Source organism: Telmatherina bonti (genome assembly GCF_933228915.1).
Source record: "Telmatherina bonti genome assembly, chromosome: 23".
Taxonomy (NCBI): domain Eukaryota; kingdom Metazoa; phylum Chordata; class Actinopteri; order Atheriniformes; family Telmatherinidae; genus Telmatherina; species Telmatherina bonti.
This window is the reverse complement of record NC_136632.1, coordinates 21,528,131-21,600,219: the sequence shown is the minus strand read 5'-3', so window position 1 is coordinate 21,600,219 and position 72,089 is coordinate 21,528,131. Positions and strand designations below refer to the sequence as shown.

Sequence of the window (72,089 nt, the reverse complement as noted above, 5' to 3'; positions counted from 1 at the left end):
ATTATGACCGTGAAGAGAGAATGCGCTGCGGAGTGCGCATGTTCAGTGGTTTTGTAAATGCAGCAGGAGCTACAGTTTTTCTGACCGTAATATAAAAAATATATTTTGTTTATTTTTTGTTTGTTAAAGTAGTTGCTGTAGTTTTGTGGAAGCAACACGTAAGGTTTTTTTTTCTTTTACTGCTTGTTTAATAAATAATTAATAAGATAATTTTTGTTATCAGTTTGCTTCGTTTTTGTCACGAGTCAGAAACCTCACGTCCTGCAAGAGTGGCCAGAACAGGTTCTATTATGTTTAAGTTACGTTGCCACGACAGTATAGTTGTGTGGGTGTGTATAAGGATAAGACATAGTTCAACACGAGTTTTTAGATCTACTTATTTCCTGGTCCTTCTGTGTTGTCTAGTGGTCCATGCATGTTGCTTTGGTTGAAATTCATTCATAGGTCCACGTTCAGCAGCCCTGGTGATGGGTTCTGTTGTTGTTTATAATGGGGGATGATGGGTGGTGCTGGGATGGATCACGATGGAAATCAGGATATAATATTTGTTTCTTTTTTTCTTTTATCATACAGTGTGGATGCAGGTATGTGCACGTTTATATGTATCTGTTGCAAGTCCAGTTAGACACAGGAGTTGCCAGGTAGTGTTGTAGGCAGTGCAAGTACATGTATGAAGATGCACATGGTGGGATGAAGATGTGTATATAAGTATCTGGCAACAAAAAAATGCCATCATCAAGCTCGTCACATTATGGCTGATGAGTTTAAAGTCACCGAAATTCTGCTTCCTTGAGTAAAACAGAATACTTCATTCTGTCAGTGTTATTTTAATTCACTGATATTTAACCTGGACTGTCCCCCTTCCATCTTTTGTTGATTTGATATTTCTTTTTAGCTTAACTCTGGTCATCTACTTGTCTAATGAACTACAGGTGCCGACGTAGACCACATGGAGGAATTACTGTTTGGGAGGAGAGAAAAACATGTCTCTGCTCAGTGAATTCATGTAATCATATTTTATTCCAGTCTTGTATTACTACATGTTTTGGTGAAACATTCAGATATTTTTCATTAATTTATTTTACATCAGAAGTAAATAATAATAATAATAATAATAATAATAATAATAACAATTATAAGGTTAAATTTAGTTAATTTTATTTTAAGTTTAGTTATTTTTCCCTAAAAGAGCACAATTGTCTTCAAATATGATCAAATATTACTGTAAAAATTCTTTCAGACGCTTATAATAGTTTTCACTATTTTCATTATTGTAATACCACTTTTTTTCTTGAAATAATATTTATTTTGCTCTATGAAACCTCCAGTTTTAAATGGATAACATTTAGTTCCTTTTCCAAAATAAGCTTGAATTAAATTCTCTTGTAAATGATTTAACTTAAACTTTCCTTCATTTAGATGCTAAAAAGGCAAATGATAGGTGCAAAATGATAAGAAGGTGGTAAAAAGGAAAAAAAAAAAGAATTTTTAGGAATATAAAAATTCTTGTATTTTATTATTTATTACATTAATAAATTGTTGTCTTCCTTTGGGCTCCAAAATACATTGAGATTTAATAGTTTAAGAGGGAAAAAACTGTATCAGCATGAATTTTAAATACATCACTTTAGAAACTACCATTAAAACCTTTGCAGCCAGATGTCGTCATCTTTACCTTTAAATAACGCCACCACGTAATTCCTAATGTGCATGTTGGAGCCCACTGATGGTTGGGAAATTGGCAGGTGTCACTCACCTCTTGTTTTTCTTCCAGAAATAGCAGGTGAGGGAGACGAGGAGCACGGCCACAAAAGCCCCGCCCCCGAGCCCGACCTTCAGCCACAGAGCAATGGCCTCGCAGTGGGAGGAGCTTTGAGGAGGCAGCGACACGCCTTTTGTGCAGAACTTCGGCTCGTTCCACACGTACAGGGTTTCCTAAAGGGAAGCAGTTTTTCTCCGTGTTAACTTTGACATTAGAAAAGCTTTTTATCCTGTCATAAGTTACATCCTAACTCTTTATTATTATGGTTGTTGTTGAGTTAAAGACAATCACTAACAGTAGGAATGTTTGATGATATGATGAAAGCTAAATTAAGCATCATTCTACATCTCATATCAGTTCATCCATTATTATGTCACAAATATATATATATATATATATATATATATATATATATATATATATATATATATATATATATATATATATCTCCATACGGCATAATGTACATTAAGTTGTTCTGCATCTGGATGTCTTTTGCATACTTACACCCATCATCTTGCGGCTTATTATGTGCAAATAAAACAGCACTGTATGTTACTAGTCCTCTCAGTGAAGACGCACTGTGGCTTTTTCAAGAATCACTGAAACTTAGTTACAAAGGTTTTACTGCTGTCAATTAAATTGATTAACCCTCTGGGGACCAAGGGTATTTTAGAGAAATCAACCTCGCCTGACTTTTTTTTTTTAGTTTAAATGCTAATAAACACCACCTTTCAATGCCCCATAATGTCCTATACCTTGTTTTTTTTATTTTTTATTATTATTTTGAATTGAAATATCATAAACTGTGATGTAAATGAGACTACTTTGCTTATTATAATGATAAAGTTTTATAATTTTGAAGCATGACTAAGGTACTGAAGGGGACTAAAGCACCTTTCCGAAATCACTGTCAGCTACACACACTGTATCTGTTACCAAGTTATACATCTGTTACGACGCCATCGTGTCGTTTATGTTGAAATAAACTACTTGAGTAATGCAAATGTTTGTTTGAGCAATTACGCATGGTACGCGTACAAAAAAGCTGTTGTATTCATAATTTATTGGCCTTGTAAATACCGGAACTACCATCTGAAAGCCCGGAGTCTCCCGATTAAGAGGGGGAAAAAAAGAAAGTTTCTATCTTTTATGGTTTGAAAGCTATGCTCGATTAAACACAACATGGTCCCTGGCATCGCCGACGATGCCGGCGTCCCCAGAGTGTTAAGTTTCTTAAACCAGTGTCACATTTGTTTACAGATGGCTTTAGAGAATATTATATTAAATAAGTTAATATGTTATATTTTATTTGATTTGGAGGTAATTTGGCTCTAAGTAAATTTTCCTTATTTAATATTTCTATAGTCTGGTTTGCATGCTGCTCTTTAAATAGCATTAAAAAAGCTAAAAGAACATAAATAAGGAAATATTAAAAGGTGGTTCGTTTGGTTTTTAACTACTGAAGCCATTGTAACTAAATTAAAGAATTAACAGGACAATTACAAATCTGCGCGTGAGACGATAAAACAGATCCAGACTTAATTCACAGAAGCTGGACCTGAAATGTAACACCTTCATCCCACCAGAGACAGAGCAAACCACACCCTCAGCTTGAAGTGCTCTGACGCGAGTTAAGGTGCTCAACTACATGTTTCTCTGTATTACCTGGACGCCACCCTTGCATGCTCCCTCTATCTGGTGGTAGTCATCCTCGGTGCAGAGTGGACAGGCGCTGGCGCTCTCCCACAGGAAGTAAAACGTGCATCCGTCACATGTTCCAGCAGGACAAGTACTGCACAAAAATAAAACAAAAACAAATAGACCACATAATTTCTCAGTATTTTCCACTTGGCATAAATTTTAGATTGTACTTAATAAATGTAGAACTTTAATTTAAGTTTAAATCAATATGTTGTGTGTAAATATTTTTTTTATGTATAAATAAACAAATTAATAAAAAAGTAGTTGAAAAAAATTAGATTATTTTTGTGTAATACCCATTTAAAATATTATAAAAGGGTATTTAACAGTTGTTGAATAATGTAGAGCTCTTTTGCTTTTGGGGGATTATTTAACATCTACATTTTTCCATTTATTTTGACTATATGTTTAAAAATATTTTGGTTCACTTAATTCATGTAATAATAAAATAAATTTTTTTTAAATGTTATAGGAGTATTAAATAACAATTTAATATGAGATTTAAAAATGTTTTATTTCCTTTCTTAATACCTTTGTGTCATAAGAAGTTCTTTTACTTTCTATGATTTTTCTCTCAAATTTTCTAATTTACACATTTTAATCTGGACGTCTTTGAAAAGCGGCCAATAATGAATTACTGCAAAGAAAATAAAAATAAAAAATTGTGAGAATTTGAAAGATATAAGATGTCTGCGGACGTTTATACATACACGGGCACGGAGAGCTCTCCTCTGTCAGATTTCTCTGGGTTACAGCGAACTGTAATCACTGAACTCCGACCCTGATCACATGAGGCGGTGGCCTGTGTTGACCTGAAGGAAAATTAAAGTTTCATTCGGACTTAAAAACAATACAAGCATTCAGTCACTTCCTCTGTCTTTTATTATGTACCTGTAAAAGAAATTGATATCTGGAACAGCCTTGGAATTTCCTGGAAAAAGGTCAGGTTTAGCGCTCACACCGTTCAGAACTGAGTCCACTGTTGCACCTGAAAGCACAAACAAGTCAGACTGCTTTCATCACAGATCCACATGCTGCCGTTAGAGACACTCATCATACCCATAAAAGTGTCAGCGAGGCTGATGGACTGGGAGGAAATGGCCAGCCTGAAGCCCCGCCCATCTGATGGGATGACGGTTGATTGACAGATGAAACTGTCCACGGTGTTGACAAACTGAGCCAAGTCGCTGTGGTCGTCCTTGCTGGACACGTCGGTGATGTTATCGGTGCAGATGGCCTCTCTTTTCCCCTGAGAGGACACACACGTGCAACCAGCATGAAAATGATCTGTCAGTTGCTATGGTTACACTACATTTCACCTGCTGAGCTGCAGCTACCTCATGGCCACACAGGCTGATGTTGAACAGGTGGAGGTATTTTGTTCCTTTTGAGGTGAAACTCGGCCCGATTGTAAGCGATGCCACGTCGCTCATGGCGCTAAGATCGAACATCAGAGTACGATTGTTCTCCATGTGGGTGAAAGAGCAGTCGCTATAGCAACGGGAATGTTCCTGAAAGATAAAACCCAGAAAAAAAAGAATTAATCAGATTATAATAATAAATATGACATAATGGAGAAAAAAATAGTTCCGGGAGCAAATTGTTCTACCTTGTTGCTTATGCTTCCAGGTCCGCAGCCAATGCACGCGTCCTGACCGTAGGTGTGTCGCCCGGCCAGGTGTGTGTTGGGCGGACACTCCTGGCATCGGTTTGTGTCTCTGTCGATATAAAAACCAGCTGGGCAGGGAACGCAGGAGGAGCCGGCTCGCTGGGAGTTCTGGGGTACCAGAGCGCAAGCCCGACATGCCGACGCCACCCCATCCAGGACGTTCGTCACACTGATGGAGTAAATCTTTACCATGTCACTGACGTAGCGTCGAACCTGCATCCACACATCTTTTTGTTTATTTATCTTCTTACTCGTGCAATTAATTGCCTTCTTTTTATTTGTGTGTTGTTACTCACATCTAGAGCGCGGTTAGTCCTCTGAAAGGCCCATGTGAATGTGGCAGAAGCGTTTCTGGTCATGCCGTGCGAAAACGACTGTTTCCCCTTGCTGCCCTCCCAGGACTCCACCACCGTGGTGCTTTTCCTGTTCACATCCTGCAGGGGGCGCACCAGGACACCACATGGATTACTGAACACTGAAAATCCAAAGACAGTAATAAACTGGGCTTTTTCTAACCTCCCCATTACACTAGTCGCATAATTTCTACCTTCTGCTCCAAAGCAACACACTCAAGCACACACCATCATGAAGTAGAGCTCACAGTCGGCAGAGCAGATGGTCTCGAACACAAAGGTTATCCGGCCAAACTCACCACCGGTCATCCCTGAAAGGGAGGCTGGGACCCTGCCACCAAACCCAGAGACAGATTCAGTGCAAAACTAAAGATCCTGCACAAAATACACCAAGCGCAGCTTCTACAAAAACTCACTTGAATCCAGGCACATGTAAGTTGAGGATGAGATAGTCATTGTCTGAACTGCCCGCCCCGCTGCGAATGTAGTCTCCTGCAACCTCCCATCCTGATGAACAACACACACACGAAGCACACACATTACACCACATGGATACGGACATGCATGAATTCAGTCCAGTTTTCCTGCATGGATGCATGTGTGTGAACAGACACTTCAGGTGAACAGAAAATGTAACAGCAGCTTCATTTCCTGATGAAGATCATGTGATATGATCACAAGCTTTGATTAAGCTGATAAAAGGTCCGTTTTCTTTCAGTACACTGCATAAATATGTTTCAACCAATAGCAAGTTTGTAGTTGGAAGTACATTTAGTTGTTACAACAATCCAGGAGTTTGAAGTAAATTAAAATGAGTTTTTCTGAAGTAATTCTACTTCTTTTTTCTTCATTTGTAAGTATCTGGTAGACAACTAACTACAAATGGCTGGTTGGGCAACCAGTTACCATAAACTGGTTAATAACCTTGTTACTTCATAACTAACTTTATTAATAATTCGTAAGGAGTAGTTTTTGACAAAAAAGGTGCAATGCAGGTATTTTGGTCACTTGACAGAAACAGACCAATATTTGGTCTTATCTATATTTGGTAAGCTTCTTACTGACAGGTAGACAATAGCTAGTTTATAGGTATTTACCTCAGTTAATCGGCAGAAACAGGTTAGTTAGCATTGCTAACTAACATACTTTCTTAGCAGAAACACAAACCGTCTTTAAAATGTTAGCTGATTTGTTTTTATAAAAAAGAAATCTAGTTATTTAGTCGTAAAGGCCTCATTTGTCATTACTGAATAGGGGAGATACAGATTACTAGATTACTTAACGGCTTTGTTGTTTGTTATTTTTTGTTGCAAAGTGCATAACTGGTTAAGCAGTTATTCATTTCTTCTCTATACCACTTGATCCAATTTAGGGTTGTGGTGAAGCTGGTTCAGATCCCAGCAATTAGCAGGCGAGACGCAGGGTTCACCCTGACTGGTCGCTGGTCTGTCGATTGTAAGAAGTTGTTAGGGCTGGCCTGGTAGACAGTCAATAATTAATTACTTTCTTTATTGATAGATCATAATCAGTCAGTTAGTTGTATTTATGTTTCTTATCAGTGACTTGTAGAGTTTAATAATTATTGGAATAAACAATAAGTAAAGTTACTTTGTGCGTATAAAACCTGTTTATTTTACTAAAGCAAGTCAGGATGGGTAAAACTTACCAACAACAGGGTTTTCTATGTGTGTGTGTGTGTGTAGTCATGTTTCCATGTAATTCTTATATACACCATTTAGATCCTTCTGCATTCCTCCCAATCCAAATATCAAGATTAATACTTTAAGCACCGTGTCTATTTTTTAGGCTTCTGCTAGAAAACTGCATACCGGTACCCCTAATGAACTGCGTATCTCTGCAACGGTCTGTTTGAACACTTTGGGAGTCATACTAAAGGAAACATTTGTGAGATTTGTTAAGATGTTTAAACTTCAGTATATGTGTTACTGTTGAAGAATAAATAAAGATGTAAAAAAAACACGTAAAAAAAGTCTCAGGCTTGCCTAAAAACAACTTCAAAACAACCATTTTCAGTGTGAATATAAATATATACCTTTAAATGATGCAGATGTAGCTCTAAGTTAGAGGTTTTAGTTCAGACAGTTAAAGTAAGACAGGAGAGCCCAGCTCCAGTTCTCGAGGGCGACAATCCTACGGAAGCGTAGAGCTGTCATCCTAATTTTTAAAAAGTTTGGGCCTTATCACGTTATAACGTGATAGTTTTATTGTAAAAACATGAAACGTATCACGTATCTGAAAACGTGAACTTGGTCATTTTCGACTTTAGAGGAGGAAATTGTGTGCAGGGTGGATAGGAGATCACAAATGGCTCATTTACAGGACTTGAAAGAGTTTTTCTTCATACTTGGGTTGAGACATTGGGAAATTTTACTGCTTTGGAACACTTTGAATGACATTGTAATAAGTATGTGGACTTTAAGGACAGTTTTAAAAGGGTCTGTACAGAAGGAAGAATGAGTCCGGTCCTCTTGACGTGGCATCATTTCTGATTGAAACTTGAGCGGCACGAGAATCGCTATGAATACAAACTACATCATCTTAGCTGCATTCAAGAGCCATCCATCCATCCATCTATCCATCCATCCATCCATCCATTCCTCCCTCTACCCAGCCACATTTGTCAACTCTGCAGAGGGGATCCCAAGGTGTTCCCAGGCCAGCCGATAGATCCCTCCAGCGTTCAAGTGGTTATCCGTTTTTACAATAAAACTTATCACATTATAACGTGATAAGGCCCTAACTTTTTTTTTTATTTTTATTTTTTTATAAGGATGACAGCTCTACGCTTCTGTAACAATCCTGCAGGTTTTGCATGTAAAACATCACATATACCAACTCTGGCTCTGCATAATGTGGGGCTGTCCAGGCTGACACGCTTATGACACGCCTAGAGACACTGGGAACATGCCTCTGGATTGGCTTGACTTATTTCTGATAGTTCAGAGAGAAATTATTGAAAGAATTTCCTTTGGAATATGCTGAATTAAAATTGCTGATCCATGTATTTTGCAGGGTTAGAAATGGCGGAGAAGAAAGCCTGCCAGGCGTAGTAACAGTAACCATGGGGTACAGGGTTTTCTGCTTGGGTTTATTAAAATCTATCTAAATAACTGTTTTATGTATGTTAATATTTTGTATGGTATAAAAAAAAACCTCCATCTATTTTACAGAAACAGGCATTTTTTACTCACCGTTCATGTCGTCACATTTGGAGTTCCCCACATTGAAGCAGGAAGTCTTCATGTTGGATGGCAACACGTTCCACCATTTGTACTCATAGCCCAACACCGGCTCTGTACCTGCAGGGCACTCTGCACAGGCTGGTGTACACACAAAACAAAACAATAACATTAATGTCACTGCTACTTTACTATGCTTGCACACGAACCAGCTGTTCTCAGGTGGATTATCAAGCTGGCATCACACCTCACTCTGTAGAGGGCTGGAGCTGATCATGATGTGACCAGATGTAGCTGCTTTGGATCTATATCTGTACCATGACAATAACGCCATAAATACTTATGAGTGAAACAGTAAACTGGGAGACTGAACAGATTATCTGAAAGGAATATCTAAAGGTGTTTAATTTTTATTATTTAAATTAAAGCAGAAGAGCCAAAAAAACAACAACATGCAATTCGAGATTTGTCCATTTTTTTTTCAAATATTTGGATTTTATTGATTAATTTTTTATGTAAAAGTGCTAAATACAAGCACAACAAAGTTACTTGTAACAGAAAAAGAGCGAGCTTTAAGGCAAATCCACCGTTTGATATGTATCAACATGAAACAGTAACGAAAGAATATGCTGTTTGGTTTGAGCTGTTTGAACAGCTGCGACTGCTTCCTGAACAAACATGGCAGGTGTGGACTGGCGTGAGCAGATTTACCGTAGGTGCCGTCTGAGTGGGTGCCAAGTGGGCAGGGCAGACAGGTGGAGTCGTTGCTGTTGTAGTAGCCGGGGTTGCAGGGGGGGCAGGGCTCTTTCTGCCCTGTTGCAGGCAGCTCCATGGCACCTGTGACATTCTCCACGCAGATCTTTGGCTCCACCCAGCGATACATCACCTGCGTCTGTAATCAAACCACAGACACTAATATGAGCGGCGTACATTCACAAACAGGCCAATGTCAGGCATGACTATCAGGGAAGTTGATTATGAATCAGATGGCATGTAAAGTGTTTAGTAAACGATTTATTTCTTGCTTTCTCATGACATCTGAAGACTTCTCTAGTTTCTAACGCAGTGCACTCAGAGTGCTGACAGTCATAATCACTCCTTCAATTGATTTAAATGCAACATCCTCCTCTACATTTTTAATAAAATGCTGCTTTACTGTATGTAGTAGAATAACAGCTGTGCCAAATGGTGAATGTAATGCTCATTAAACAAAGTATTAAACAGAAAACAAAATGTTTATCTGAATTTTCTTCATGAAATGCCATCATTGTTTGTTGAGTGTATTTGTGCTGCTGGAGGAATAAAGGTCAGTGTGTGTGAAATATGAAACGTGTGGCCCTGCTGACCTTCCCCTCGCTGTCGCAGGCTGTGTGGATCTGGAAGTAATCTCTCTCTGAACATGGCGGCCTCACCTTACATTCTGCCCATCCCTCATCTGAGAGAGGAGTCAAACAGAGACACGATGAGCCAGCTTGTTGTTGACCCCACATCATAAACAACCCTGTAATTCATGTAAGTCATGACCTGTAATTTGGTCTATGTTCTCAAACTGTTAACCTTCTGCATCCTGCCAGCCTCTATTAAAGCAGCCTCATTTTGTAGTGGTTTGTGTCCAGAGGGGCGTTTTAGACATGCTGCTTCTCAACTCTCGATGCCTAATGGGTATGCCTTTCTAACCTGATTTTGCATATTGTATCAGCCAATGGGACATCATACCGGTGCCATAACTGTTGCTTAAAGTGTGTTGGAGTGACTGCAGTCTTCATCCTACACCTTCATCCTAAATTCCACTAAAATTCAACATTATTCCAAAGATAAACTGCGTAGCTTAAACAAATGAATGTTTCCCTTTTAAATTTTGCAACTATTGTTCAGCATTTGTAGTTCTTTATGTCTATAAAAATGGACATGACTGGACACACCTTCCTCTAGTTTTACACTCAGTTACAAGCTGACGATATCAGACCACAGCAAAGTGGCTGGCACACCAAGAAATGTGAATATTTACTATTCTAGTGAGTGGCAGTGTATTCGATGGCTCACTGATTTCTAGCTAATTTCACAACACACCATCCTCACCCATGCTGTAGGAGCCATAAATGTAGTTTATATGGGGAATTATCACTGGGTGGATGGTCGGTGTTACGTTGTTGTCATGGTGATATGGATTGGGGTCACGTGGATGTGGATCGGTGTAGGGCTGAGGAGTTAAAGGGGCTCTGTCAGCCAGTCACTCGGGTTTTGCTGGAGAGGAGGGCTGGGAAGCTGCATTATTTGTTGACCGCTCTAGTTGATGCACATTTTGCTTTGCAAACTTTCAGACTATACTGGTGAAGTTACATCATATCTGATCATCAGGCAGTAAATGTAACAGTTTCTAATAAACAAGTCTATGATCTCAGTGACCTATGTGCTTCATTTGGGAACCACCAACAGCGCGTCAAACAAATAGACCGAACCCAGTCATTGCCTCAGTAGCTACTGTGGAAGTCGCTATACATGCAGTGATTTGAAAAGCACCTTAAAATAGGAGTCAAAGTGGTGGAAACTTTGCATCAAAGGGTTAAAGTAAATCAATGTGCTGCCATTAGACTACAGTCTGTATTATTCTGACACTGTCTTATGATAATAGTCTTTACCATCACAAACTAGTTAATCAAAATTCATTTTACATGGCAAAACAAACTTTAAAAATGAAACCTGATGACAATAAAATCATGAACCTTCATCTTGCTGATTATTTCTCAGTTTATGCAACCAACATGAGCTGGAGATAGCTGGTACATACGAGAGTAGTGGTGTTCAGGACAGGGTGTACAGGAGGAGGCTCCCTTCACAGAGTAAGTATTGCTGGGGCATGGTTCGCAGGATGAGGAGCCGGGCATTGGGCTGAACCAACCGGGTCGGCAGGGAAAGCACTCCGATGTGTAGGCAACACCTGGACATGTACACACACGTCACATCAACATTCACACACAAACTCCACGGAGCATTTTATCATCCGATGTTTCTGGTTTCTCCACATTCAGCTCATCCATTGTAGATTGATTTCTGTGCAGTTCAGTCGAGACTGTCTCAGTGTGAGTGTAAGCTGCTTTAGTTTTACCCTCTATTTGGATGTTTTTGAGCAGGACAGGTTTGACCATCTTCCCTCCCACCAGTATCCCAGTTGTTCTCCAGTACAGGATGTTTGTACCAGATTTCAGGCTCACCTTAAAACAGATTAAACACACACAGTGATCCACACGAGTCACAACACCAACAGAGACAGAGTCGTGGACTCACTGTATGCGTGTCCCATTCTCCGTTACTGGTGACTTTAATCCACTTCTGATCATCACTTTGGGCCATTTCCTGGCACTGCTCATTCTGGACCTGAACACACAAGTCATAAAATCTTCCTGTCTTTTCCTCATTATAAACAAAAACTATTTATAAAGACTACAAAGAAGATCCTGAGATGGTATACAGAACAAACGTGACTTTTTTTTTGAGCTGCTGCTTACATAAAACTCAAAGAAAATGTTGTTGTTGGGATACTGGTAAGTGAAGGAGACGGATCCCTGTTTCTCCAGGTGGACCGCATAAACCAGGGACACTGTGCACTCATCACGGTTTGACTCCAGATACACACCCTGTGGCGTCCATGATGAGCTGGAACAGAAAAAAACACTCTGGTTACATCCTCCGTTTTGATATTTTTTATTAGTTTTACTTTAAATCTGCGCTGTGCTGTCCGTGTCACCTGTTACAGGCCTGGATGTCCTCTCTGTTCGGTCCGGGATCAAGGAAGCTGGCCAGGCTGGTGAAGCCTGCAGGGATGGCGTCCCATTGGTCAAACCGTAGACCGCTGCCCAGAGAGTACGAACCGGCCACACATGGCGTGCACTGCTGCGTAGACATCTCCAGAAACATTCCAGCTGGACAGGAGAAGGCTGGAGGAAAAAGATGCGCTCATTTATGTTCATATGTGAAGACACACATACATGTGTAAAGACAATCCCACTCTGGCTGGACTTACAGCAGTCTGTTCCTCTGGTTGGGGGTGGAAGGTCTGAGCAGGAGCCTGGACTGAGGGGGATGGCAACCCTCCATCGTGACCCTGTGCTGTCACACTCTGTGTATTGGTAATAGTAGTCTCTCTGCAGAACACATGCAAATAAAGACACACACAGATCAATGAGCTGTCCATGTTACACCGAGCCAACAGTGCAGCTCTGTGGGTGGACGTGCTGCTCAGCCCACAGCTTTCATCCAGACTACTAGATTCAAAGCTGGCTGACTATTTCTCTTTTACCCTGCTTGGCGGCTGGACTCTCACACAATGTCTAAGATGTGCAAAATCTTCATCATAAAGAGAATTTTTTTAGCCAGGGTTGCGATGCTAAACTGCAGCGTTTGGAAACGTGAACAGATTTGCACAGATGCTCCAACAGCATCATTTATAACAGACCCGTTTCTGCGTGTTCATGCAGGATATGTCTGAAATTAAAGAACAAAGAACAACTCATTTTTATCATTTGTGCTCTGACAGGATTTTCATTGGTCAAGCTGCTTCACTGCTTATTGTTTGTTGATCTGATAGGTTGAATTCAGCATGTGATCACACTCTCCCATCACCCTCAGCACTGGCTCTCTTGAGGTGGCAATTCCTGGTCCAGAAAGTAAAAGTCCTGCCATGTTTTTGGATCTACCTGCACATTTAGAACAGGTGTTTTCACAAACAGGCTTGTTTACCTGGCAAATAAACTCTGCTCATTAAATTCAGCTCGTTTGGTGACTGGTCGGAACAGCTGCCGGACAGGACTTTTACTTTCTGGACCAGGAATTGCCACCTCTGCTCCCTTCAGAGCTGTCATATGCTCTGCCAAGAACTCGCACTGTAATGAAGCCTCAACATGACTGTAGATGTTTATGGATGACGTGACAAAAGTGGAAACAGCGATGAATCTGAACACAATGAAAACAATGAACACCTTGAGGCCTGATGCAAAGAAAACCAAGCAGATTTCAATTAAATTTTAATTCAACTTTATTTATAGCGTCAAATCACGGCAATGCCATCTCAAGACGCTTTACAGACAGAGAAAAAACATAATGAAAGCCAATTCATAATAGCCTATATAAGGAAACCAACAGATTGCGTTGGAAGCTCCAATTCAATCTCCCATCATGAGCAAGCGCACTGGCGACAGTGGGAAGGAAAAAACTCCCTTTTAACAGGAAGGAAACCTTCGGCAGAACCCGGCTCAAGGACAGGCAGCCATCTGCCTCTGCTGTGTGGGGGGAAGAGGACAGAAAGACAACAGATCCTTGTTGGGTTCAGGAGTAAACAAGCCCCTCCCACACTCACCCAGTCGAATGGTCTGTAGCTTCATGTGTCTGGGCGTCCACCTCAGTCTGAATAGATGATTGACCACACACATCTACAACACCTGATACAAGAAGACCACCAACATCTTGAAGAACTTCGCCCATTATCTGACCCTCTTTCTTCAGGTAGAAGACATCCGGAGCAGGACCACCAGACTGAAAGCTGTGACACTTCTGATTTGTGCAATAAAAACTAAACTATCATACTTCATAGCACATTCAGTGCACTTAGAAAACAAGCATTTTGCACATCATAGAACTTTTCTGCATATTGTTGAGTTCTGTGTGTTATACGTGCCTTCATACTTCTTTTTCTGTTTGTTCCTTTGCTCCTTTTTATTGTCTGTTAGCATTTTATTTAGATTTTTAATTACCTTGCTAATGTATTTATGCAATGCGAGCCCCATTTCATAATTTCTTACAGTTTATTGGCTAATATCAGTCACCAGATTCGTCCCATTCTCATGTAAGTGCAGACAGAAATGACAGGTAAACTTTCAGCAGTTTACCTGTAATAAATGGATCATTTATTCTGCTCGCATATCATAATAGTGGCAAAAGAAAGAAAGAGTATTGCCTGACACCCAGGTATTTCTCTGAGGGGGATATAACCAGTAATCATCGTACAGAAAGGCTTGTGTAGACTGTATGAAGCCAACTGTGATAATATTGTAAGAGAATGACACGACATTACAAAAGCTGATCATATAAAAGGGAGCATGGTTGGGGTTTCCAGGTTAAGAGTGGTGGCTGACCTCAATCACCATGGCAACCAATGGCTGAAAGACTAATGGGTCCATTAAGAGCACGACAGCAGGTCATCTGCACAGCGGCTTCTTGTCAAGGACGGCTGGTTGTTGCTTTACGCTCATCATTCAAGGTGACTAAAAATTTATTACTTGATGATAATTAATCTCTGGTTAAATTTAAGAGAGATTTTAATAAAAAAAAATGGATGTGTGCATAGCTTATGCTTTTTTTTTTTTTAGATTTTATTAGTTTAAATGGAAGAAAATTGATTTCTAGTCAGTCATTCTTTAGCTTAGCTGGATTTCTTGTATGCTTATGTATTTAAAAGTCCAGAGGTTGTTGGGAAATAACCAACCAATTCATCAGTGCTGATCATTTGGCATAAGCTGCAGCTGTGCAACAATCAGAAAGCCGTGCTTTGGACTTTGAATACAACTCCGAGAGAGTCCAAATCGTCCCTCTGGCACATCCTCATCTCCTCCCCCGAACCTGCTGTTCGCTGACAGATAAATCAGCGCAGGCATCTGGGTGCTGCAGAGCACTGACCAACATCTAAGTAGCAGCTAATTAAACTGAAACAATGGCAGAAATAAACAGCTTTGTGTCTGTGGGGGGATTAACCAGTGATGGGGATGGTGTTTACATGCAGGCTATGAGTGATTGTGTGTGCGTGGTTATAGATAAGGCTTCATTCTTAAATGACTAATAGCTCTGGTGCAGCAACAAATGTGGTCATTCATGCTGCACCTCCTCCCTTCCCAAGCGTACAAACAAACAACACAAACTGTGTATTTGCCACGTGAGCCGCAGAAGTCAGGAAACCACTTCATTAACATGTAACCGCCGACCCGAGCTGTGATTCACCTGCCGTCTACTTCTGAGAGACAAACAGAAAAGGAGGCTGTGCTAATGAGCTGGCAGTGGGGAAAAGGTGAGACTGATGAGAAAAAAAAAACAGGTGCAACACATGTTAATGTGTTGCACCCGTTTCCACGGTGACTTGAGCTTGTTGTCATGGAGACTGAAGGGAGGAAGCGAGAGAGAACGGGGATAAAATTCTGCCTCTCAAAAAGCCAGTCAGAAGGTTTTAGGATTAACAGGATGCTGGCAACGGGGAGGAAGGCAAATCTTTAATGTTTTTATCAACAACATGATAAAATATGAAGAAAATGACAAATAAAATTAATCTTGGGCTTTTAATCTCTTGTGTTTGAACAAGCATTTAGGTCATCCCTATCCAAACGCGGACAGTTGTGCTTATTACATAACTGGTTACTGTTTTTGCTGTGTGTAACACACTCAGCTCGAAACCTCACACACAGTTTTCTGGCTTCATATTACAAAGTGTATATCATTACTACTTTATCTAATATTTAGTACTTTATTTAGTAAATCTGTAAACATAAAAGCTTTTCAGATCTCACCAGAAAGGAGACAGGAGGCTGATAAATCTGCAAAATGTGAATAATCTGCCCCTTCTGCTGGTTCAAACCTTTTTCCTGACTGGCAGCCTTACTTACAGCTACATTTGTGAAAGAATAAAAGGAGCTAATTAGTTGTCAAAAAACAAGAAGCACAGAAATATTAATATGTTAACTGAAAAGGGGTAGGATTTAATACGTTTTACACTTCTTCCTACTCCTTTTTGAACATACAGATTGTTCCCTTGTACATTATATAAATATTTTTTTTGCGTCACATGTGTGACCTCTTAATTTTGTTTGCCTTGTCGTTTTATATTCATGTTTGAGTTATAATCTAATTACTGTTCGAAAAAAACAAATAAATAATCTATTAAAAGTACAGTATGATACATTTGTTACCACAGCACATGATAGCTTGTGTAATGGGGTTAACAACTTAAATCAGCACCACAAAGTTGTTCATGGAAGGTCCAAAGACAGACCTGATTAAAAAAATACAACTTGGCTTGTCCTTGGCTTTGACTAAAAGAAGACAAATCCGATGTAGTGGACTAAATTTTTTTTTCTTTTCCAGAAACTTCTACTCAGGATATTTCTTAGAACTAACTTGTTGAATGAAAGAGAATGAAAGTTTATGCTGGTTTGCTCCAGGACAAAGGTTTTCAAGCTCTTTAAGTAAATTAAGGTTGTATATAACAACATGCATATGTGCAGATGTGTAGAAAATGATTAAATTATGGGCAGAAGATTAAAACTAAGCCCTCAGTCCTGAACAGACTTAAAGGAGACAAACTATGCCCTTATTTTTTTTTTTTACATACTGACACAATTTTCTGGTCTTAATAGAACATCTGCAGATAAATTTAGTCAAAATCCCACAGAAAGACAGACAATCAGCTCCTTTTTTTTAAAAAACCACAAGTCTATCTAACATCTCTCAGCACTGGCCTATTTTAAGGCTCAGAGGGAAAACTCATTCCCCACCATCTCTCTTTACTCTTTAGAGATTTGTGTCACTCAATAGTCCTTGAAGTACAATATAATCTGAATGACACCATGTGCAGTAAAAAGCCTGAAAGCTCAAACTGACACACAGAGACACACAAGCTCAGACTACCACACACAGAACTGATAGAAAAGACGCAATTTTCTTTACAAGTGCTTAAACTAACCCTTCTCTGTAAAATGGCCACTGACAGAACCCTCTTTTAGGCCCAATCTCCAGGGAAATCATTTGTTAAAATGGTCCAAGTTGATAAAATACGGACTGCACCAGCAGGTTTATATTTACATAGTAATTCTTTTATTACCTACTGCTCTATGAACCCTGAGGTTTTACTGTCGGCCAGTTCCTTTGTGTTCTGCTCCCTTTTAGAAGGTAATGTTCAGAATTTTTTCTTATTTGGACAAACTTGATGAAGGTTACAGGATTCCGGTAACAGCGCGAATCAAATTCAAAGCTTTGCTTCTGTCTTACAAAACTATAACTCAAACAACTCCTGTCTACCTTCACTCCTTAATCTGCACTTCTACTCAACAGCTACGTTCCACCAGTGAAAGACGCCTCGTGTTAACACCACTACGTGGGACCAAATCACGAGCCAGACTCTTTTCCTCTGTCGTGCCACAATTGTGGAATGGCTTCCCAAACTCTGTCCGCTCTGCAGAGTCCTTATCTACTTTTTAAGAGCAAGCTGAAGGCTCAGCTCTTCAAGGAGCACTTCCACACCTAGCTATATTTGTCCGAAGAGTTGGAGAACTTCACCCGGTTCTTTGCAACAAATATTATGGTATTCATTCTTTGTATTTCACCATAGGTAATATTGTGGGATGGGAGAGAAAAAAATAAAAGCATGTAGCATTACCCGTCAAGACCTGCGTCCAGCTGGACTCCAGCAGTCCACTTACACCTTCCTATGATGTCCTTTACTGTTTGATTTTGTGTTTGTGTTGTTCTTATTTTTGTATGTAAGTCGCTTTGGATAAAACCCTCTGCTAAATGAAATACTGTACACTGTTTAAGTTTCATTGAAATGGAATTTAAAGTGTATTACTACATCATGCTGTAAAAATTTTGTGGTGTCATTGATAAAGGGGTTTTGGGCTAGGTAAGGGCCCAACTTCTTCCAAAACCCTTTTTCGAACTTCAGAAGCTTATTTTATTTGTTGTTTGTTATAACCAATATTTGGACTTTTAAAAGTCATTTTTTTTAGTTTGAAAAAAAAAAAAAGCGAACTATATTACTGCTGACTCAGTTCAGCTGTTAAAAGCAAAGAAAAGGCTGAAAACTACTGTGAGCTGACAGTTTGGTGTGACTTTTTTGTTCTCAATTTTCAGACAGAAATTGACTTTAGATAAAGTATTTATCAGGTGTATATATATATATATATATATATATATATATATATATATATATATATATATATATATATATATATATATATATATAAATTTATGTAGCTACAACGATTCATTTAAACTAATTGAACTATTTTACATAATAATTCCCCCACTAGTTTAGCCCTAGTTGCCAGGCAACCGGAGCCAGGCTAACGTCCACCGTGCTCTTATGCTAATTAGTTGTTTCAGGTTTTTGTTTTTGTTTTATTCTTTTTTACTAAACAAATATATTTTCTCTTTTCTTTACGTTACTTTCTGTTTTTTAGTGAGAAAACAAATATTTTTTTTTTTTTTTTTTTAACAACTATTTCAAACTGGATCTCAAACTGCTGCTAACTTAGCTTTACCGCGGTTTGGTGCGTCTGTAGCGTAGACTATTTGTAGAAACCTGAGCCGCCCTGTGTAAGCATTTGGATGGTTAACGGTAAACAGCATTACACCAGCGCCTGGCTCCGTCTCCACATCGGCTGATCGAGGAGGGATGGAGGCCAGCAGGCAGCGTCCTCTCATATGCAGCGTGTTTTTGGTCAACATAAACCGCATTTTAAGCCGATCAGCAGCCCGGGAGGATTGCACAGTGCCAGAACCTGCTGAGCCAAAACACCACGGTGCTGAACAACGATTGCAACGTTTTTACAGCGCATTTGGTTAAGATTTAGCGGGTTTAATCTGTATGGTTATTTTTGCATACATAGCAATTTCTGGACGAGTTGACCCTGCAAAATAAGTAAATAGACGACATAATAGAACAGTTTAGATTTAGTTAAACTGCAAAGCAGCATTTCCTCCACGTTTTATTTCAAAATGGCAACAGGATATAAGAAAAAAGAAATGACAAAACATGAACGCGCACCTTGTCGCACGGTCGCAGGTCTCCGTAGGCTGACGTGCACGATGATGTGTGAGCGGTGATGGTAATGAGTAGGAGGCAGCGGGAGAAGCAGGAGGTCCACACCTGCTCCCACATCCTCAGCTCGGATCACAAACAGCTGGTTGTTCGCTGCCTGGAGGCACAAACATGAAACAGGTCGAGCTGCGGGGGTTTGGATGCTGTCCCTGTCATTGATGCGCCTGCTTGCCTGCCCGTCACCTCCTCCTCTCCCTCCCACACTTCCACCAACTACAATGCACTAAGATCAGTAATGGTGTTTCCTGTTAACTCTTTCAAACTAAAACTACTAAGCCCAACAATGCGTTACTTATATGTCCCAGGTGTGTCTTTTAACTGATATGTAAAAAAGGTTTAATCTCTAACCTACATAAGATTTATATATATAAAAGAAAATGCTACATTTAAAATGGTCACTTAAATAACAAGAAACTTAAAAAAACAACTAATAAATTAACGTTTAAAAAATTCTAATTGAGTCAAGACACTTTTGTCAACTGTGGTCGAAAATACTACTATTACTACTACTAACTATAATATCAAAACTGCCCCAGAAAATTTAGAGCACTTTGATGGTGACTAGTTGCCCAGAATACCTGTAAACAGGTGCAAAAGTCTGACTGAGTTACAGAAAACACCAGATTGATGTGATTGCCAAGGGTTGTTCCATAAAATATTAGTTTTTGGGTCATTGTCATGATTGTTTTGTTTTGCTGTTTTTACTTAATATTTCTGCTGGACCACAAATCAAAAGCAACATCAGAATTTTAAGAAATTTTTCTTTTAGATTAATTTCAGTGACTGCTGTAATTTTCCTTCATATTATATATATATATATATATATATATATATATATATATATATATATATATATATATATATATATATATAAATTCGGGATTTTCTGCTTCAAAATTTTAAAATGATTTTTTTGTTAAAAGAACAATTTTTTTAAAATAAATAAAAATAATCCATTATAAATTTTTTGTCATTATTATTTTTATGATCTTTTTACTAGTCTTCCTGGGCATTATAGCAGCAGAATGATGGCGTGGCTACTGTGTTGTTTGTTCCTCATTGAAATCAAGAAAAATGTCGAGCAAAAAAAAAAAAAGTTTTTTTTTTTTTTTTTTTTTAGTCTACAGAAATCAGCAATATTGAAGAATTGTGAGAATCTCAATTTAAATTGAATCAGCACCCAAAAAAATGGGAATTGAATCGGGACAAAGTCATATTGTCACAGCCCTAATATATGTATACATATGTATGTGTGTGTGAGTGTGTGTGTGAAATTGACGGCAATTGGTATTGCTAAAAGTGAATATAATTAAAATAATTTTTTGTGCTAAGTTTTTAGAATGGGAGGTGGAACTGCTATCTTGTGGAACCAGGTTTTAGTTTGTTTCCGTGAGGCAGACAACTCGAAGTTTAGCTTTAAAACCTTTCTTATTTATGAAGCTTTTTGTGTTTAATGTAGCCTTTACCTCGTGTTACTGATTTTGCTCATTGTTTTTGTTTTTATCCTCCTGACCTACAGTTTGTGCAATTGCTGATTTCTCAGTACTGTCTTCTTACTCCACAGACAGTCCAGGATGTTGGCTAGCCTTTATGAGTTTGGGTTTTCACATTTTCCTTTAACCAAGAGGAGTCTCTCCACTATGTGCCTGCACCAGCTGAGGTACTGAATCAAAATGAATATTCAACACAATCCAATTCCTTCTTTTGGAATTCAGCCTTTTATGACTTAATATAATAGCTATACAATTATAATAAATATGTTCTAATTAGATTACAATAAACTGAATTAAAATGGATTACATGTTTTTGTTCTTTGACATGATTTGTTGTGAATGGACACTAAATACACACATAAACTGAGCTGAAATTTACTGATCCTGGCATCAATCTTGGTTTTTGGGCCAAATATTTTAAGTATTCTGAATAACCCACTTTATGTCATACTAAATTTTTATTAAAAGATTTGACTATTTTATGAGTGAAATGTTTTTTGTTGTTGTTGATGAAAATAATTGTTTTTTTGCAGAACTAATCTGACAGGCTGAGTCTATGACAAGACTGTCTATAGGATGTTAATAGGTGCAGTTCCTCAGAACTTTCTTCATCTTAATGCTGGCTTAACTAAGATAATTGTCATTGATCTACAACAAATGAATAAAAAAAATTACTGTCATTCCTGCACAAAATCCAAAAATCCTGCTGCGAAGAACTTTGGTTTTTGAGAGTTTTGAGCAGCAAAGTATTATTTCTAATATAAAAAAATTTTAAACTATGATCTTTTTTTATCTTCTAAAGACAAAGAGACTATTTTGCACGCATGTGTCTGCCAACACCTTGCAAAAGCCTTGTTAAATGACTTCAACAAAAGCAGATTAATTGACTCTAAACTGTACAAAACTTGTGCACTTTAATCCTGTTTTCCCATTTTAGGACTGATTGTAAGATCTTACCCTCAACTCTCTTTCTGGCTTTGTGTTGTCATATTTGTCTAATCTTTTAAAGCAAATGAGTCTCTGTACGGTCTGAGATTATCTGGCAGATGACTTTTACTTGCTTCAGACATGGTTTAAGACCAGATGTGTAAGGGTATTTATGGCCAAAGCCCCTAAACTCTGGAACAATCTGCCTAAAATCAGGTCAGCAGATTCAGTCTTCTTAAAACATACTTTTAACTGAGAAAGCCTTTCCTGATCTTACCCAAATTACAGACCTTATTTATTGATTAATTGGATTGAATTTTGACTATATTTGATATTATGTAGTTGTTGTCCTTTTAACTTAATGTTATTGTTACTAAAGCTGCATGAAGTTCTTTGTTTTGAAAAACACAAAGTTGATCATTATGATCCTTATTACGACTGATAATGGTCTTATTTTTTATTCTACCTTTATGGCACATGTAAATTAAACAGAGTTGTAAAAATATACATGGTTTGCAACATATCTATAAGAAAGATTTATCTGCATCTATAAAACATATTTAGGCCAGTAGGATATGAAGTAAAAGAGCAAATAATAAACACCACAACTGAATTAAGAAGTAATTTATGTCTTCAAAAATATAGACAAACATACCGACTGGACTGAAGACTAAAGCAGTTGATGAAAAATATTGATCAAGGGTCATTTAAACACAAATATATCCTGATTTTATTTAGAAAATAATACTTCCTGTTTTAGTTTGGATAAATTTCAGTACACTTTCAGTGTTAAACCATTAAACCCTCACACATTGTGACAACAAATGTTATCATGACTGACAGCTAAACATGGACAACAGAGCTGCTGATCTTATTTTAACCAGCGGCAGGATGGACAAACACATGGATCACATGAATAATGTTATATTTGTAACCTAATAATATCAGTTACCTAAACAAGTTAAGAAGGAGCATCATGCAGTTAATAGTATTTCATCCAATTAGACACTAAATCCTCTTATTGATCAAGTAGAACAACCCTTTTGCTGTCCATAATTTCCAAGCAAAGGTTCACATTTACAGCACTTTAGATGAAGTAAGAATTTAAAAAAGGGGTTTTAAATCTTGAAATTTAGAGAAAAACTAAAATTCTACAGACTAATACGGACATGTTAAGGCTTCTCCGATTGATTTGCTAAGCAAGTCGGGACTTGGTGCAGTAATGGGGACTGCAAATCCATATTCTAGATAAGATAACAAAACAAAACAAAGTAAAAACAAACAAAAACCAGAAATTGTGAAACCCAAAACACAGCTTTACTATGCTTTACACTCAAGATTAAGTTTTGTTTTTTTTAAAATTCACCAACAGATGTTGGCTTACTATTAAATAAATACATTTTGCAATTTATGTTAAACACCTGGAATGGTGCATCTATAACTTTATATTCTGTTGGTAAATTATACTCTGCATAATGAAATGAAACATATTTTATTAAAAAATATCATTTAGTAATATAATACACTGTTTTTTCATTTAATTGAGTTGAAGAAAGAAAAAAAAACCCAAACAAATTGGTCCTGGACAAATTAGAGCACTTTTCTGTTGAACAGTGGGACAAAATACCTGTCAACAGGTGCAGAAATCTGCTTTTCTGCTACAGTAGGAACACCTGAGTGGAGCAGAAACATTAAAGGATTGTTCAACTAAATATTAGCTTATGAGTAATGTAATATGTAATAAATTATCTTATTTGTTTGCTTTAAAAAAAAAAAAAAAAAAAAAAAAAAATATATATATATATATATATATATATATATATATATATATATATATATATTCTATTGAACCAGAATTAGAAAATAATATAATGATTTTCATAAAATTTTTTATTTATTATTTCTTTAGTCAATTTCAGCTTATTTTACAGGCAGCTGTTTTTTTTTTCCTTCTTTAATGAAATGGTATGAATAAATATGAGCACAACTATATGTTATTCCTTTAATATTGTACTTTTGCTTGGCAACATTAATCTCAATATTGTGTCTGTGGACTAATCCATTACTACTTTTACTCCGAGATATAAAAATTTATCCCATTAGATCGTTTTCAAACAACAAGATGCAGTTCTTATAATTACCGATAGGTGGCAGCAATACACCGTAGCGGTTCTTTTTAAAAAAAAAAAAAAAAAAAAGAAAAAAAAAAAAGAAACATGCTCACGAAGAAGAACGCTGGACGTGACGTAAAGTGCAGAATCAAAACACTAAAAATGTGACAGCTCGGCGCATCTTACAACAATAGGCTGTTGAGATGCCGTTAAAAACGTTATAATCAGTGTTAGAAACAAATCAAAATACGTAGATTACATCGTTACAACGTGCAGTCGCTTTCTGTCGGACTGTCGCGGAATGTTAACCCGAAAAACGTCTAATTTTGGGTGGTTTTTCTCGTAGCATCTCTAGCTCCTCTGTTAGCTGGTTAGCTTCCCTAGCTCAAGAAAGCAGCTCCCTGGGTTGAACATGACCATATATAGCCCGACCACAGAGCTCCCTCGCCGGTGAAATGTAAGCAGTGTGTCGGCCAGGAGGCTGGGAAACGACAAACTAAAGAGACAAACACTGGGGCTCTCTCCTCATCATGTCATCCGACCAGATCATCGCTATTGTAATGGGTGACAAAACCTACGAGGTTAATAAGAAGAAGCTGATAGAAAAGAGCGACTATTTCCGTGCTCTGTACAGCTCTGGGATGAGAGAGTCCACAGAGGACTCTGTACGGCTGCAGGGCCTCAGTGTCCCGGGTCTGGAGTTGGTTCTGGAGTTCATCAACACCTCCAAAGTCAAAGTGGTCAACGAGACTCTGGAGGATCTGATCGAGACGGCTTCCTTCTTACAGGTCACCTCCATCCTCAAACTCCTGACCTCAGAGATCCGTCTGGAGAACTGCGTAGAACTGTACAGCCTCTCTGAGGTGTATGGAACTCATGATTTGCGTAATGCATGCCTCAAATATATGAGCTGCTACTATCACCCCATGCTGAGGCGGCCTGAGTTCAGCAGTCTGCCCTCTGCCATTAGAGATCAAGTCAAGGAGATGCGTATGAAAGGCACAGCCACCCTGGTTGCCATTGGGGACTTTACCTGCTTGTCCCTGGATGTGCCCGATCAGGATGAACCGTGGTCCATGTTGAGGTATGGGGAGGTGGAGCAGCGCTGGAAGCCCCTGGCAAACAATCTGCCTCCAGATATGATCAACGTCAGAGGATACGGATCTGCTGTTCTTGACAACTACTTGTTCATAGTTGGTGGGTACAGGATGACGAGTCAGGAGATTTCTGCCGTGCACTGCTACAACCCCTGCAGGAACGAGTGGAACCAGGTGGCTCCGCTCAACCAGAAGAGGTAACACCAGAAAGTCTTCTCTTACAGGTCAGTGGAATGTTGTTTCCATCATGTTTCACTCTGTGTCCTCTCATCCAGGTCCAACTTTAAGCTGCTGGCAGTACAAGGGAAGCTGTATGCTGTTGGAGGCCAGTGTTTGGGTACGGTGGAGTGTTACAGCCCAGAACAGGACTGGTGGACCTGTGTTTCCTCTATGCCTGACCCACTGGCTGAGTTCTCAGCCTGTGAGTGCCAGGGTATGATCTACGTAATGGGTGGATACACGGCGAGAGGTGGGTTTGCAAAAATCCAGGGAATGAAAAATCAAGTGTTTTCTGTGCAGTTGCGTCCACTGAAAAGCAAAATACAGTTGTGCTCATATTCATTCATACCCTTTCATTAAAGGAGGAAAAAAACATCTGCCTGTAAAATAAGATGAAATTGACTAAGGTAATAATAGATAAATAAAAATTTTATGAAAATCATTACATTATTTTCTAGTTCTGGTTCAACAGAAATATTTTTTTAAAAAGCAAACTAATAAGATAATTTATTACATATTACATCACTCATAAACTAATATTTTGTTGAACAATCCTTTGTTTTCTGTTCCTCTCAGTCAGACTTCTGACTTCGTTTGTTTGTTTATTTGTTGTTTTTTTTTCAACTCAATTAAATGAAAAACATTGTCTTATTTTACTAAATTATATTTTTGCAAATTTTTAGTTATTGTTCCTTTTTTAAGTCTCCACTTATTTGAGTGACTGTTGTAAATTCAGCCTTTTCTTCAATGAAAGCGTATGAATACATATGAGCACAACTGTACACCATTACAAACACACATTTAAAGTCACACTGTAAACAAGGATGCATGGAAACAAAGGCCATTTACCATGGTTTCCTTCATATAGATAATCCTACTGTGTTGTTTACCAAATAGCAGCATTAAAAATGCATCACCCAGCCACTACATTAAAACCACCTGACAAACAAATCAGTCCCTCTCATCCTCATTGTAAGAGCTCTGACTTATCCCAGCAGCTCCACAGCTTCCAGTGTTTATATTAGTGTTTAGGAAATGTTACGCAACAGGGAGTGTGTAGTTCTCAGGTAAAAAAAAATTCAGCGATCTCCGAGATGTTTAGTCAGAGATTTAATTTAGTATTTTATTCTATTTTTGTTCTTGATAAAAGATGAAATAAATGTTAATATTAAAGTAATAAGGGGAATTATTTATGAAGATGCAGCCTCTTTTACATAAGAAGTTGATGAGATTTACAAGTTTAAGCTAAATTATTGAATAATATTGTGGTTTAAATGGTTAAAAAATCTGTAGTTATTTGTGCAAAGATACTAATTTATAAATGCATGACAATTTTTTTTACATATGTAAATGAAACTGTGAAAATGACTGAATGAAAGCTCAAAGTGAATCTTTGTTTCTTGAACGATTCATTTTTCTTTGTCTGACAGTCAGGAACACCAGCGTCCTCCGCTACTGCCCCACCTCCGACACCTGGATGGTGTTCCGGACCTGTCCAGCCCACATCCGCAAGCAGCAGATGCTCTCAGTGGAGGACACAATCTACCTGGTGGGGGGCTACACCCACGAGCTGGAATCGGGCCGGCAGCAGCGTCGTTCCAGCCAAACGGAGGATGTTCTGACGGTGCAGGCCTACAACGTCACCACAGGGGAGTGGATCCAGCTGAAGGAGAACACGTCCAAGTCGGGCCTGAACCTGACGTGCACGCTGCACAACGACGGCATCTACATCATGAGCCGGGACGTGAGCTTGCCCACCAGCTTGGAACATCGCGTCTTTCTGAAATACAACATCTTCTCAGATGCGTGGGAGGCTTTCAGACGCTTCCCGGCTCTGGGACAAAACATGCTGCTCTGCTCACTTTACCTCCCCAACCTGCTATGACGACCAGGCACCAGGGAGGGACTTTTAAACAGACAGAGGAGCTAAGAGGCCTGTGTGTGTGTGTGTGTGTGTGTGGTCTGCTGCTATGAATGGGGCTGTGTGGCATCAGCGGGAACAATGCCTGTTTGCCAGGTTGAACACCTCTTGACCTCTGTGCCTGAAAACAAACACACTACATCATGCATTCTGCTGTGGATGCAAATAAAAGAGCTATGTTGATAGCGCTGTGCAACATAACAGCTAGCTTCAGTTTGTGCCTCTCATGTTAAAACTCACAGAACTCACTGCTCATATGAAAATATTTCCAGAATCCTTTAGATTTGTTGCCACCTGGAAGAGAAGAAATAAATATTGTGAGCAAGGAAAAGTTTTTAAATGACTTCCTAATCATGCAACTGATTAGCTGCCATCTCTGTTTGGATTTTAGATGTTTATTTAGAGCAGCCGGAACATTTCTTCGTCTAAATTGCTAAAAAAAAAAAAAAAAAAAAAAGTTTAGGTTTTTGGAAATACTGTCAGAAAAGCCTTAAGATGCTTTAGAGAAACAAACTGTAATGCTAATGCTGAGGAAGCACAAACAAGACCTACAGGACATCATGCCTTTAAAGGGCAACTATGTTGCTGATGTTTACACTCCTAATAAGGCATTGCTGTTTACGTTTATCTGCTATTAATTACAAATGTAAAACTCTATCAGAAACAGATCACATTTCACATCTTTATTTTCTGCATATAGCAGATGATTGTGGAAATGGCTTTGGTTTTACACTGCCAGTTTTATGGGAAGTAGAAGCTCCTTCTTGTAGTTTCGGTGTGTGAAGTGACAGAAGGAACTTTGTGTTATTTGTGTGCACTCACACAGTCTTATTTTCAGAGACACACTAAGAAAAAGTTAGTTCCATGAACTGAGCAATGCACATGTGCCTTCTGCAGCCTCAGTTTATAGAAACTTAAAAAGCTTTGTGAAGATTTTGTTACTTTGCCAGCAACTGACCAAAACTGCTGTTTTTCTTCTGCTGAAGCAGGTTTTTTTTTGTTTTTTACTGAGGTACTTTTTATGTTTCTGTATGAAATAATGGGGATTTTTGCAGTCTTGAGATATAAAACGAACCTCGGAAAGTCTTACAAGTATTGGGTAAACAGAGTATTTGTGGTGTTTGCTTTGATGGATTTCAGCTTTTCTTCTTGTTTGTTTGGCAGTTTGGAAATTTAGGTCAAGACAATAAAAAATGGTTTTCAGGGACCTGTTGTGATGCCTTTTGATTTATATTGTAATATTCATAAACACACACTTTTTTTTTGCTTTATTTTTAGTCAGAATTTCTACATTTATGTAAGATGGAAGGATATTTATGATGCATGTGAGATTTTACCAAAATATCTGGCCATGTGTCCTTGGAGCAAAGCCTTCCTCTACCAGTCCCTCGGCTCCATTTATTCCCACGAAAAGTCGACATGGTCCACGTGTGTGTTCTTTGGACTGGATCTCTTGCCACGGATTTCTCAAAAGCTAGAAGAAAAGGATGAAAAAAGAGCATTTGTGGAGGAGCCTCGGCTTTACAGTCAGGTGAGTTTATAGCAGAAGGTTGAACGGACAGGCTTTAATAAAAACAAATCAGCATTTGAAATTCGAACAGTATTTACTGCAACAAATCCAGTCAGTGCCACTTTTCAATAAGTTCAATGAAAAAATCTATCAAATAAATATTTTTAATTAAGAAATGCAGAAAAAAAATTGCATTTACTTTGGTTGAATCTCCATGATTCAACGTATGCTGAAGTAAGCTTAGATTAGCACGGCGTTCTAGGCCAGGGATCCCCAAACCTGGTCCTCGAGAACTGGTGTCCTGCAGGTTTTCCAAGTGTCTCTGCTGCACTACACTTGATTTGAATCAATGTGTATTTAGCAGACTTGTGCAGAGCTTGTCTGAGTCTAAGTCAGGTGTGTTCCAGCAGGAACACTTGGGAAACCCGCAGGACACTAGTCCTTGGGTTGGGGATCCGTGTCCTAGACTCCGCGTTGTGCATTAAAACCGTGTAATGTACGGCTCCTCGTCTCAATGTGATTCACAGCAAAGGCAGAAACATTTACAGATGCTTTAATTGAAGAACCACTTTTTGAGAACTAATTGGAACAATTTAAGATGTTTAACATTTGTTTTCTAGCTCTGCAAGTGATGTAATAAAATGTCGTAAGCATGTTTAAGTGATTTCTTAATGATATTTTTTTTAAATTCAAGAGTACTCCTCTGGCCTGGAACGGCTTGAGATTCAAGATGATAAATTTACAGCTCAAGTTGTTCTCTTTCACTTTCTTCGAGTACATGCAGTATCATGTAAAAGTCTTTCATTTGGAGTAGTCTTGAGTGATAGTTCTGCAGACACTCCTGGGGCTTTTCTTTGGACACTGACATTTTTCTTCTATCCTTCCTAAAGACAGCGAAGTTTCAAAGGTATAAAGTAGGATGTTTTCACCAAAGAGATGAAAATTTGGTAGAGCTCAACATGGTGTTCAATGTGTTCTTAAAAATGTGAGGAAAGCTGAGAAGCAGAACACAACAGAAGAAGTGTCAGACCTTTATAATCAATCTGAAGGAGATGAACAGTAACTGAAAGTGATTTCCTTGAGAAAAAGGTTAAAAAAAAACCCCAACAAAGACCGGACAGGACTGGAGTGAAGCATCTGGATCTTAAGTTTATCCGTTTACTGCTGGCTGAAGCCTAATCAGAAACGGTCTCCATGGAAAGGTGGTTGTAAAGCCTCTTTTAAGGAAGGGAAACAGGGAGGTTCACCAAATGATGCAAGATCTGGACTTAACATCAGGGGCAACAGGTTTGGAGTGATGGATCTTCTCCACAACCTGGACCATGTACCATATTACAGCTGTGTGGGATCATCTTGGCAGAGATTGAAACAAAATGCAGCCAAAATCCAAAGAAGAGCTTTGCAAAGTCCTTAAATAAACCTGGAGAACTTTTCCTGAAGACTACTTATAGACACTTAAAACAATCTTGTTTCGGAGAGTTCAGACTGTGCAGAAGAATAAAGGAGATCAGATCAAATATGGACTTTAGAGCTGACTAGAATAGCACAAACTGTTTGCACAGAGTCTCTGAGAGCAAGGAATGCTAATTCTAAGATGTTTATTTACAAGGAAAAACAAAACTTCTGAAACTGATCTTAGTTGTTAAGACTTGACTGACATCACATACACACATCCACACCGGTTCCTCTGTAGATCCATCATATCACCTGAATTCACTGAACAGCACAGCTGCTCAGCATTTAAATACCGACGTGCACAAAGCTGAAAAATCAAAGACATGGCAACCAGCAGGGGGCAGCATGAGCTTTCCAACAACTCCTTTCTCTGCAGGCAGTTGCTGTTTTCCACTTCACCTTCACAAGGACTGCATCTTTACAGAAATATCATGCATTTTATAAAGCCCTCTTTACTTTGATGTCAACAAGCATCTTAAAAACGATCCTATTAAATGCCATTATATAAAAAAACGGAACAATTTATTTCCTCACCTTCCACACCTGTAGGCTGCATAATCACCTCAGTAAAATGTGTCATCCGCTAGAGGTCACGGACGAAGATGGATGGGATATTTATAGCTCTTAGTGGTGTGGATGGATGGATAGAAGAATTGGATTCTTGCATCCATAGTGACAGTCAGAGGGAGGCAGAGGAAATCAATAGTTGCCATCAGAGTTCCAGATTGATCCTGTATGTGAGGTCAGATGGCAGTGATCTCCCTCACACCTCCACAGTGGGGCTGCCGGACCAAACACTGAAACCCGTCAGGCTCACAAACAACATACAAGCTGAATAAACGAATGTGTTGCGGCTGGAACAGCGACATGTTTTTGTAGAAGAAAAGGTCTTCAGAGCTGTCAGAGAAAAACACGCTCAGTATTGTGAGGCGAACGTGTGTTTGATGAATGTGTGTCAGAAAGAGGAGGACTCAGAGGGGAGAGAAAGTGTTTCTGAAAGCAGAGAGATGTGAGTGTCACAGAGAGACAGAAATCCAAGGACAGACGGCACTGAGGGGAGGGGAGAAAACACACACGCTCACACACTCAGTCACACCTTCCTCGCACAGCCTCTGTCAGAGACTGAACAGACCTGAGTGAGGAAGATGCTCGTCTACATCAGAGCAGCACCCCGGACAGGACAATAGTTCCTAAAGCTGCTGAGGCACACACATACACACACACACACGAGCGAGCAGAGGAAAGCCTGACAGCAGCGTTTCAAGGAGGGCAAAGCAGTGGATGCTACTGCGAGGGACCTCAGAGAGGAGCAGCAACCCGACACAGCTGAGAGGGGTTTCTACTCCTCCTCGCTGCCGCTGCTGCTGTGAGGATATATCTCCGTGCTTCATCGCACAGCTTCAGACAAACAGTGACCATGAGTGAAGCAAAGAAAGGCGAACTAGCCATCCGGGATAAAGCCATCCTGCACCAGCAGAGACGTCTGAAACAAGCCACCCAGTTCACACACAAGGACTCCGCCGACCTTCTGCCCCTGGACGGTCTCAAGAGGCTCGGCACGTCTAAAGACTTGGTGAGTGGGATTCAGTGCTCGTGAGCTGATCATTTACAAATGTGAAGAGGTTGTTGTGCAGGTTCAGCAGGTAGAAACGAAGCAGCATCCTTTAAAACAGCAGACAGGAGATTTGTTTTTGTTTTTTTCAAATGGAAAGAAACCAGACACAGCATGTCGTCACCGCTCTGTTTAAATCTTCAGATATTTTGCATCTGTAGTCTTTTGGACTCAGATGCAAAACAGGTTCCTGTAAACTGATTCTGATGTCAGCAGGAGCTTCTTTTTATCAAGTCTTCTTCTTTGCTTGCAGCCGATGAGTCATCACATACATTTTAAAGAAATAGTAAAATGCAACTCAGATTAAAAAAATCCTTCTCGCTGTGTAAAACATTCATCAAAATTAAAATGAATTATCTACAACATATTAAACACAATGTTTTATTGACAGCTGTAGAAAGACATGGCATCGAACAATAAAACTAGGAGAAAAAAGCTCATTTAACATGTTTTTAGTGGGTGATGGGGCCAGTCAGACCACCAGCTCTTCCACTGGAGCCATGCTGCTGCACAATGTGCAGAGTAGTTTCACTTTGTCTTGCTGAGATACTTGCTGCAGGTTTCTCCTGAGAAAAGATGTCATCTGGAAGGCAGCATATGCTACTCCAAAACTTGCACATATCCTTCAGTATAAATTCTGGTTTTGCAGATGTGCATGTTGTCCATTCTCTGTGCGCTAATGCACCCCAACCCTCGCACAGATGCTGACTTTTGAACTGATAACAAGCTGTGGTTCCTCTCCTCCTGAGCTTGGAGGACAAATTGTCCAGAATTTTCAAGTGGAATCCAAAACGTGGATTCGTCAGAGCACAGGGCCTCGTTGATTTCAAGTGGAGGAAATGTTTTCCAGCAGGGCATTTTAAGTGAGAGCAGAAGCAGAAATGGGAATACATTTTGATCTTGGATGCAGCGACGAATGAAGAGTTTGTCATCCCAGCTATTTCTGAGGCCTGAAGATAAAAATCGTTCAGTTCTAGTTTTCTGGCCTCAACCTCGACGAAGCAGAAGGACTTTACCCAAACTCTCAAACTTCTTTCCATCTTTGCCCAGCTTTTTTACTAGCAGACAATTAGCAGTGATAACTCCCAATAAATGTTTATTTTTTACTTTTTTACAACTTTAGTTTTTCATGCATTGTTTCCTTGAAATTAAAAAAAAAAATCAAGCAAAAAAACATAATATTTTGCAATTCCACCTGATATTCTCATTTATATCACCATGTTTTTATGAGTCTACGTTGAAAGAAAATGAGAAAATCCTGTCTTTGACAGAGTGTATGAGAATTGTTTTCTTTAAGCATTAATGCTGCTGAGTGAACTGTGTTGCCTCAAAGTGCAGCACTGAATCACCAGAAAGAGTCATGAAACATTCAGAGTACTGCACTCCGCGTACAGAGGAGGGAATGTCAAAGCCAGTTATAGCTCATTGTGCAGTGGCTCTCACAGTCATTACACACACACACACACACACACACACACACACACACACACACACACACACACACACACACACACACACACACACACACACACACACACACACACATTTCAGGGTTGAGTTATAGGATGAAACACAGCTCTGGGTATAAAATGGAGCGTATCCAACAGCTTTACTTCCTCGTCCCCCCAGAAGCCTCCTAAAACTAAGCGGTTGTGTACACTGTGGAGGAACATAATAATAGTAATAATTCTGACAATTTATTACTCCTGCAACAGGGTTCTGGTTTGATGGCGGCTTCCCAGGTTCCCCAGAGCTCGCCAGCAATTTTAGTACAATCGTTCTGGCACTGGGAAGCAGAACTGGGAAGCAGAACTGGCAGCCTTCTGCAAATATCACACTGTGATGCATGAATATGCGCCAGATTTTAATAACGTAATTTTCTGTTCGCTTCCTCTCATTACTGATCTAATGTTAGACATGTTGATTCCCCATGTTTTTGATTTTATACTGGGATTATAAATGTATGTATCTAAGGGGAAAAGAAATGTCTGCATATTTTAACAACAATGATACCTGACAAAGCGGTACAAAACGGAAACATCTTTGATCCAAAGATTGTGTTTGAAATGACGATTTCTTCTCAAACCTTTCACAAAGGAGAGGCAGAAAATATTGACAAGGATATAAAAACTTTGAAAAAGCAGCAGAGACAGAATATGTCTAAAAAATGTCTATAAAAGCTGTAAAGGAAGGAAAATAACTCAAACAACTACACAGAGATGCAAAATGCTTCAAAAACACACCTGCAAAGAGAAAACAACTCAATTAAGACAAGAGGGAACAGAAGAGCTTCATAGAGATAAAATCTCAAAACAAAAATGGGAAAATGAAGAAATGCTTGGAAACAATACAAACAACTAAAAATATATATCTAAAAATGGTTATACACAAAGGCTAAATGATAAAACAACAACAATGAAAATGCAAAATAGATGCAAAACTTAAAAAACAACAGTGATAAATTTTTTTTAAAAGAGGTACGAAATGCTTTAAAACAACAGAATGATGAAAAAAAAAACTATCAAAAGGTACAAAAAAGTTTTAAATTAAAAAGAGACAAGTGACACGAACCCCGACAAAAAGCCTAAAGTTACAATAAACCGCCATGGAAAGACATGAAGCTCCTGTACAACCACCAGCTCTGGAGTTGCTTTTCTTTGTTTACTGTGGTTCAGATTGAAGAGAAAAGAGATAAAAGTACGACAACCACATCTCATCAGCGGAGTTAAATCAAGATCACAAAGATCTTTTCATGGTCACATCACATCTCAATTATATGTTTAAGAAAGAAACTTGCTGTAAAGTAGAGAACGGTGTCACCGGGAACGTCACAAAACTGGAGTGAAAGGCTCAACAGAATATAAACATCTACCACCAGTATCACGTGAGATCAATGAGATGAGGAGTAATAAAGATAAAAGTTAGGATGACTCAGCAACTTGCTTCAAACTCGACACACCCGCCGATGCTGCAGGATGGTTTTAACAAGTTTTATCGGACAGATTCTCAAAAAATCCTTGGATGCCTAGCTAGGTTTCCATGGAGAGACAAAGATTAATTGTTAAATTATCGATGTACTCAGAGAGGACTGGGTCTTTGAGGTGGCAACACCTAAACTATGGACTGGGCTGCCTTTATATTAGACAGAGCTCCTCTGAAGAGCCACCTGTTTACGCTGGCTTTATGTACAAAATGTCAAGGTGACATTTTGATCTCATTTTATTTGGATTAATTTGAGTTTATTTGAATTATTTTCTCTTATTCTTTATTATATTCTTTCTATATATATATATATATATATATATATATATATATAATGTATATTTATCCTATTCTCCTCTTATATTCTGCTATTCTCTTATTTCTAGTATTTACAATTTAATATCCTCTTATATGTCATTTATTCTCTTAAGTTTTTAGTTAACTCTGCACATGTTGGCACTTTGGTCAGCTTTGTTGCTTTTAAAGTGCGTTATAAATAAAGTTGCATTGCATGTCCTGAACTAAGACAGTAAATAAAGAAAACAACATGCACAGTATTGTTAACGCTGGGTTCAGAGTTGCTCCTGGCATGGCTGTGACTTTTGTTTTATTCTCTCAGTTCACTGGAGACTCACATCTAAACACGATAACAAATAAAATCGAGGATTAGATTAGCCTCAAACACAATTAGACTGTCGGAGCTTAATGTACAAGTCATCTGATGGCAACCTGATTCAACATCTCCTGCAGGGGCTTGAATGCCCTCCCATCATAATACCAATTATCTCTTCCTTTAAGAATTAAGTTCACCTCTTATCAAAACCCCAATCTGTGGCTCAGGCATGGCCACGGGGAGCTCATGTGTAATGCATCTGGAACAAGTGTTCCTTCTATTAGTGTGGCTCAGGAAAATTGAAGAAGCAGCTGAAATTGCCAGCCAGTCCTCTTCGTTGTCTGCAAGTCCCCTTACAGAAAGCTCATTCAGGATTCTGAATAGATGGACTGTAAATGAAATGAAAGCGTGATTTGATTTTGAGGTGGCTTGCAGGTCAAGCCTTCATTGAGAAAAGATGATTTCATCTGCAAAAAGCTGCCTGGGCCATTTGTTTGTCTGGAAATCCTTCTGTCTTCTCTATATTTCTGTGTATTTCTCATCAGCATAAGAATTGTAACTTTTGCTCTCCCTCAGCATCTGGCTCAAATGAGCAAAACATCATTTTTATGTTTAACATGCTAATTTAATGGATTTATTATTGAAAGAAAGACAGAAAATATTAATTTAAATCAAATTAAAAAAGATTTACAACAGTTTTAAAGGTAAAACATAGTGACTAGGTAAGCAGTGCATCAAATGGCGGATATTTTTTATATAGAGCAAATATTTGAGAAAACAATCCTGTTCCTTTCCCTGTTTATAAAGACATTAATTAGCATTTTTCATAATCATGAATCAAAACAACAAAGTTGGCTAGTTTATAGTGTGACTAATTTCATGGGTGTCACTGGGAGTGAGTAAATCATTGACTCGTTTAAAAATGTTCTTATATAATCACTAGTCAATACAGCATACATGATAGCATAGCTGTATCTGCCGTAGGCTATCTGGGTCATATTGGTCAAATTTTGTTGGAAAAATATGACATTGGATATTGATTAAAATGCAATAACCTAAATGCCTAGTTTATAAAAAAAAAAAAAAAAAAAAAGGGGAAGAAACTCAACAAGGAACCTGAATAAGGTTTAAGTTGCAAAATAATCATTTTTATTACATTTACTTGCTTCTTTGAAAAGTGGTTGTAAAGACGTCCGACAGGCTGTCTGAGAGCAAACTGCTCAATAAAAAGTATGGAACAGCCTCACGTCATGAAAAAGTTCGTATAAAACTGCTGCTGGGGTCATTACAGGCAGGGTAGGAGATGTTTTCCAGGAGCTCCTTTACACTCTGACTGCAGCCAATTAATTAAATGTTCTAACACAAAAATAACAATAGTTAGGCACCGGTGGAACAGACACGACTGAAAAAACACCATCAAATCGTTTTAACCGGCCCGTGATTGGACGGTGACATGTCAATCAAACCTAACTGCTATCTGTCCCTCCCTCTTCAACAAGAGGCATGGTGTGTTTCTGTACTTTGGAGGCTTTGGGACTTTTTAATAGTGTATTTTCAAAATGTAGATTGCTTGAACAGCTTTTCCAGGATCTTCCATCCTGCCATGAAATCACACAGGACGTGTATCAAAGGAGTGACTTTTGACCAAAAATATATGTTTTTCTTCAAATGAACCAAATCTTTCTGTTACAGAAGGAGAACCAAACCATATATAAAAACAAAAACTATAAAATTAATGTCAGATTATATGAAAGCTGCAAAGCTAATGAACCACAGTCTCCTGAGCGAAACAAAAATATGCTGCGAGCTGTTTCTGAAATGCCGTGTCTGTATTCATTCATCGTACCGATACACAAAATTAGACTCGGACAAGATTCCAGTTTTTGTAAAAATTTGAACTTTTGTCAGAAAAAACCCCCAACATTTTGTGACATCGATCCAGTTAGCCTGCCAAGTTCCTATAGAGTACCTACAAGTCCAACTCCAAAAGAAATGTTTCTCTAGATGTTTGAATGAATGCTGCACACGACTCCGATCATTTCTAAGGCTGGTGCATCATGTCAGATTCTTTCTTTCCTTCTCTGCTTTGCTGTAACTAGTCTTTCTTTGCTTTAGCTGGCTTGTCGTGTCGGCTGTGTAATTCAGCAGCAGAGCAGTTACGTAAGAGGGAGTTTGTTTTGCTGCTCTTTAGCCCGAGGTGCTCTCACTCTCAGCAGCAGCAGCAGCAGCAGTAGCATCGTTCCAGCCATCCTCTGCTGTGAAGTCGGGAAAGCAGCGAACATGGAGATGGAGGGGGGAGGAAAGAGATGGGGTCAGGAGGAAAAGTACAGTATGGTGGGTCTGTTTAATACGGGACGATGTGAATAATATAGACGCATGAATGCAAAGGGTTAGTGGAGTGTTTCTGTGTTTGTTTTGGTCCACCTGAGCACAGATATGTCCAACACCTGAGCCCAGCATGACCCAGCTTGTTGTGTAACCACAGTGTAACCTTGATGATGTTTTCTACTGTACTGGCCGATGATTACAGCTGTTCCACAGCGAGGAAATAGTCAATAGAGAAGAGAAATTTGTTATGACACGACTTTTTTCACGCAAATCCAAACAAGTTGAGAAGAAAAAAAAAATCTGCTGAAATAAACAAGACCATCCCTAAAAGACCATCCGGATAAGCGGCAGAAGATGGATGGATGGATGGGCATCCCTAAAAAAAGACGTCTGGATCTGGATGAGTTGCTCTAAAAGCTGTTTATATTTTTCAGCCCTGATGTTGTCTTTCCAGATGTGTCAATTTCAAACTTTAACTCATCTAACAACAGAAGGTCCATTTTAAACAAACTTCAGCCTAAGAAGACAGCAGTGTTTCTGGATTATCCTCACATTTCTTTACCTGAACGAGCTTTAACCTGGATTTGCAGATGGTATGTGGACTGGGTTCTCTTCCAGTCCTTTCTGGAGGTGTTCCACATTTGATGCAGTGATTTCTATGATCTATCATCCCTGTTTTTAATGCAGTGTTATCTAAAGACATGAAGATCATAGACAACCAGTGCTGATAATGTGGTTTTGGGTGTTACTGAACCTTTGAGCAGCTTTACTTTGAAAGTAAAATGGGAATCAGGTATTTTCAGTCAGGATTCATATCTAACCATTTAAAAAAAAATCCTGTGATATATTTATATACTATTATTAGTAACTGTAGCATTACTACCGAAACACCCAGCTGACACCTTACCAACATATTTTTTGCTAATCTTACTCTGTTTTAAATTGTGTATTGCACTTTTATTTATTTATTTTTAAATTGCTTTTTTTTATGTTTTCAATACATTTAATGTACCTAGCTGCAACAACAAGCATTTCAACTGTCTCCCCCCCCTCCCATTCAGTTGTTTTTATTCTCAAACTCACGGAAAACATCCATAAACCTTTATATTAGAGCAATTTTTTCACACATTCCTCTGTTGCTTCCAAAGCTTCCTCATGTTCCCTGCAGCCTCAGCTGTCTGTTTGCTCTTCTGCTTCGCTAACAGATGAATGAACCTGAAACGTGTTGTGTGTGTGTGTGTGTGTGTGTGTGTGTATGTGTGTGTGTGTGAAGCCCTGCCTATCTGAGGATGATCAAAGCCTACAGGTCTTAGCTCGGATGTTGAAACGTCATCATCTAAACCGGGTGGAGAGCTGCAGTTATCATCATCACTTTAGATAAATTCAGACATTTTTATAAGCAGCTTGTGTTGAAAGATCTCCGTCTGGATCAGGTCTTTAAAATGACTCACAGTTCATGTCTATATTCACCCTCCAAACTCAGTCTTTTGTTTTCCCCAAATGCTCAAGATGCCTTTCAGGAGTGAAAAGCAAACTGAGCAGCGTCACACAAAGTGACCGTCCAGCCTCTTGGGAGTTTGCCTCTTCTTGCACCAAAACACACCGTGTTAAATCAGTTCAGATGCAGGCTGTATTATTAGCTCTGGGACAATTAGGAGGCTTGAACCTCTCTCTCTCTCTGTCATCTGGAGCTGTGGATGGGCGGCAACACTCCCTCAGCTGCTCCCTCAGCGCCATGTAGGAAGACAGGAGGCTAAAAATACCCAACAACATAAAAAAAAAACACACAACAACCCCAACAACAAAAGGAGACGAGGCAAGAGCAGATGACAGAAAAATGGCTGGGTATGGTGCAAAGTGATACGATACCTAGTGGGTTTTGTTACATAAAAATGCCTGGAAACATGGATTTTCCTCATAAAATATGCATAGATCTGTGAATATGCAAATGAAGCAGGCCTGTTCCAATGTTCAGCTGCGACTGCTAAAAACTGCACGCATAAATGTTGCTTTGTTCATGTACTTCAACACAGTCACATTAGTTTGTGGCACAGTCATAAAAAAATATTGTTTCTAGGAAAGAAGTTCACATTTGGAGGAATACATTTTACTATATTCCATATTTTTGCTTTTTATGCTCCTAAACCATGTAGTTAATATGATGAAAAACTAGATGCTAAGATAAAAAAGTAGTCCTATCTGACCTTTTCCCGTCTTCGCGGTTGAGGAGTTTATCCACAGAAGACTGTAATGTGGTTCAGCTGAGTAAGAAACGTCACTAAATTCGATTTCTGTCACAAAAAACAAAACACTTCTATAATTTACTTCCATTTGACTGGATGCAACATTTTTCATATCATGACTTTTTCACATGACACTGAAATGGATTGTTAATAAATTATATGCCGTGAATTCAATTCAATTTAATACAACTTTATTTATATAGCATCAAATCACGGCAATGCCATCTCAAGACCCTTTACAGACAGAAAAAAAACAAAACAAAACGTAGTGAAAGCCAATTCATAATAACAGCAATGACATCTGGGAGGATTTTCTGCTTATCTGCTTCAAGGTTGGATGTGTTTCGAGTTCTGTGATGTAACAAGTGGTTATTTGACTTTGTTGCCTTTTTTTTTTATATCATCTCCAACCAGTCTGCCCATTTTCCTCTGACTTTTGTCAACAACAAAGTGTTTAGGTCCAGACAACAGCTGCTCACTGAATATTTCCTCTTTTTCGGACAATTCTCTGTGAACCCTAGAGATGATTGTGTGTTAAAATCCCAGCAGATCAGCAGTTTCTAAATGACTTAGAACAACGTTCAAAGTCACTTAAAAACATTTTTATTTTCATTTCAACTTTTTTTATTCTCTTTTCTTTTTCATAATATATTGGCAAATCCAAAAAATCCCAAATATACTCCAGAGTTACAACAACTAATACACCCATTGTAGTACATTTCATGTAAAAAAGAAAAGAAAAGAAAATTGGAGTAGGGAGAAGAATTTGTTTTTCTTCATCATTCTGATGCTTAGTTTGAACTTTGGTTGGTCATCTTGACCATGCATGTCTAAAAGCACAGAGTTGCCATGTGAATGACTGATTAGATCTTTCTGTTGACAAGCTACTGAACAGATGGACCAGAGTATCTGCCGACTGCAGTTTCCAGACATCAAGTAACAAGATTAAAACAATTATTAGACAGGAGATCTTCAAAACGCTGTAGTGTTGGGAAAAACTCAGCTGGATCAGGATAATGATGACTCCCTGCTGCACATGTGCTGCAAGTTATTTCAGTTCATATTTTCTAATGGCACAAATGAAACTGGTATTAAACGTACAAGGCCATCAAATCAAAAAGGCAGTTTTTAGCATGATCTGCTAATCGTTGCTGCAATAAATTTGAACATATCTTTGATAAAACAGCTTGTGCTACAGCTTTTCAAAATGCTGCTAAAAAACAGACACAGAGACTTTTCCTTTTTTTCTTGTTATAAAGAAGCTGTAATCTCTTTTAGGCGGCAGGTACACCATGTGTGTTGTAACAAATATAGTAAATAATAGCATGTTTGTATGCACACTTGCAGACATGTGCATTTGCATATGACCATTTGCAAAGACAGGCATTGATTCTTGACTATGCAGCAGTCAGAATCAGACTGAAAGTCTGCAAACATTATTTATTTCACACATTCAGCCAGATGAAGGAAGCGATCACAAATTTATATAAACAGCCTCTGAAGCAGGCAGCAGGATGGAGACGAATCTGGACTGAAAGGGAAGATAAATGAAAAAAAACAAAACAAAAACAACAACTTTAGGTGAATAAAATGCCACAGAAGCGGAAAAAAAAGAAACAAGTCAGGACTTATCACAGTTGATTCGAAGATCTATATTAAATTTGTACTGAACTCGCCAAATAAACCCCAAAAAAACATAAAATTACATCTGATCCGTCTGGTTTTAAAAGAGTAAGGATGCCGTCGTCCATTCATCATCGTTGTGTATTATTCCAGTGTTCTGCTGTCCCAGCAGTGTGGGGTTTTTAAATCTCCTTTTTCACCACTAAGTATTCTTCATTCTCACTACTCTACCAGCACTGCCTTACGTACATTCAAAGGTCTACTAGACAGAAATTCCTGTATTTCTGCAATGTTCCTGGATCTGAAGAAAGCTTTCAACACTGTGAACTATCATATTCTACTGTTAAATTCACATAAATTAATATCTCTATACAAACGCTTGCATGGTTAAATTTGACTGATTGCACAGGAAACAGTCTGTAGCAGTGGATAGTGTCAAATCTCCGTGACTGGGTTGTGATGTTTGTGTTCCACAATGGTCAGATTTTGGGCTAGTCTAATTTGTGTTGGTGTGTTTGACATGTATCAATAAAGAAAGAAACTGCTTATCACTTATCATCACTTATAATAAATGCCTAAATGCGCTTCAACAAATGTACGCTGATGATGCAGTCTTCTATGCCAAGGCTGAAAACAACTAAGAAGCATGCACCCCTCGTTGCAATACACATTTTAACCTTCAAAGTTATTTCTCAAACTCATGAGAAATAACTTAACTGAAAGTGCTTCTAACATTTTTGTTCACACATCGATGAGCTGGTCTCCTGCCCAACTCACAAACCTTAAACCCATTAAATAGCTCTACAAAAACACTAAAATATTTTATCCATCAATCTTCTGCCACTTATCCGGGGTCGGGTCGTGGGGCAGCAGCCTAAGCAGGGAAGCCCAGACTTCCCTCTCCCCAGCCACATTTTCCAACTCTGCGGGGGGGATCCCGAGGTGTTCCTAAGGCCAGCCGATAGATATAATCCCTCCAGGGTGTCCTGGGTCTTCCCCGGGGTCTCCTCCCAGAGGGACGTGCCTGGAACACCTCACCAGGGAGGTCCAGGAGGCATCCTGACCAGATGCCCGAGCCACCTCAACTGGTTCCTCTCGATGCAGAGGAGCAGCGGCTCTACTCTGAGCCCCTCCCGGATGACCGAGCTCCTCACCCTATCTCTAAGGGTGAGCCCGGCCACCCTGCGGAGGAAACTCATTTCAGCCGCCTGTATACGAGCTATCATTCTTTCGGTCACGACCCACAGCTCATGACCATAGGTGATGGTAGGAACATAGATCAACTGGTAAATTGAGAGCTTCGCCTTCTGGCTCAGCTCCTTCTTCACCACGACAGACTGGCGCAAAGTCCACATTACTGCAGACGCCGCACCGATCCGCCTGTCGATCTCACGCTCCATCCTTCCCTCACTCGTGAACAAGACTACGAGATATCTAAACTCCTCCACTTGAGGCAGGATCTCACTCCCGACCCAGAGAGGGCAATCCACCCTATTCTGGCTGAGAACCATTGTGTCAGATAAAATATTTTATAAAAATTTATTTAATCTTCTCCACACTGTGCCAAGGCGCATGCTCTTAAACTTCCAGTTTATATTAAAAACAATCTGCCTAATTCATATACAAAGCTCTGATTCCATCCTATTTTGTCTGTTTGTTGTGTTTAAACCTTGATCTTAACTTCTTCCAGAAACAACGGCTGGAAATAAGCAAAAATGCAGGGTGTTTACATTAATTGTTTTCATGTAATGTTCGTTAACATTTACTGTCTCCTCCAAGTATACTGATCTTAAAAAAAGAAAAAAAGGACAGTAGATGTAAATGAGGAATAATGAGGAAATGGAGTGACAGACAATCAGCAGATGTGAAGGTGCTGAAGCCTCCTGGTTGGCATTTCAGGAAATCAGCCACTGGAGACATCCATCAGAACGAGAAAGAGGGCATTAGAAAGCTCATGTGACGGGATGGATGAGAGAGATGAGCCTGTTGCAGTCAGATAATTAGTCCACATGGCAATCAGCCTCTAATCTGACTCACAGAGGAAGAAATACAGAGCAGAGAAACTGAGCCAAAGAGACACAGAGGATGAAGAGGAGGAGGTGCTGCTCTGGTGTCACATATTAAGTCTTTCTGACCCACTGACAGGAGACTGGTTTGGACTGGTTGGTCCTCAGAGGTCACAACAGGAGTCACATCAGCAAAATCAGCAACAGAACACGTATGACTGGTCACACAGGAACATTGTGTCCGTGAGTCAGGCGAGCGGCTTCAGCCTGGATTGTGCCTATTTTTCAGTAACAAACACACTATATTTATACGTACATATGAAACATAGCTGAAATGATGGGAAGATCATCACAGAACAATGAACTGTTTTACTCATACTGGTTTTTAAGAAAACATCACACCTGAAAAACCACAAAAACTATTAAGTGTGTTTCTTTCTCTTTCTTTTTTATGAATGATAAATCAGCATAAGCACTAAGGCTAACAATGTTCCAAGGTGCTTTCCACTTCAAGAATTTCCCCTGTGAAGGTGGAACTTACTGGATTTAGACACTATGGGTCTGATTTTCCAACCAGAAAAACCTCCCTGGTCTGGGATGAATCAGGAGCTGTCGGTTCAAAGCAGTCACTAAACATTGCTCATCCTGGATTTGAGCTCTTCACAGCCAGTAAAAGTCAGTCCTCAGTCAGTCATCTTGCTTTTATGAAGTAGCCACAGTGTGTGTGTTCGAAACAACCAGGTGTTCTGATATCAGCTTGTTATTATGCGACATGTTTCTGTAAAGAGAAACGCCGCAACAAAGCAAAAAAAAAAAAAAGAGTTGTGATAAGAGAAAATTCTTGTATCAGGCTTGAAGCTTTGTGTCAGAGGCACAGTTGTGTTGGGCCGATAGTACAAGCGTCAATAATGTGACTCCTTACAACATTTTAACACCTTAAGCAGTGTTTAAACATTTTTACTACTGCTAGAAACTCACTAAAATAATTAAATGACACACTTTACGTTGCCTGTTAGAGCTGTTCCTTCGTACCTTAAGTGCTATGTATTCAGAACAAGCCAGTATAATTGCTCCTTCCAGAGGAAAAGCCAGTAAGTATAACATACGGGTTGACGTTAATCTCTAGTTAATTATCTTCCAAGATAATTATGACACATTAATCAGGTGATTAAAAAAAACGAGTTGTGTTAGCTCCTGTAGTCCTGTAGTCCCCCCACTGAAAAGGACTGTTTGCTGTCAGGAACTGTGTTAATCAATGCTCTGATGATCCTACTGGATAAGTACTCATGACTAATGCTGTTATTTGATCATTTAATTACATACTTTCATTTTGTTTTTTTTTTTTTATTAAAACCCCAGATTTTGTGTGTGTTTGTATTAGTTTTATTTACTTTTTCAAAAGCAGTGCAGGAAAAGTATAAAATACTTGTTTAACATTGTGCAAGTCAGAATTGAAAAGTGCGATTGATTTTATTTGTCTAAAATTACATATAATACAAAATATAAATACATAAAAAACGAAAGAAATTTGTACGCAAGCAAACCAATAAGCTCTTCCATCTCTGACGTATGTACCACATCAGTTAAATGAATGTGGACTAAAAGTGTCTTTGTTGGACTTAAATACACATTGAGTGCATTTACACCAGTATTTAGCACAGTCCACTTGTGACTGGATCCCCAAGAAGCATGTTAACACCAAGCTTGTGCAGAACGTAGATGTTTTACGGTACATTTGGTTTTAGTGAAGAGTGCCATCAGCACCATCGCTCAGTAGAGGACCTGACCTCACATTGAATACTAGTAGTGACAGGAAACAAAAACCTGAACAGGATGAAGCATGTCCAGAGCATTAATAAATGTATAATTATATGTAAATATTAACATGCAGTCATGAAATAAACAATATTAAAAAAGTTTTTAGCCAAAACTCACAGTTCCTCAAACTTTTAGCAGATAAAAAAGGCCTTTTTTGACATAACAGACACAGACAACTGAGTCAGATGGGTTTTCCTGTCTATCTGGAACAAAATGTGCTCAGGACTGCATAGCAATAGGAAAAGCTGATAAAGCTGTTATTACACATATGCTTGTTTTTTTCCATTTTATAATTCAGTGTTATTATTGTTCAGTTGGAGCCAATGCAATTATTTCCCAAAACAATATGTATCATGATAGAAATAAGACCGTTACAAGCTGAATACATATAACCAGTGAAGAAAACAAAATTCAATCAAACTCAAACAACTTTGCCTCAGGCTCTTAAAAATGAAATTATATCACGATAAGTTAGTGTAATTTATATTTAATGTGATCACTTCATACAAATATTCCTCACATATGAAGCATTTAATTTAAAAAGGGGAGAAATACTGAGTTCATAGTTAGAATTATATAAAAAACGCAGCTTGTCAGCTTGCTAGAGGCAACAGCATGTTTAATAATAGTAATAAGTCCTGACAACTTTATTTTATGAAAAAATAAAGGACTAGTATTTCAGTAACTTTGCAAATCTGGCAAAATTATACTGGAATCTTTCTTCAGCTGCCACTTTATTGATGAGTCATTTTACAATCAGGAACAAAGCATGTCCAGCATTTTATTGTCTAAAATCTCTCTGCACATTGTAAAACATATCACCTCCGGAGATGTGCCAATTCCACCTCAGCTGCCTCAACAATACATAAACATTTATCATCAAATGAAGTGAAACAGCGGGATGCAAAGCATATAATAGATAAACTCATTATGAAACACCGCTGTCTGCTCTTTCCATTCAATTTCCTGGAGTTAAACCCAAACGGACGCCATATGATTGATGCCATCACAAGCCATCAGTGGAAAGAGGTGAGGAATGCGCTGAAAGCTCAAGATGTGTCATAAGGGAAGATATTTGCTGTGCATGTGAAGACTTAACGGCTTGGACAGAGAGAGCAATGTGATAGATTCACAGTCTGACACTGTGTGATCACTCACAGCAAAGTCAAGTGCTGATCAGGCAAAATAATTTATAAAAATTTAACCCTTTCATGCATAGTAGACATATAGTGGACATCTATTTACAAGCTCTTTTCTTGCATATTAATGAATGAGGATGGTATTTATGTAAATAAACCACTTCAGATTATGTTAGTGAGTCATCTGCTCACTGGAAAGTAAATAAATTCATGATGTAATTGAGCGAAATGTAATGCAACACAAGTTTGTCTTTGCGATAAACAGGGAAAAGAAAGTGATACAGCTGTATTTTATAGAAGATTTACATAATTATGATTATATATTCTTTTACAAATAATTTCTAGAATATAGTAAAATGAATAAATCATGATAAAGTCTAAATATCACCAATAAACAAAAAAAGTATCGTCACACATGTCTGTAGAGGTAAAATACTGTATTTTTAAAAAAAAAAAGTTGCATTGTTTTTTATTAATTCAGGCATGAAAGAGTGAATGCTAATCTGATTGTTCTGTAGTTAGGATCAGTAGATTAGAGCAGCGTTTATCAACCACTGTGCCGTGGCGCACTAGTGTGCCGTGAGAGATCATCATGTTTGCCCTGAGAAATGATCAAATTTCACCTGATTGGTCTAAAAAGCAGCAAAGTGTTCATCCACAGAGGTGAAATACAATAAAATTCCTTTTTCTTGTCTTTATCTTCTTTCTATTCAAGACACTTGGACAAGATGACTTTATATTAATAATATGGCCTTTAAAAAAAACAAAAAAACATTTCGGTTTGTGGTGTGCTTTGTGAGTTTTCAGTGAAAAAAGGTTGAAAAACACTGGATTAGAGTGTATGACATGACTCACTTATCCTGACCCCATGCATATCCCACCAGTCACTGTATCAAAACCACCCTGCTAGTACTGGGTTGGATCTGGTTTGGACTTCAAAGCAGCCGTAATTCTCTGTGTCATATATTCAACACAGTGTTAAAAACATTCCTCAGAGATTTCCCTCCATATTGACATAACAGCATCTGTCAGCCGCACATCTATGATGAGAATCTCCCTTTCCACCACGTCCCAAACTGGACGGAGATCTGGTGAGGGTGGCGGCTGTTTCAGTGCAGCAAACTCATGGTCGTGATTTAATCTTAGCGACGTGGGACATTATCCTGCTGGAAGATGCTACACTGTGGTCAGAAAGGCATGGAGGTGGTCAGCTGCTCAGTTACAAGACAGGATGCACTCATGCTTTTATGTTATTCCATGAAATTATACTCCAACCATCTAAACGTTGAAACTGGAATGGAGACTCATTAGGCCCGACTACAATTTTCCATCTTCCTTCTATAAATGCACTTTTTAATATGCTTCCAAATAAGCCCTGAGATTGACTGGTGATCTGGCCAAGGATTATCCTCCTTTTTGCCTGCTAATTGCAGGACGGCTCCAGCTTCACTGTGATCCTGAACAGCACTGAGCTGTGCAGAAAGTGAATAAATAAATGTTTCCAAACAAACAATGATGGACAGGTTTAAACTTGCTTTAGCAAACTAGTGAAATAAATAAAACATAGAAACATGTTCCTTTCTTCTTGTTAGAAGAATATGCTGGAAATGTGTAGTCTTTATTGATTCAAGTGAATTCATTTTTTTTCCTGCCTGCTGATTTAAACTTTGGTTTTTTTCCCCGTTTTTTTATTTACACTTGGCAAGTCACTTTCTATGGTCAGGTTCTGCTTGGAAAAAGGATTTTATCTCTCAACAGGACTGCTTGGAAACAACAACAAAGAGAACAATGATATGAAAAACGGAAAGGATGGTTGAAAAGAAGTATAATTGAGGTAAAAATACAATATGACAAGGAAAAGAAAGGCAGAAAAGATAAAAAGTTAAAAAAATGACAAAAGGATTTGAGGACATGAAGGTTTACAGAATATCTTTAGCAGAAAAGTAAAAAGAAAAATCAAATAGTAGAAAAATAATAAACAGTTGTACTAGAAAATAAATAAATCTGATAAATTAACTGATTTTAAATATATCTTTAAAAGGAAAAACATTCTGCATTTATCTGCATGGTCCTGAATTCCTTGTCTACAAAGAAATACCTGAAAAAACACAATAATTTAAACACATTTAAACATCTAATCAAAAAGATTGTTTCAATAAGAAACTAACAGAAGCTTGGAAAAGAATTATTATTACGGGTGTGACCATATACCAGGGGTGTCAAACTCCAGTCCTCGAGGGCCGGTATCCAGCAGGTTTTTGTTGTTTCCCTCTTTCAACACAGCAGCTTCTTGTCAACCTAATTATGAACATGTGAGGTGTGTTGGAGCAGGGAGACAACAAAAACCTGCAGGATACTGGCCCTCGAGGCCTGGAGTTTGACACCTGTGCCATAGACTGTATACAAAAGATGGACGGAGCCTCTGTGACATCACCCATAGGTTTCTGTGGGGGGTTCCTACCGTCGCCATCTTGGCAGGGGCACACAAGTTGTTTCATCTGGAAAATACAAATATGGGCAAAGAGGTGGAGCTGAGAGGGGGGCTGTGAGCGTCATGGTGGACGATTGACATTGAGTGAATTCCAAGCTGCCTGTAGCTAAAAGCTAACCGAGCTAACTCGGCGATAACAGGAGCTAACCAGCTAACGGAGGTAAGCAGGCTAAAGCAAAGTCACGTTGTTAACCGGCTAAAAACAGCGGTTGTTTTACATTCTTCTTACTTGAAGCGGGAGATTGGTACCTGTCAATCAAAAGGACACCCCCTAAATATGCTTAATTTCGAGATTAAATTTCTTTTAAGAGTAAGAAAAAAAAATTCACTCCCCCCACAGTTGTCATGAGGTAAACCTGACCTATTAAACCTAACATGGATTTTTGAACCAGGCTGTAGACGTGTTTATTTCTGCTGTGAAGTTGGTCTTTTTAACATGGGAGTCTATGGAGATTTACTCTGTTTTGCAGCCCCTAGTGGATGAAGGGAGAACTGCAGTTTTATGTACTTCTGCACAGGCTTCACTTTTATCCGCCGGAGGCTCCGTTCATCTTTCATATATGGTCTATGCGTGGAACTTTAATGCATTAATGACAATTAACTAATTACAGAAACATTAACGTGTTCAAAAAAACAAACAACAAAAAACATTTTAATCGCAGAGGCTTTGTCAGAGCACAATTTCCCAGTACGCCGATTACACTGATGCGCACAGTATTTCCAGTACTGACATGACGCTATATTCAGCGATGTTTCAGACCATTCATTGAGTCTATTTTAAGACACAGCAAGCATCAACAGGTTTAGGTCTTTTTCTGGTTGACCCATTAATCTCATTCAGGTGTGCAGCCGGAAAGACAGGACAGCGGCCCCTTAAGGACAGACTTTGGACACTTCTGATCTAAAGTATCATCAGATCTCTAACGTCTCTTTTAACTCCATCACAACAGAAGAAAGAAAAATCTTTTCTCTGTCTAAATGTGAAGTTTGGTCATAGCTATGTTTACACAAAAAAATATAAAGATGATTGAAAAGCAATTAAAAATATTGGTGAAAACATCTGCTTCCTTTTCCTCTTTTTTACATTATTATTATAATTACCAGTCATTATTATACATTATCACTGAAGCATATCGTTAAGATCTACTTATTAATTCCAGAAAGGGAATAAAAATAGACATCTATCTGAATTCAAAATTAAATTCGGCAGGAAAAATGCAAATGTAAAAAAATGAGGTGTAAAGAGGAGAGGAAGGCATCATCACCACCTGCTCAGCCACAGCTAGAGCTCCGACGTGATGCCGGGCTGAACTCGGTGACATGGGCGGTGACGGTTAGCTCAAACTGTTGCTGTTTTGAAGCATGACAAAAAAAAAAAAAAGAGCAGCCTGAATGATACGTGTCTACGAATACAGTATAATAATATAGAAGCCAGTTTTTTAGTGATTTCTTTGGGGTGAATACATGTTCTTTGACACTTCAGCAGACTGTGGGGAACTGCATTGAGCTTCATCTCCTTGTGTGGACGTGTCGTGTGACACAAAAGTGCCACTATGAGATAATACGGATAAACAGAAGCCAATGACAATGAGACATGAACAAGAATGAGATTACATTATTACAGCCATATTAAGGTTATGCGGCCTCATTTCTTAGGCCCTGACACTTTTTATTCATTCCTTTAAGCTGATTTTTCCAGGATATAAAATCATCTTTATCTTCATTCAAATTCTAGTCCAGAACAGTCCAACAACAGAACTGATTAATGCTGCATGTTTGTTAATCAGGCCATCAAATAATGAGCCTGAATATAAAAAAAGTGGGAAATATTAAAGCAGAGTCAATATTTTCTCTTTCATTATGCATGCATACGCTGTCTCTTAATAGGAAGCAAAAGCCAGACAATCAAAGATGTTTAACTGAGTTCCTTTACAGACAATAGACTGTCAGGTTTCGCTGTCCACAGCTGCTTTTGTTAAAGTCCACAGTATGGTCTCTCCTCCACACAATTCACACACCTGACTCCATTAACAATTCTCACCAAAAAATACTCTGTTCTGAGTGACAAAGAAGCTTCCACAACATAAAGTGCCTTAAATAACAGCAGCAACAACAACACTTAAATGGCTGTTTTCCCCAGAAGGAACATGATGTAATGAGAAAACACACCACTTTCTGCAAATGTGGTGCAACTGCAGGCTTGTTATTGCATTTGGGAAGAGGTGTTAGGTGCAAGATGACAAAAGAGTCGGAACAACAAGTTGTTGAGATACAAGACATTTGAGAACAAAAGGCAGATGGATGGAGATGAACTTAATAAGGCTGGTTTTCACCTTCAGTTGTAATATTATACCATACCATTTTTATTTCTAAAGCACTATAAAAACAACAAACAGCTGACCAACACACTAACAGCACAAGAAAAGAAAATAACAATAAGATGTTAAAATAAAGAGATATATAAAAAGAACATTTAAAAATACATATAAGGACACAGATGGCCACTTTATGTTATTATGGTTTAACACATGTCACTATAAGAAGAGCAATTATTCAGTCAGCTGATCTGCCCGTGGGGTTGGTAATCTGATAAAAAAAGATAAATACCTCAGGATTAACGTTCAGTTTCAGATGTTATGTAAGAAAAAAACAAAGTCATTGTATTGTATTGTATTCTATTTGTCATTTAGCAGAAGCTTTTTTTTTTTTTTTAAAGCGACTTACATCTGAGCATGAGAGCAACACAAGCAAGAAACCAAACAGCAGGAGACATCATAGATAAGTGTCAGTCAAACTGCTGCAAGCCTGCTGTGAATCCAGAGTTGCCATGTAGTGCTGGAGGCAGGAGATTCTTTTTACAACAATTACAAACAGACACTTGTAGCTTTACTGTTGATCTTTCACCCAAAACTGTTTGCATTTCCTCTACTGGAACCTTTGTAGAACCATTAAAGGCTGTTCCATAAACCTTAACATGAAATGTAAGATGTCAAATGTCAAAGTGAAATGTTCCCTGCACCCAGATTTAATTTTTATTAAATTATTTATTGGTTTTTTACCGATTTATTGGGATTCATTTTAAGTTTATTACTTTGTATTTACCGATATTTTAGTATTGTAACATTGTTTTTGTTTTATTCTATGCAGCACTTTGGAAACTGTTTACGTTTATAAAATGTGCTATATAAATAAAATGGATTGGATAACTCATCCACAGAGTTGTTACAGAAAGGCAATGTCCTCAGAAAGGATGGTGTAAAAACAAACAAACAAAAAAAAACAGTTTAAAAACTAATGGTATAGTCGTGGTCCTTTTGCCACACAATGTAACTTTATGACCTTGAAATATGCATTCATGTCGCGTTTGATTTTTTTATGTGCATTTCTGGAGCCATCACTGGACAACAGCGTTGCAAGATTGGGAAACCGCACTTCACATCTTTTCTTCTAGAATGCTGCATGAGGTCGAAGCTGAGATTTACTTTACACAACGTGTCACATGCTAGGAAACTGATATCAACACACAGGTAGAAAAGTAACAGGGCATCACTGGAAGAAGAGAGGAAAAGAGGGAAAGAATTGGATAAGAGATAAGACGAGTCAACGTGGGACTGACTTTTACTGTCTGAGCTCACAGTCATGCTACAAAGATAAATGCTGAATTACAAGTAGCTGTCAATACAGGGTACAAAACTGAGATAATCTGCCAAAGTTTTTTAGTGATTCTTTAAAACACAAGTTTAACATTCACAGAAAGATCTACACCGCAGCTCTAGGACTAAAAAAGTATCTGGCCGAAAGTGTCATGACCAAATCCCCCTTCATCCCTCCAACCTTCAGATGTGGTCTTTGTCGTTTGATGCTGTAAAGTTAAAAGGTGAAAACAGTTTGCTGCGACCAAAAATTAAACTAAGACTGAGTGAGAACGGTGATGAGTAATAAAATATTAGATAATCGGTTATTGTGCTCAGATCCCAGCTCTCCTGTTCTGGTTGTGCATTCTCTGACCTTCAAAGCTACAGGAGAAGACAGAGATCATTTTAAATTCACCCTAATGTCAAACTGATGTAACTTGTTAAGACATGAGTTGAAGTTCAGACAATTCCTTTACTTACAGAGGTCTATAAAAGCAATTGATGTCTCACCTCTCTGTTTTTAGCACTTAGGGCAGGAGTGGGCAACTCCGAACCTCGAACGCGGCAGTCCTGCGAGTGTTCAGAGTTTCCTAGCTGCAGCACACTTAACACAAATCAATGAGTAATTATTAGACTAGAGTGGAGCTTGATGTCAAGTTCTGCACCAGTCTGCTAATTAAGCCTGATGTGTGTCAGGAGTGTTGCAGCAGGGAAACTCCAAACACTTGCAGGACTGCCGCCCTCGGGGAATGGATTTAGAAAGCTTAAAGTTAGGTGCTCGTTTCCATTCTCCTGCTATTCACTATGTACAGCTGAGAAGAGATGTGAATTTTGTTGTTAGGTTTATTTAAACTAAACAGTTGTAGAGGGTCTCTGAGGATTATAGGTGCTAAGAAGTTTCCAAAATGACAACACACCTTTAGAGGCCTCTTCTCAGGGTACATTTGCATGTAGACATGTTGGAGTTAGGTTGATGCAACTTGGGGTCTGGTGTTGCACCTGTATGTTCAACCAGCCAGCATACATTTGCATGGTCTGGATCACTGTACTGTAGCTTTAACCAAAGACAGCGTAGCTCCTACCAAGTCTGAAGAATGAGATTTACATAAAGAGACCCACTGAAAATATCTCTATGAATAACAATTTGCTGCAGCTCCTGCAGAGCAAACACTAACAACAAAAACTCCCTCCAGCAGTTTACAGTAAAGTAAAAGGATCTGCTTAGTGTTATGGTCTTGTCACTCACAATTTGCATTTTATAACTCTTTAAGTGTCTTTACATCATACAATTTAGCTTAAAATGTTAATTTTTTTGTTCTTAAAAGCCAGTGGACTTTTGTTTTAAGACATCAACGAAGCCACCTCTTATTCTGCTCTTTTCACTCTGAATCTACTCACCTAAGATTGTCATCTGATGATGCATATAAAATAACATCCTGGTTGTTTCGGTGTTCATAAAATCATAAAAATAAAAGAAAATCTTTGTATTTTACTAATGCAGTGAGGCTGCAGAGCTGTGTAAACCTCCTCTATTCAAAGCCAGACAGTTGCTACAAAGACTGCAGTGGTGGAACAGCACAGAGATTAAAGACCAGGCAGCTTAAACACACATTTCTTTTAATATGATCCACAGGGAACAGCTAGTTACTGAAAGATGCTTTAAAAACTGAGAAAATCCAACATAAATCAAGCTCCACACACTAATGCTGATTAAGAAATTTGAACAAACCTGTTTACTTTCATATGTCCCGAAATCCTCATGAATTTACCGGATTGTGGGGTTTGGAAGGAGCGTTTATGAGCAGAGCCTCCAGTGATTACCATTCCTCAATTAAATCAACAAAATTTTTCCCCCTAACCGTTTCTGGTTAGATTTAGACAATAGCATCACTTACACACGTAGCCTAGCTCACACATCGGCTTTTAGAAAATCTGCACACATCTCACTGCATAAGCAGATTGTTGGTACATTCAGAAGGCATCCATGCCGTTTCTGCATGTAAACACTGGTCGCAAATGTGATGTCGAGCATTTTTTTACAGGCAGACACGCTTAAAACTTAAAACCCAGTTATGCTGTTTCACTTGCAGAATCACAAACATATAAATCTTCACTTTAGTTGGAGGTTTTTGAGGTAATCGTGTAATGCTGTAAATCTGCGCTTTTGTATGGATGAAAGGTCAAATCATAGAATAATATCTTCATTTTGTGAGACACTTTTCTACCCTTAGTTATAGTTGAAAGTAAAAACTCATCTGTAGTATGTTGTAATCACTTTGTAGTACTACTAAAGTTACATATTCCACACTTTGAGCTGGGAGTTTATAAAGCTTTTAAATTGTTTTTAATAGTTAGATGTCTGCATGTCGGTCAAGGAGAGGGAAGAAAGATGCTTTACTAAGGCACAGGAAGAGGCGTGAGCCAAGACCAGTATGGTTTGAGAACATTTGTTTTAGACGGGAGTACCTGCCACTTATTTCTAATGTGTGATCGGTAAATCAAAATATTCAGCTGATAAAACAGAGGAAATGTCAAAGTTTATCATCAACACTTAAAGCAGTTTTGAACTGTCATGAAAGAGGTGATTATTAGCATTACATAGTTAAAAAGTTCATAAATGTTTGCTGAAAGAATTACATAATATTTAGGTAGATCTTCAATGCTTTATTTAGAAATTCACCTTTGTTTTCAGATGACTTTCAGCTGAGTTTTAGAATGGAAAAGTATCTTGTTTCGCTTTAAGAAACGTGACGTGTAAAAGTCCTGCTAAGTAGAAAGACATCTTTCTGGTTTACTGAAAAAATATTCCTGCTCCTGAAGAAAATCTAAAAAAAAACAAAAACATGTGCACTAGCACGAATGTAAAGAAACCATGGTGGTATTAGTGTTTCAGTGTTTTGCTAACAACTGAGGCTCGACCAGCAGTTTGTCTAACTTGCACACAGCAAATGGAAAATATGGACAGAAATTGCTTGTTTAAAAATATGCATCACTAGTTTGTGATATTAGAGATAAATTAGCTACGTGATAAACCATCTTGACATCCTGACGGTATTCTAGCAACATAAAGACAAATCTTATTTCAGTTTTAAACTCACACATCAGCTGCTGCCTCCTTTTGTCACATCTCATGAGTAGAAAGCCAGCTTATTTTAGCCAGCGCTTCTACTTTCAATATGAAGCAGCAGCAGTGACGACTCAGTGAAACAGAAATCTAATTTTCTGCTGCTCAGCTCTGGTCCAGCAGTCTCTAACACGAGAAGGGAGATTTGACTTGTGACTTATCAAATGTCATATTTAGCTGACCTCAAACAACATGCAGTGGCATCATCTAATTTTACTGGTTATGTGTTTGGTAAACTTCAATCCAAACTGGTTTGGATAGGTACGGTGACAAGACTTAGATGTAATTTGAAACAGTTCATCTTGTTTTCTTTTATCATGGGGTTGCACTGCTGTTCAACTTGACCCTGGTTGGAGACATTTGTCATCTGGGAACCCTCTCATCTCCTTGGAATACTGTGTTGAGGAGTTATTTAAATGCATCTTGCTGGATGACGACGTGTAAGAACCTGGTGGTTTGAGAGTTCGTGAAGAAATAAAACACAAGACTTTTGCCAACACGTCTGATTTATCTTCAAGTTTTGACAAGAAAACTACTCAGTCGAGATTGTTTTGAGTTAAAATACCATTACATTTGATGCATTTTTAGGCCACTTGTCCCTTTCTATTACAAGATCACCCATCATTTTCATGGTAAACACTGTCCTGTATGATGAGTGACATGATGGTTTTATGTAAAGTTTTCATCTCACTGTTACCGCTGTGGAAATCTAAAACCTAAAGCAATCTAAAATCTATTTCTTTGTCTTTACAGCAACCACACTGCATCGTCCAGCGACGTCTGCTGGAGGGAAACATCACACGACTGCGTGGGGAGGCCCGGGACCCCAGTGCCAGGGTTCGTTCCCCACTTGCCGACACCAAGGACGGACCAGTCGACGCTGAGGAGCGGAGCGAGAGCACAGCCGATGACTCAACGGAGGAGAGAGAGTCTCTGGAGGAAAGTGAGCGGAGCCTTCGATCAGATGAAGACAACGATGACAGTGAGGCCGGAGCCAGACAGACAACCGAGAAGCCCGAGAGCACGGACAGCTCGCCACTCCTCGCAGCTTTACTTATTCAATGCAAGGTAACGCTAGCCACTAAACATAACCTGCAAGCCTCTTTTCACCCAGTCAGGTTCATGCAAACTGAAAACACAAGAAGATACAAAGCCATCACTATTCTGCTCCCATGACTCATCACTTAAAGCTCGTTCTACTTTTCCTTTTCCTCTGGAGAGGAAGAAAAGCCTGGCAGGACCCAGCACCTGTCTGACAGGATCTGAGTAACAGATAACTGAGTCACAGTGATAATAAGACCAACCCAGTCCACACAGGAGCCATACTGATTCACTGAAGGGAACACATATGTGAGGGTGTGAAATTAATAAACTGTGTGGGTTACAGGACAAAAATAGAAAAGAAACATGAAGAGATTAGCAAAAGGAGCTGACAGTAAGAAACAGATTATCCTCTATGTGCTCCAGTTTCGCCCTCCTTTATCAAAAAATGTCCCTTTTAGTGCCTCAGGATTGGTAATCTCCAATTTATCTTCTGCTGTCCCTAAAGGTAACTGAGCCAAAGCTTCCTGGTTACATTATTAATTAACTCAGTCCATTTCATATCGAGCACTGTAGATGTTGTGCTTGCTGCTGAATATGGCAGTGAATCCCACTTTAGCTGCATGGAACATAAAAATAAATAAAAAAAAACACTTTAAATTAAATAATGTAAAATCCTATTTTAAAAAAGTTAGCAATAAAATGACAGAGGTATCAAAGAGGCAGTGCTTTTTTATTCCCAGCCTGTCAATCAGGAAACGAGGTTTTATTAATATGTCCTCCAAATGTGTTGTGATGGTTTTATGTGATTTACTGTGGTTTACTGTGACCATACTGGAAGTTAGTGTGTCTTATGCTAGTATCTATAGATATGATATAAATAGATATGATATAAATTCAGTAGGTAATTTGATATTTGCCTGTACTGTCACCTCAGCAAAGCTCCTGCACAAGATGGCTGAAGACAGGTAAACACATTGCTTCTCCTCTCAGTTGAACATAATAAATCACAGAGATGCTGCAGCATTAAACCTATTCTTGTAAACACATTTCTAGCAATGATTTTTAGAGGCACTGTAAAGTAAAATACTTTAAACTTTAATGGTCCTAAGGTTTGGTGCTATTAAGGCTGAAGTCCTGCAGCTTTTCAATGTTTCCCTGGTTGTTTGAGTTGGAAAAAGGAGACATAGAAAACATGGCAACTGCAACCCTACTGTACGTGTTTATACCTCAGGTGAGCTGAATTGTTTCCAGCTTAATGCTCCTTCCTTTAATTAAAAATATTCCACTTCTTTAAAAAAAAGAAAGTGACCCACAGACACAACCAAACAATAAAGTTTGTGCAAAAATCAACTGGATCACAGACTTTAAACATGCATGCAATGCAAAAATGATTAAAATTGCAAAGTGCCTTCCAGCTTGTTTTTTAAATAAATAAAATAAAATGTTTTATCATACTGTATAAGTATTATCGATAAATTGACAAGATTACAGCATTATTTTAAAAATACTTTATGAATGCAAGTACTGGTTTTTGCTTAAAGAAAAACAGATGTTTATTCAGATTTGGTCAGTGTCTTCTGCAGGAGAGACTGAATTCACATTTAATTTCAGAACTGGAATGGGAGAATCTCATCATGGTTGTGTAGCTGACAAATATGCAGCAAATGTGTGATGCTTCATGTCAATACAGAGTAAAATCTCAGAGGATAATATTTACAACACCTTCCTTAATTTATGACACCAAGAAATAATTCAGTTCTGAAGGAAAAAGAGGGTTCAGTCCTGGACCAACAAGGTGGAATTGATAAAATGTAGCTTTATAAACTACGAACTGAAGGTGGTTGAAACTGCAACAGTGAGGAAGATCTGCAACATCTTTTAATAGGTCGACCTATTCATCAAGTCAGCCGTGTAAATATGTACAGGGAAACTAACCTGCAATGAAGATGCCCTCTGAAAGAGCACACACCACGTACTCCATTATCTCCTTATCCCTTACTTCCTGCCCTCTCTGATCTAAAAAAGAGCTATCAAATATTTATTCCCTGAAAAGGTTTGATAAACTATGAACTCAACCTGAGGTGTCACTAGTCCTGAGCTTATATAAGCCTATATATGACAGTAAAAATTGTAATGCACTGGAAATACATTTCTTTCTCCAATTTAAAGTATTCTGAAGAACAGAGAAGCATTAATGATAGTCTGGATTCACAGGGAGAGGCTCCCTGTGGGTCGCCATCAATACTCCAGTGACTAATACATGCAGGAAGGTCACATGAAATACTCACTAGTGCTGATTTAGTCCTTATCTGATTTATAATGAATAGCAACCGAAGAGGAGCCGATAAAGTATTTGGAGTGACACCAGAAAAACAGGGATGTCTACATGGATAATTGATTGTGCAGGAAAAGAAAGCACTTTAATCATCCTGAACAACAATGAAAATGTTTAATCGAAGAAGCCAAAAGGGCAGCTTTAAAGACAAAACTGCACGTTTTCACAACTAATTACCCGCACACTTAATTAGCCAAAAATGTGCATTTAGAGGATTTAATTAGATCATTTTTCTGACTATATTAAAGTCTGAGTTACTCATTAACTGATCCGAATAAGTAAATAAGAAGCTAATTATTTTTGGTAAAACGCTGCTTACTGAACAGCTTCTTCTTTCTTTCTGCTAAAGAAAAAGTGATGTGATGTCCTTTTCTCCTGTTCCCAAGTATGAGAGTCACATTATAAACAAATCTGACCCCAACCAACATAAGTTCTGCCTTCAGATAGTTTGACGAAGCACTGAAAAGAACATTACAATGCAGGCATTTGGATTAAATCCAGACAGAGAGATAGGCAGTGGAATTCCTGCGTCAAAAAGCACATATTAATTTATTCACAACAGTATAAACAAGTAATATATTTGTAGCATGATGGACTCCAGGGAGGGTAATACTTGTTATTTTTATCTGTGAGAGAAATCAGTATTTGGATGCAACTTTTTTGGTCCCTGTGGTGTTTAAATGATGCAGAACAGCTTTGAATTCTGCAAATATATGAACATTTAAAATATGCAGCCCACTTTTCCAGCATATTCAGCGTTTTTCTTTCCAATTCTGTTTTGCTGGGTTTTATCATCAACTCATCAAAACCACAGTGTTTTCTTGTTACTCATTCTGCTGCTATTTTTAAACGTCAGAGATAAAGAGGGATTTTTGTGCCACCAGGACTGAGACAAAAGAGCAGGATTGTGGGTCTGCTGATAAGCACACAAGGACAAAAGAGGCTTTTTCAGCCTGCTCAGACTGTAAAGAGTGAGAATGATCAAAACATGGTGCATGGAAACTGTGTTCAATGTGTTCAATTTCAAGGTGGCTGAGGGCCTCTTGATAAGTGCATAAGGTATGATTACTGAAGGAGGCGCTGGGCTGAAAAGAATTTAAAAAAAAGTCAAATCTAAAGAACCAGAAGCAGGAAAATGCAGCAAATGACAGAAAATGTTAAATCCAAGAAACAAAATGTCTGTCACGAACTTTAAAATTCAGTTTCTTATTTTTTCTCAATCAGATGTTCACTGTATGTTCTCTTTTCTGTTCTCTTTCTGCCCCTTTCCGGTCTGGTCCAGCAGCATAAACTCTGTAATACAAGCTATTATCCAAAGCAAATAGAAAAATAAAATAAGAATCAAGAAATACAAGGGGATCATTACATCTATAAAAGTTCCCCTTGGCAAAATAAATTTGCTCAGCAGAACACAGCATCCAGAACATCAGTCTGCTTGCTTAAATGCTGGACAAAAAAAAAAAAAAAAAAAAAAAAAAAAAAAAAAAATGTTCACTGTATCAATTAAAACTACATAAACTTGTTGATTATAATTACATGCTTTTTGATGGCTTTTCTCCACCTGTAAGTCTGTCAGGAAATCAATTAGTGCTAACTTATTTTTTCTAAAAACAATTTATTGTTTGGTGTGTCAATAAGCAATATTCCTAGTCCTTTTTCCAAAATATCTCGATTTGCCCATCCACCTAATCATAAAACATGCCATTTAACTCAGTCAGTAAGTAAGTAAGGATGGATGGATAATGTATGTATGGATATATGTATGATGGATGGATGGATGGATGGATGGATGGATGGAAGGATGTATGATGAATGTATGATGTAGGATGGATGGATGGATGTATGATGTATGTATGGATGTATGTATGTATGGATGTATGTATGTATGGATGGATGGATGGATGGATGGATGGATGGATGTATGGATGTATGGATGGATGGATGAATGTATGGATGGATGCATGGATGGATGTATGGATATATGTATGATGGATGGATGGATGATTGATGGATGTATGGATGTATGGATGGATGTATGGATGGATGAATGTATGTATGGATGCATGGATGGATGGATGGATATATGTATGATGGATGGATGGATGGATGGATATATGTATGATGGATGGATGGATGGATGGATGGAAGGATGTATGATGAATGTATGATGGACAGATGGATGGATGATGAATGTATGATGTAGGATGGATGGATGGATGGATGGATGACTACCATGGCAGATTAAATTTACATTATTCAATCTTTTCAGCTCTTTTGCTGGAACTGTAAATTTGCCAAAACTGATTTAAGAAAGAAAACAATACCATACAGCTGAGTTATATTTGTATCTCCTCCTAGAAAGATATGTGATTTATGCACAGCGTGGGGGTGGTACTGCCATATTGCTTATCTTGCATGTGGAGCTGCCATATGTTCTGTATACATTCATCCCTCTATATTTCCCAACAGGCAGCGACTTAGGAAATGCTGAATAGGGAAGGACCCTCAGAAAAACAGACCGCCCCAGTCTGCTGAGCTTTAAAGGAAACATCTCTTTGTGGCATGACGTGCCCCGCAGGCAGCAGAGCAACTATGAGATAAAGAAGAGAACAAGAGTCAGTAAAAATTAGGTCAAGCTGCCTCGTAGCAGCACTCAACTAAATCCACAGCTTGGAAAAATAGAAGAAAGTAAAAGAAAACATAACTGTGAAAGATTATTGCAAATGGACTGAAGCAATTTATAATTTGAGAAAAAAAAGCCTTCTTTATGTTCTCACATTTGTTCATAAAACACAAAGCTAAAACAATGACACTGAGATTAGAATGAAGACGAGAATAACACAGAGAACATCCAGACTGTCAACGTATACATGATCGAAATAAATATAAATTAGCTTTAAATGAGTTTAAAGGAAGGAGGTTTTGTTATTGGACAGAATCAGGGTATATCTATTAACCTCTCTAGACTTTTCACGAAGCAAAGCTAAGCTAAGCAAGACAAAGCTAAAGTTGGCTAAATTAAGCAAACTGTCCAGAGACTGTTGACTATTGTGTTGTTTTGGCCATGTAGGAGCCAGAATGTGTAATATTTATCATAGTTGTAGCTCAATAAGTTTGGGAACCGCTGCTCTAGAGTGCCTTCTAGTGTTACAAGCTAAGCACACATGATTGAGCTACTTGCCTACTCACATGTGAGTTAAAGAAGAGAGTATATTCTCGGCCTAACCAGCTTACATATTAGCATAGTGACCTGCTAAAGCAACCATAAGAAGCAGAGCAAAATATGCCGTCATTTATGTCTAGCTACTTAGCATGAAAAAGGCCATTTTTACCCTGCTTTAATTTCTTAACATGTTCTAATCCAGTGATGATTTTATGTAATTTTAGCTAAAACACATCCACAGTAATGTAGCTGGTCTGTATGAGGCTGCTTTCTCTGTCAGAGAAAAAGTTGTATTCTGAAATAAACGGCCTTTCCTCGAATCAAATGGTGTTCAGTAAAAAGGTTTTGTAATAAAGAAACTGAAAAATTAGAGTTTGCATGTATATTTCATATATTAAGTGTCAGATAAGGACAGAATTTAAAGTAGCAAAACTCCTGCACAATTTTTAGACCTTTAATGAAGGTTTTGTGTAGAAATGTCACAAATAAATGTTTTTTTTTCTTTCTTTTTTGAAGGTCAGTTTGCTTGAGTTCATTCAGCTACAATAAAAGGAGGTAAAATTATGAGATGGGAAATGATTGTTAGGTCAGGCAGTGCACAGAGGAATGTTGTGACATGGCTCTTGTAAAATAAAGCTGGTTTAATAATACTATTGGACCCTGAACCAAACAAGAAGTGGTTCAAACCAAGCGGCTACCTCTGGCGGTTAAAAGTGAAGCCCATGCGGAAGTGCATAAAACTGCAGTTCCCCCTTCATCCACTAGGGGCTTCAAAACAGAGCAAATCCCCATAGACTCCCATGTTAAAAAAAGCTAACTGCACAGCAGAAATACACGTTTACAGCCTGGTTCAAAAATCAATTTTAGGTTTAATAGATTTTCTAACTCGCCCGTTCAAAAGTAATTTAATCTCGAAATTTGGCATATTTAGGGGCGTGTCCTTTTGATTGACAGGTACCCGATCTCCCACTTCAAGTAAGAAGAATGCAGAACAACTGCGGTTTTTAGCCGATTAACAACGTGACTTAGCTTTAGCCTGCTTACCTCCATTAGCTGGTTAGCTTGGTAAGCTTGTAGTTACAGGGAGCTCGGAGTTCGCTAGATGTCAATCATCCACCATGACACTCACAGCCCCCCTCTCAGTTCTACCTCTTTGCCCATATTTGTATTTTCTGGTGAGACGACACACATGCTCCTGCCAAGATGGCGATGGTAGGAACCACCCACCGAGCTTCAATTCAGCTCTTCAGAAACCTATGGGTGACGTCACAGAGGCTCTGTCCATCTTTTTTTTTTTTATACAGTCTATAGTTTAAACACACCTGATGGAAAGCAGAAAATGAAAAATCTAATCAAAGCAGTAGCATGCTAAAACATAATTTTAAATGTCAATCATTTTGTACTTTAAACCAATCAATACATATTTCTTTTATAAAACTGGGTTGCAATCAAAGTGGTGAGAATGAAGATAAAACTAATTAAAAAGTTCTGTAGGCAGCAGAAAATGTAGTGCAGGCTTCTAATTATGTCCCATCAACGCATTACAAAGTCATTTGATCCACTGATACCATAGAAATATTCATAAGAGGAGCATACGTAGTCATTACAAAGATTTCATACAAGTCTAATTTAAAGATGTTACAAACAATACAAGAATACAAACTTCAGCGTACATAAAAAGGAATAATTAGAGCCATAAATCTCATCATGCATGCTGGTATTCCCACTGCACAGCTGTTTGATCGATGTGTTAAATGTACACATATGACTAACTTGCTTAAGATTTCATGCTCCAGTGAAGCATGAATTTACAAGTACACACAACAAACTGAAGAATCATGAGTCATCAACATGTGTCTTAATATATTAACTCAACTAATATATTAACTTGGTTTATAATCATTCACTGAACACTGTAGGTTGGTTATTTACTAGTTCATCATGAAAATTTTAACCAAATGCCTGGAGCAATCAATCCAGATCAAAGTTTAGCAGCATACGACTGGGTTGAAAAGACTCCACAAATGATAAATGGTTATTTTATTTATGCAGAGTTGAATAAAAATCTACATGGACCTAATTTCCCAGTTCGGCTGTTTCATAAGCACATGGTAGCCAAATGGTTTCGTTAAACAGAAGAAAGCTGTGTGGTTTCTTAAGGCTCCCTACAGCTGTGCTCATGTGTTGTTGTAACAAATTTGATTAAAGTTGATGACTAATTGTGTCCTTGTGTGCGGTGGAGTCAGAGCGAAGTGGAAAATCACACTATGACACCAAAAATCCCATCTCTGTTTTCCCCACAGTGCTGCGAGGCTGAAGTCAAGGCGTCCATCAACACTGGCAGCTTACATAACCACATCTCCACCTCCTGCTGCCAGAGGCTGGGGTAAGAGACGCTATAACCTGCCCACAACACCTCGTTCACCTGCTGGCTTCTGACACTTTATTAGCACTTTACTAAGCCTATACATATCAGCTGTGTGCGAATCCAAAAACAATATGTTAAAAAAAAATTTTTTTAAAAAACCCAAAGAAATAATTCAACAGGAAAGGAGCCGTGTTTAATAACAACAGCATATAATCTGGTGAGACAGGTTGGTAAAGGCTTGATGGCACCTTGATCTGAATTTAATTCAATTCTACTTTATTTATATAGCGTCAAATCACGGCAATGCCATCTCAAGATGCTTTACAGACAGGAAAAAAAACATAATGAAAGCCAATTCATAATAGCCTATATAAGGAAACCAACAGATTGAGTTGGAGAAAATAGCAAAAAATAGATGAGTGGATGTACATTGCATTAAAAGTTTGAAGAAAATGTGACATTTTGGTTGCATTTTAAATTAAAATCAGCTCTGAAAGGTAACTGATGATCTGCTAAATCTGGTGAACTGCGTCTCTTAATCCTGCTACATGAAATCTGAGCTGCTCTGAGATTTGATTGACATTTTAATAAAAATCCGGGATAGTTTGCTGAAAGTGAAAACAACTTTTGGAAGGAAGTTACAAGCTTCTGTTCAAAATGACGATCTAAAAAACTGACATTTGTGTGACTGCCTGTGTGTGTTGTTAGACTGGTGTCCAGTCAGGATGGTTCGTCATGTGGAGTCAGCAGCACAGTGACGGATCTGCAGCTGCAGTTGGGCAAACAGACAGTCCGGTGTTCAGCCTATGTCAAAGGTGAGAACTGGACCTCATTCTTTTCCTGCTCGATTACCTCCCAGCTCCCAGCTCCAACGGACAGATCCCAGTCCAATGCAGACCTCTATGCATCAGCTAACAAATGCACTGCTATTTATAGCACCAAAATGCAGCAGCAAAGAGAAAGGACACAACTTTCAATTTTCAAATGAGTAGTATAGATAAAACCTAATATAGTACTATTTTAAGCCAAAAAGTGAATGCAATATTCATTTTGTTATTCTCTAAGTAACAGAAATTAAACAACAAGGGCTAAATGTCGGTACAGAGTAAACTGGCAGTAAAACAGCATCTAACATCAGAAGATCAGAATAAGAAATAAGAAATAAGAAAAAAAAAAAAACAGCAATAATGTCTCAAACCATGTAAACCCCCGATCAAAAATGATACTCAACTGTAAGCTGCGTGCCCATTTATCCTGAAAACATGTGAGACGGAAAAAAACAAACAAAACGACATGTTGTGCATAATGAGCTGAAACAAACTGTTTGGCTAAAGCTAGCTAAAGCGAGTTGTTTTCACTACGTGACACTCAGCTTATTATCGGTTCAACTCTTCCTGCCTGTAACAGGTAGAAGTGCCTGCTCCATTCGTGCACCCAATGCAGATATAAAAACCTTTAAACTATCATGAGGATCTGAATGTTTGCAGCCATGCTAGTTGCTCTGCAAGGCTGATATTTAGCAATGTAACAGTAGCTGACAAACCCAAACGATAAGATATTAAGCAAATACAACATTAAATACAACCATACTAACATCATTAGTAAAAAAAAACAAAAAACAAAAAAAAAAAAAAAAAAACAGCTGAGACTTTAGTAAAAAAAAAAAAAAAAAAAGTTATGTTGTATTTCACTTTTTTCAACTAAAACAAAAATAAAAATGATACTTTTAACACCATAAAACCAAATTACAGGTTAAGGAAAGCAGAATAAGATTAGTCTTTTTTCCTTCATTTACAGATTGCTATAAAAGACATGGATTCAATTTCTATTTGTCGGTAAAAAAAAAAAAAAATGAAAGTAATTATTGCTGAAGTTTGTTGAAATTATGTAGAGGTAATGATAAATAATTGTTGTTTTAAATGCAATCGTCTTATAAAGACACTTCTAAAAAGCACTAGATAGTGTTACTGGGTTTCCATATCTTGGCCAGTCAGAATTAAAAAGGAGGCAAAACTTGTTGTAGAAAAAGATCTCCATCTTATAAATTAGTCTAATGGAGTCAGAATAATAGTGATAATGTAGAGCAGTGAATTAGCATGATAGGCTGTTTTAAAGAGTCATAATAACTCAACTTAACTTTGAAACACATCCATTAGTCATCACTTACTTGTGCTAAAGGAACTTATTTAAGATGCATTTGCTTGAAAGCATCGTTGGAAAGTTTTGTGCCAACCTTCAGTATCAAAGCACGTTTCTAAAATATCTCACTGAAAAATAATGTATAAAAAAAAACCCTAAATGCTGAGATGTGGATACATAAAGGCATCACATAAAGAAAAAAAATGCATTAGTCTATTAGTGAAGGCTCATCAAATCACTTTCTGTCTCTGAAAGAAGACTGAAGGTCATTTTAGTCATAAAAAATCTCAGTCTTGTCTTTCTGTAGTTCTGCTTTCAGATTCGTTCATTTCCCCTTCTGTGCAGATGAGTTTTCAACCCATCTATTATCATTACAGAATATTAAGAACATTTGCTGGTACATCATTTCAGGCAAAATATATATTTACAATTTTAAAAATATCAAATGGACTGTATAAAATACTTATCTGATCATTTGGTCCATATTAGATTGATAGACATCAACTTCTCACTTTGCCAGCATAAAACTCATACCCACCATCACCAGTCTACATGCTCACAGCTCACATCCTTGCAGCGTGAATATTTTTGCTCTAACTTTAAACTAATTTATGCATGCTCAGATGAGGATGTTAATGAATGAATTAAGTTTTTCAAAATGCAGTTTTCTAATTCGATTCATTTCGTTCCATTCCCCACACCTTTTATCTTTCTTCTTTTTCCACTTTCAGAAGATGAGGCGTTTGAGCTGTGCCTGGGTCTGCAGACTCTGCTTGAAATTAAAGTAAGGACCTCATTTGCTTTAATAATATTTTATGAGCTTTTCTGTGTGCCTTTGGGTGTGTGTGCTTTTAAAGAGACAAATATCACGACATGGTTCCCATATGTAAGCAAAAGTGGAAAGAAATTGGTTTATTTCAACAAAAGTAAACATTGTAGGAGGTAATATGGAATAAAAGAAGTAAATTCTTGGTTTTTATCTGTGGGAAAAGAAGGATGGGGTTATTTAAAATGGTACAGCCTCTTATCAGCTGCCCACTGTGCAGCTCAAACCCAGATAAAAGCTGATTCAGGACACTCTGATGTGTAACTTCCACGTGTACACATTTGAAGAAATGACATTTCAAGGCAAAGAAAAGACTATCTTGCAATTTGAAGGTAGTGTTTGTCTTTTTTCAGTGCTGTCCACTTATCAAGTGTAAAAACTAATTAGAGAAGAACTTCATGCTGTGAAAGTATCATTTTCTGTAATTTGTGAGGTAAGATCATATAAGCCAAAGCCTCTCTGTAGCTTTTCTGAATTATTTATTTTTCATTTTATTTATTCATTAATTTTTTCTACATAAAGCAATTAATTATGATTATACATAGACATAAAGACAGGTTCAAATAAAAAATTTTCATAAAAATATTCAGAATGCTGCAAGCAGCTGCAAGCAGAAAAAAGGCTTACAGACAGCAAACTATTTTTTATTCCAATATGGCTGGTTGTTTAGCATTTAAAGAGACACATGTTTCTCCTCTGAGTTATCAGACTGAAAGAAAACTTGCCCAAAGCAAAATGCTGCTTATTTTGTAAACACTAAACAGGAAAAATGATGCTTAAGAAACATAATAAATTAACAGTTTGGGTAGAAAACAGAGTTTACCTAATCATGAAAACATGAACATTTAAAATAGTTTGGTGAATTAAATAAATGTGACAAACTGTAAAGGAAAAGACTAAAATGGTATTTTTGATAAGATCATTTATGTTAGTAAACTACATTCTTACCACATTCATAAGGATTATCACAATGATGATGATGACAACATTATGAGGAATGTTGAATGTGTAAGTTAAAGACTTCGTAGTTTGTCAACATTAATCTTAAAGTCTTGTTCAATTTGGTAGAATTTAAGAAAGAAAAGCAGGAAGATCCTCAGGATTAATAAATGGATTACTTGTGCTTAATGAGAGTTAAAGTTTATCAAGAGTAATGGGCTTCGTTCACCAACATCTTCTTATGAATCTTCTTGAGATTCTAATGATATAGGAGCAGCTTCATGTACAAACTGGTAATTAATTGCTCCTGAATTTGGCAGCAGCCTGCAGTCTGGTCCCATGAGCACATCAGAACAGATCTCGGTGAAGTCGTGCCTAAAGGGGGAAAGCTGCATCGTAGGGTTAATTTTAATTAGAGAGCCGACCGTTCCCTTGCAGCTTGTAAAGCAAACTGATGCCCACTGTGCCATCCTTTTAAGATGCGTTGTACTGATGAAGCGAGTCATGCATGTGATGAAATGAAACTTCCAGAAGAAAGTGGTGTAACCTGGTGATCACCATGACTTCATACTATAACTAATAATTATAATAGAAATAATTTAATTTTGATTATTAAAGACTGTCAACAGAATTGAATTGATTGGAACCTGTTGTTGAATGAACGAGTCAGTAATACATTATGCTTATACTGCGGAAATCATCACATTAAGACACAACCTGTAATATCTTTCTTTTATTAAAATAATGAAATACTTAGTAAATTATCAACATTTTAAAAAGTCTGACTAAGTCATTACTGTGTTATTATCATATTTTAATAAGATCAGAAAATACCGCAAAGCTGATTTTGTTTGAGATGAACCTGGGTGATACGACCTCAAATAAATATGAAGATTAATTAAATAGGTTAGCATGATTAAAATAAATGAGCATTTATTTCAGTTTATTTTATTTTTCACCCTCATGACTAATAGATTTTTTTGTTGCAAACATTTACATAATAGAAGAGCAGATATTATAAAACAAGTGAAACACATTTTAAATATATATATTCATTTAATTAATAGTTTTTTTATTTATATAAGAGAAATTGAAATTTCCAAACATTTTTTTAAAAAAAAAGGCATTTTTACTTAATTTTTGGTCAAGTGTAAAAGATAGTTTGAACATGTCAAAATGTAAATGTTCAGGGGAGTACTTCTGATTATTGGTGTGATTTATTCATATCTAAGAACAATTCCAAGATAAGAAGAGTTGGATGAAAGCCACAACCTTTGTAAAAGGTTTGTAAGCAGGATTTAAGAACAAATCTGTTTGTTGAATGAGGGAACCTTCATGTTTTGTATCCAATCTACAGCTTTGTAATCATTTATGACACATTTAAACGGATGCAAAGGCCAACAAGAATAAACTTCACCTCATAGACTGTTAAATTTTAATTTTAATTATCCTTTCCGCACCCCTCGTATTAGTCTCCTGAACTCAGGCTGCCAACGCGTATGAATTATTCAGAGCACTAATTCTGTCTCACCATGTGAATCTTCTTTAGTGCTGCTTGGATCTCAGCAATCGGGTTCTGAAGCTGCAGGGCTGCGACCAGGAGCTTCCCTTCCTGAACACTTCGACTGACAGCCAGTGCCAACATGACACCAACGAGAACCTGTGAGCCTATCTCGACAGCGGCAACCACTTCTCCCAAGCTTAACTGGTTGCATTGGTGTGGACCAACGCTGTTTGTATCTGGACTCTTCAATCACAGTGTTACTCACTGCCAGAACGTGGACGAGCATTCGCCTCCGTTGTTCTCGAGTTTACATCGTTGTGTTTGCAGAATGAAAACATTTGCCACGATTTTCTCTTATATTATTCTAGTTCACAGAGCAAATTTGAATCTCTAAATCTAATCATTACTTACGATTATGCTGTAAATTCAAATACATTTTTTGTGCTGCTTTCTTACAAAGATTCTCTCAAGTATAAATCAATGTGACCTTCAATGAACAATTTTGTGATTTGACTGTACAAAACTTTCCAAGAGAAATTAAATGAAGAAATATTAATTACAAACACAAACCACATCAGTTAGTTGATGTTAAAGGAATGAGTTTATAGTAAAGATCCACTGAGAACAAAAATCTGCCTACAGCACCATATAGACTTATAGTTGACATGTTGGTTAGCATCCCGTCTCCAACAACAAAGCAGATCTCGGGTTTATTTCTTTCTTTATTTCATTCTTTGCAAGGTCGTGCTCCATATTCCAGCACTGTAATCATTATTTTGATTCAGATTACTGTATAGGATGATCAACATGTGCAATCACAGAAACAGTGAGTCCAAAAATGTAATCTATACGAAGGAAAGTTGTTCTGCCAGGCGGACAAATAGTCAAATAAGCACATATAGCCTAATATTTAGTTTCCAGATTGGATCAAACCAGAGTTTCCCAACCACTTTTTAATCTAAAGGGTACTGTTGCATTTATCCGAGAAGTTTAAGCTCTCCATCTTCAACTTCCAGTAACTTCTATACATTTTAGAAATGAAAGTCAAGATTTAGGTCTCAAAGCTGCAGAAGCTGGACATATCAGCCACTGTTTTCTTTTCTTTTTTTTAAAGTTATTAACTCCTTTGTCCAACTTCATATCCCTCTGGCTACTTCATCATTTCAGTCGAGACAACCATTTCCTCTTAGTTTAAACGTACAATCATTAAACTATTTCCACAGACTGTGTAATATGTTAGCTCATTCTGCTGATTTTACTTACAGCTGTTTCTGTTTTAACAATTTGTTCTGGATAATCTTAGAAAAGGTTGTTGACTTCTTGAAAAACTGATACAGCTGTTGAAAAATCACCGTTTCTTCATATACCCTTTTAAAAACACCTTATATTTTAATTTGCTTACTTTTAGATACATTTATCTGTAGATTTGCTAGTTTTGTAGCATTGCCAATTACATTTAGCTTTTTCAACATGCAGAGATTGCATTTTAACATGTATTTTGATCACATTAGCCTTTACCTATTTCAACTTTTAATTTACCTGATTTATCATTAACTTTAAACGCACCATTTCAACCCCCTATTAAGCTAGCAAGTTAGCTAACTCTTGCATGTCTGCCCATTGTTTGATACTTCAGTTTCAAATCGCTGTGTGTCAAAGCGCTGTTTACTTGGTACATTGAGAAGCCCTCATTTGTGTTCCAATCATTTGAGTCATCTATTTCAACTGTTCAGCCATAACCTCAAGCAACTCTTGTTGTTTCCTTCTTGTTGTTAGTGTTGTATACACTGGTATACGGCGTATACCCACTTCTTTTTCAGTCGGCATTGAGTAAACACACTTCTGAACCCCCTGTGACGCTGCTTTACAATTACAAACATC

The 72,089-nt window shown here is 38.0% G+C and overlaps 3 protein-coding genes across 3 annotated transcripts in view; 2 read left to right on the top strand and 1 right to left on the bottom strand.

Annotated features, from left to right (window-relative positions):
* Nucleotides 1-19,603, bottom strand: part of LOC306773439 (endosome/lysosome-associated apoptosis and autophagy regulator family member 2-like) — a gene marked incomplete at its 5' end in the record, with an annotated part of 20,691 nt that extends 1,088 nt beyond the window's left edge. The window contains 20 exons of the mRNA XM_079263253.1: nucleotides 1,757-1,935; nucleotides 3,431-3,557; nucleotides 4,177-4,278; nucleotides 4,358-4,454; nucleotides 4,526-4,715; nucleotides 4,804-4,977; nucleotides 5,076-5,348; nucleotides 5,432-5,569; nucleotides 5,717-5,819; nucleotides 5,905-5,995; nucleotides 8,701-8,829; nucleotides 9,400-9,580; nucleotides 10,035-10,123; nucleotides 11,477-11,626; nucleotides 11,795-11,900; nucleotides 11,974-12,063; nucleotides 12,195-12,342; nucleotides 12,434-12,623; nucleotides 12,710-12,830; nucleotides 19,490-19,603. Coding sequence (XP_079119379.1) covers nucleotides 1,757-1,935; nucleotides 3,431-3,557; nucleotides 4,177-4,278; nucleotides 4,358-4,454; nucleotides 4,526-4,715; nucleotides 4,804-4,977; nucleotides 5,076-5,348; nucleotides 5,432-5,569; nucleotides 5,717-5,819; nucleotides 5,905-5,995; nucleotides 8,701-8,829; nucleotides 9,400-9,580; nucleotides 10,035-10,123; nucleotides 11,477-11,626; nucleotides 11,795-11,900; nucleotides 11,974-12,063; nucleotides 12,195-12,342; nucleotides 12,434-12,623; nucleotides 12,710-12,830; nucleotides 19,490-19,603 — 2,792 coding nt within the window. The remainder of the gene's footprint in view (nucleotides 1-1,756; nucleotides 1,936-3,430; nucleotides 3,558-4,176; nucleotides 4,279-4,357; nucleotides 4,455-4,525; nucleotides 4,716-4,803; nucleotides 4,978-5,075; nucleotides 5,349-5,431; nucleotides 5,570-5,716; nucleotides 5,820-5,904; nucleotides 5,996-8,700; nucleotides 8,830-9,399; nucleotides 9,581-10,034; nucleotides 10,124-11,476; nucleotides 11,627-11,794; nucleotides 11,901-11,973; nucleotides 12,064-12,194; nucleotides 12,343-12,433; nucleotides 12,624-12,709; nucleotides 12,831-19,489) is intronic.
* Nucleotides 19,604-24,252: 4,649 nt separating this feature from the next.
* Nucleotides 24,253-28,409, top strand: klhl42 (kelch-like family, member 42). Its single transcript, XM_079262884.1, has 3 exons — nucleotides 24,253-25,368; nucleotides 25,447-25,640; nucleotides 26,821-28,409. Exons 1-3 carry the CDS (start codon nucleotides 24,605-24,607, stop codon nucleotides 27,273-27,275), a joined length of 1,413 nt encoding a protein of 470 aa, XP_079119010.1. The 5' UTR covers nucleotides 24,253-24,604; the 3' UTR covers nucleotides 27,276-28,409.
* A 3,284-nt stretch (nucleotides 28,410-31,693) lies between these two features.
* Nucleotides 31,694-70,387, top strand: nrip2 (nuclear receptor interacting protein 2; the record flags this gene model as incomplete). The annotated part of the gene is made up of 6 exons (XM_079262911.1): nucleotides 31,694-31,849; nucleotides 56,644-56,958; nucleotides 64,736-64,818; nucleotides 65,509-65,615; nucleotides 67,671-67,723; nucleotides 70,254-70,387. The coding sequence occupies 6 exons, from the start codon at nucleotides 31,694-31,696 to the stop codon at nucleotides 70,368-70,370; spliced, it is 831 nt and encodes a 276-aa protein (XP_079119037.1). The 3' UTR covers nucleotides 70,371-70,387.
* Between the last annotated feature and the right edge of the window lie 1,702 nt (nucleotides 70,388-72,089).

Bases quoted from the DNA above. Each gene is read 5' to 3' on its own strand.
- klhl42 (XM_079262884.1), top strand. From the start codon at position 24,605: ATGTCATCCGACCAGATCATCGCTATTGTAATGGGTGACAAAACCTAC. The intron at 25,369-25,446 runs GTAACACCAGAA...CCTCTCATCCAG, and splicing joins GCTCCGCTCAACCAGAAGAG to GTCCAACTTTAAGCTGCTGG. The intron at 25,641-26,820 runs GTGGGTTTGCAA...TTTGTCTGACAG, and splicing joins GGGTGGATACACGGCGAGAG to TCAGGAACACCAGCGTCCTC.